This window comes from Gymnoscopelus braueri (genome assembly GCF_963280865.1).
Source record: "Gymnoscopelus braueri genome assembly, chromosome: 17".
Classification (NCBI taxonomy): Eukaryota; Metazoa; Chordata; class Actinopteri; order Myctophiformes; family Myctophidae; genus Gymnoscopelus; species Gymnoscopelus braueri.
In genome coordinates this window covers 20,529,708-20,591,063 of record NC_137617.1, presented here as the reverse complement: position 1 = coordinate 20,591,063, position 61,356 = coordinate 20,529,708, and the positions used below count along the sequence as shown (strand labels likewise).

Below are 61,356 nucleotides of genomic sequence, written 5' to 3'. Positions count from 1 at the left end.
GGCCAGCCTCCGACGGGACACTGCTACCCTCGTCACATTCTGCATGACACCACAATGACAGCGGCGCCTCCAAGCAGACTCAAGTCCCGCCATGCCTACAATAAGGCAGCACAAGAGATGCTCTGTTCTATCCCTGAGGACCTGTCTATTAACGCATGGCTGTTGGCATCTTGGAAGCAGGAGTGGAAGATGGCCGGGCCCACACGAATCCATCGCTACATCTGGAACCCGGGAGATGGTGTCAAAGGTGAAGACCTACCACGCCGCCAATGGACCCCGCTGAACCACCTACGTTGGCGGTCGGCCGCTTCAAATCATCTATGAAGAAGTTGGGGCTTGGCAGACAGCGCAGCATGCAAGTGCGGTGAGTCTTAGACTCTGAGCAGACTGCCGAATATATAATTACCACCTGGCCCCTATACAGACCACTTTCAGAAGCCGTATAGGACGAGGGCATGGCTACATGACATTGAGCTGGCTGACGATACTCGAAAGAAGAAGACTTTAATGCAAGGGCACAGTTCAGACCATACAGCAGACATATGCTGTACTGGACATATTACTAGTCCACAATTAGAAGGAAGAAGCAATTGCCTTAATAGCAGTCAATACTATCACACAGTGATCTGATTCATTCATTTATTTTCTATTCCCACTTGATCCCAAATGTAGAGGGTGGAGTTGATGCCAGCATCTTTGGATGGAAGGCAGGGAGGCCAGGCAGGTCAAACACACAAACTGTCTGTCTGTCTGTCTGTCTGTCTGACACACACACACACACACACACACACACACACACACACACACACACACACACACACACACACACACACACACACACACACACACACACACACACACACACACACACACACACACACACACACACACACACACACACACACACACACACCATCTAGAGCAGTGGTTCTCAAACTTTTTCATGTCAAGGACCCCCAAATTGACACTTATTTGCCCGCGGACCACCATTTGAAAAGATATGCTAAGAATAAGAGATGAGATTTTTTACGGCTCTAGCAGTGATTCTCAACCATTTTAATTTCAAGGACCCCCAGTTTGACATACATTAGGGCTACGGTCCCCCATTTAACATCTTTCTATGTACAAATGGAACCTCCATTTGTACACTCTCAGAGTTACAGACCCATACGGGTCCATTTGATTCCTAACTATATATCATGTAGCTGGGGACCCCCTGGAACTCCCTCAAGGACCCCTGGGGGTCCCTGGACCCCACTTTGAGAACCACTGATCTAGAGAAAATGAAGAGATCATAAAAAAAATTTGAGGGCCGGAGATCAAACATCTCCTTGCTGTGCAATTTCACAGCATACAGTACATTGGTGACACTATTTTGGGAATGCCATTATAGCAGAGTTTCTTTTCCAAAATGTCCAAAAAGACTTTCCAAAAAAATTATCTAAACATTGTACAATTTAAACATGTTCACAAATTCACAATGAGCTTGGTAAATCCGCAATTTTCACAGTTTCTCTCACAACGAATTATACAGGGCTTAGCCTAAGTGGTTAACAAGTCTCCATTGACTGGGACTGACACAGGACAAAACAAAACAAAACAATACACACACACACACACACACACACACACACACACACACACACACACAAGCTCCACTACTACTCCACATACAGCACATACTGTACATTGAGGCCCACATTCCCACAGTCCTTTTAAGCTGGACTGCCAGTGTGTGGTTAGCATGTGGAGGACGACGCGTCACGTGGAGAACGACAAAAATCACACAGAGTCGTAAAGGGTCAGCTGGTTCAGAAGGAGGAGAGGGGAAGCTGTGCGTGGCTACATTTCAAACACAACGTGTGAACTTTAACTCTTTGTGGTGATGCTGCTGTTGCTGTAAATCCTCTGACCGCTGTCCAAACACTGAGGGACCACGTGGATGTGCTGAGTGTCGTCTCTCTTTGACCATTGTCCGCCGTGTTGGTACTAGCCCTCCATTCATAGTGGTTCTCAACCCGTGGGCCGGGGATCGATGGTGGGCCGTGAGGATATTGCAAGTGGGCCTCCATAAATAATTGGCAAAACACTATAACATTTTAACCCATTACGACCTGGAACTCATCTGTGTCACTTTAGATTTCTTTGGCTATTCAAAAATAGCAGATCTACAAGCTCATAGCGCGGCACCGAGTGCCGCGCTACGAGCTTGTAGATCTGCTATTTTTGAAAGATTGTGACAAATATTTTTTATATTTCTTTCAAAGATCTGTTAGGATTTAGAAAACATTTTAAGAATCGGACTCAGGCCTTTTTTGTAAATTAATGCCCTACTGCTACTTGATCATCCTACAGCGTCGCACAAAAGTGTCAAAAATAGCAGATCGACCGGCTCGAAACGCAGCACGAAGCGATGGGTGTGCCGCACACAAAGAGGGCCCTGATCCAGAAAAGGTTGAGAACCACACTGCTCTATTCATCATTTCATGTTGAGAATCACACAAGGTGTGAAGTCCATACAAGAAACTGATTTGAAATCCCACATTGCTGATAGACTGCACGGAGGAGGTGGACATTGGTTTTGTATCTCCAAAGGGTTAATGGTGTGTGTAGCTTACAGCGTAATTACAGAGAGACAGCCTCTGAAGTTTGTCTGAGGCTAAAGGGGCGTCGTGCAGCGTAACAGCCTGGCTGATTCACCTGTAAATATGTTTTATGACCCCCTGTGTCTTTTGAAAACCTCCTTCCCCACATTCCTCCATCAGTGAGTGTTTGTGTGAGAGAAAGTAAATGGAGAGAGAGAGAGAGAGAGAGAGAGAGAGAGAGAGAGAGAGAGAGAGAGAGAGAGAGAGAGAGAGAGGGACTGGTAGCTGTCAGCTGGAGGAGGTTTCATGGACAAAGACAATAGAAATGGGCAGGCGTGGAAGTGTAATTACAGTATGGGATAATACAACATATACCAAGAGGCAGATACCAGTATCTCTCTCCCTGTGTACTGTACAGTATATATGGCTGTGTGTTTGTGAAGACAAGGTACCTTCATAATGTCAAAAAGATATGAAGATCCTGAGACAGAGACATTTTGCCGGGTTTGTTTTTATGTTTAGGGCTCAGGGATTATACCAGGCGTAGTTTAACCGCTTGTCTTTTCTGCACTATCTTACACTACATTACATTTCTTTGATGAAAATAACTACACTAACAATACAATAACTAAGATCTACATGCTCATTGTGAGCTTGTAGATCTGCTATTTTCAGAACAAGTTTTCCCCAGAATACGGATGCTGGGGTTTAAGTGGTTAAGCGAAGGGGAATGGTTAAGGTTAGAAAAGTAGAGATCAAGGTTAGGGATTATAACTGAAGTGGGGACAAGAACAAGAACAAGAACGAGAGAGAGAGAGAGAGAGAGAGAGAGAGAGAGAGAGAGAGAGAGAGAGAGAGAGAGAGAGAGAGAGAGAGAGAGAGAGAGAGAGAGAGAGAGAGAGCTCATGTAGATGGGGGAGGGTGGTAATGTGGTGGAATGTGACGGTAAAGTAGCTTGTTCTTATTTGGGAGAACAGAGATAGTGACAGAAAGAACAAGATAGTGAGAGAACACAATGAAGGGAGGGGGGATGAGAAAAAAGGAGAGAGAGAGAGAGAGAGAGAGAGAGAGAGAGAGAGAGAGAGAGAGAGAGAGAGAGAGAGAGAGAGAGTATGATGCATATTGTTGTTATTAGCCCAGTCTGACCTGTTTTGGCAGTCTAGACACACACACACACACACACACACACACGCACACACGCACGCACGCACGCACGCACACACGCACGCACGCACGCACACGCACACACACACGTATACACACATATACACACATATACAATATATATATATACGGCACATGCGTATAATGCAAACACACATAAAGACATATAGTATTGTATACAGTGTGCGTACAGTATATAAAATGGAGAGAGCAGCATATATCATATCATTACATATAAACCTGTGAGTGTGTGTGTGTGTGTGTGTGTGTGTGTGTGTGTGTGTGTGTGTGTGTGTGTGTGTGTGTGTGTGTGTGTGTGTGTGTGTGTGTGTGTGTGTGTGTGTGTGTGTGCGTGCGTGCGTGCGTGTGTGATTATTTAAATAAATGTGTTCTGCTCTACAGCTTTCAGTATGAAGCATATGATGTGGAAAGCAGCATGTGTCTGACACTGTCACACACAGAGAGGGAGGATGGCCGGAGGGGAGTTGCGTGTAGTGTCTGTCTGTCTGTCTGTCTGTCTGTCTGTCTGTCCGTAATAGTGAAACTGTGCCAATACAGAGTGTTAAGTATGTCGTTATCGCATATGTATGCGCGAGCCCATGTACATGTTCGCACACGTGTGTAGCTATGTGTCGGACGGCACATACATACGTCTACATGGGAGGGTACATCTGCCTTCATACGGTGTGTATACGAGCGTGTCCGTCTGCGCGCATCCGGTATATGTACCATGTGTGCATGTGTGTGTATGTAATATGTGTGTGAGAGCATGTGCTAATATGTCCAGCCAGGCAGCACTGATGGAGCACTGAGAGCAGAGATAAAGAGGCTTTGTGTCCCAGTTAGAGCACAGAGCTCACACAGCACACAGCCTATTGTCATCTCAGAACAGGTTCACTGCGGTCAAATAACACTGCATACTGCTGGACACTTTTAACTCTACAGAGTGCACACATGTTGTATATATGTACACTCTCTGAGTTACAAATTGATCAACGACACAACTACTATGTATGTTATAGCACGGTACAGTACCTTATAGTATGGTATTATTGTATGGCATGCTATAGTACATCACAGTACCAGTAAACTGCAGTGAATACATTTTTGGACACATTGACTTACTTATCTGTCTCAAAGGTCAAATCAGCCTTCCTGATTTTGGGGGATAAACAATTACCTCATAGAACTAGAAAGGTGCGCTCCCATTATAGGCCAAAACGTGAAGGGCCCTGTTATAGCGCCACCATGAGGACAATTTGAAAAATCTGGGGCAGAGGGTCTTCCTGGGCCTACTGGGAGAGTGCGTGCAAAGGTTCACATCCGATCGGCCCATTGGTGCTGGAGATTAGCTGTTCATAGACAGACGGACAGGCAGACTCAGAGGAGCGAAAACATAATCCCTCGCCTTCGGCCGTTCCGGCCTCCTGGCGGGGATAATTAGTGCAATATCACTTATATACTGATGAAACCCATTTGGCTGGCCAATTGAAAAACTTTACTTAAGTATTTGCTTTTGTTTGAAACCCTTCAAATGGTTAATTTTCACACACTGTATCTTGTGATCAAACGTGTCTGTTATAGCGCGTGTCTATTTCCTTCCACAATTTCTTGCTCTCATTTCTCAGGTTCTCACTTGCTCAAACTCTCTCTCTCTCGCTCTCGCTCTCTTTCTCACTCTACTACTGTGTGTGTGTGTGTGTGTGTGTGTGTGTGTGTGTGTGTGTGTGTGTGTGTGTGTGTGTGTGTGTGTGTGTGTGTGTGTGTCTGAGTGTCTGAGTGTCTGAGTGTCTGAGTGTGTGTGTGTGTGTGTGTGTGTGTGTGTGTGTGTGTGTGTATGTTTGTGCGTGCGTGCGTGCGTGCGTGCGTGCGTGCGTGCGTGCGTGCGTGCGTGCGTGCGTGCGTGCGTGCGTGCGTGCGTGCGTGCGTGTCACCTTTGTTCCACTTCCTGCAGCTAGCCGTGGCTTGTTCATTATGGAGCCAGTGGCTCCACCTGTGGAGAGACAGGGGGTAGGTGTGGTGCCAGGTTACAAACGCACCCAATGTCACCCTGACCGTTACGCTCCCCTGACTGCTTCGACACAGACCTCGAGTGTCCTCTCTCTCTCTCTCTCTCTTCCTCTTACCTGCATACCTACAGTAGCTCGCTCAGGCCCTGGCGTCCTGCCCACGTACACGTGGCGCCCATCCCAATTGTATACCTAACAGTACATACAAACCTGGTGACGACCCACCACCGTTGAGGTTTGTGTGGTGATTTGCTACTTTTTTTAAACCCTGGCACAAAATATTTTTGAGATGGGGGGTCCGCAGCCAAATACATATCATTTTGGGGGTCCTTGGCATGAAAAAGTTTGAGAACCACTAGGCTACTGTACAGCACATCCTTTCACTGTTTTACCTGTTAACAATCTATTCTATGTTCTTCTTCTTCTTAATGACAAAATGAAAGCAACACTGAGAATGAGACCTTGTAGGATCATGGAGGTCGATGTGGAACGTGTCGTTTCCAAAGGTTAATGTTTTCACACTGATGCCACCGACAGACACCGTTCTTGAGTTGAGTTGAAATTTTCCGTTCATTGACGTTTCTGCTTAGTTTGCAAGTTGTGCAAATAGTGCTTTGAATGTCTTTCAATATGCCAATGTTATAAATCCCCTTTAAGTACAGTATTTATGTTAATGCGCCTTTTGTCCAATAAGACTGCTACAGTCTGTTACTTTGAGGTAAGAGTGAAGAAAGAAGAAACATGCAGGAAAACCTTGTTTTAACCAAACCATGTTGCTATGGGCCATGCTATGACACCCTGGAATGAACTGTGTGTATGGGATGTTACTTCTAGTTTCATGTTCACACTTTAGTTATCTCAAGTCTGGAGTCTCTGGACTGCTGTAACTCTCTCTTCGCTGGGCCTTTGTTCAGCCCCTTCAACCCATCCGGAACACAGCAGCCTCTTGAGTTATCGAATCACCCGTCTCTTTTACTCCTCTTCATTGCTTCGTATCAAATTCAAAACCCTGATGCTGGTGTGCCGGGCTATATGAGTCACAACCTCATACTGTATCCATGACATGATCCCGTCCTACAGCAGACACCTAACGGTGCGTTTTAACAGCGGGCGATTCAGGATAGTATTCTCCGGAAGTGCATTATTCGTCTATGAGAGCCGGCAAACTGCCGATAGCTGGGCGAAGAGGCGACAGTCGAAAAGTGGGCGGAGGGACGATGGATATTTTTTATCTTTTGGACGATGCCGTCCGGCGATAGCCAATGAAATTCATGTGTTGCTGTTATTCATGTGTTGGAGGACATACGGTAATCACAGCAGGAACGCCCTCTGGGCGATTTTTATCACCCAGAGTCGCCTACTGTTTCCCGCTGTTAAAACGTACTGTTACTCTCCCTACATTGTGATTACCTCAGAAACATGCTGTTAACTTTTAAGAATTTTATCTTAAACAAGACTAAACAAAACACAACTATGGCTATAACATCCACATTTTGGGTGATAGTGACATATATCAACAAAAAAAATGGATTTTGACACCACAATCAACAATTTGTTTTTCACAAATCACAAAATGTGTACGGATCCAAATCCATGCACATATTCTGATGTGTTCTGATCTCTCTTGGGCACTTATTGTCATTATGAGAGACTTCTCTGATGATCTCATTAGGAGTATCCAAACTTTACTTTGAGTATTTGTATTCTTAGTTGAACACTTATCACTCCACTACATTTCGAAGACAAATATTGTACTTTTGACTCCACTAGATTTCTAGGAAGTGGAAAAAGTAAAAGCCAGTACTTCAAGAAATTTAGAAATTAGAAATTTGACTGAGTAACTTTCACTTTTATTTTGGACCATAATTATCAATATTTTGACTCAAGCACTGGGTTTGAGTACTTTGTCCACCACTGTTTAACACTTACTGTACTGTACTGTACTGTACTGTACTGTACATGTGTGCTCAGAGCACTGCGCTCTGAGGCTTCAGCTCCTTCTTACGACCGTTAAGTTTACTCTGTGGCCAGCCTCGTAAGTCACACAGGGTAAAGCGCACCCTGCAGTTAAATGCCTAAAACATTAAAATATTCCACCACCCACATACTGAGATTTACTGCACTACCGGTTGCCAAGTTGGCAGCAATCTCACACACTCACAAACAAACTCATATACACACAGGGAAACAAAGATAGGCGTAGTGCCACACTGTAGAGCCAGCCTCTTCAGTGCACACATGCACGAGCGCACGAGTGCACGAGCGCACGCACACACACACACACACACACACACACACACACACACACACACACACACACACACACACACACACACACACACACACACACACACACACACACACACACACACACACACACACACACACAATGGAAATGTGATTTCCTGCAGAGGAGTAGAGTCAAGAGGTGACTGAGGACACAACCAGAACCCTATGACCCTTTTCTTCAACACCATCATACCACTGCATGTTTATGTTTGTGTGTGTGTGTGTGTGTGTGTGTGTGTGTGTGTGTGTGTGTGGGGGGGTGTGTGTGTGTGTGTACATGCGTGTACACACACAGAGTATGTGCGTTGGGTGTGTTTACATATTGCACTGTGCACACATGTGCAAGTGGGAATGTGTGTGGTGGGTGTTTAGCCTATATCTATGCACTGTGTGTGAGTGCGTGGAGGGTATGTTTATGTACACTGTGTGCGCGTGTGTGTGTGCACTCGTGTGCGTGCATGCATGCATGAATGCGTGTGCTTATGTGTGTGTGTGTGTGTGTGTGTGTGTGTGTGTGTGTGTGTGTGTGTGTGCGTGTGCGTGCGTGTGTGTACGTGTGGCTGTGTGCGGACAGCTGGTGTTTGTGTTTATATCTAAGGAGCGTAAATTCAAATAGGCGATGGTAGAGGGGCCAAAGCATTGAAATGTCCCTTTTAAAATGTTTTTCTTTTCTCCTCTCTCCCAGCATGCCTTTCATCTCTGTTCCTAGCATCTTTCTCTCTGTCAGAAAGAGAGAGAGAGAGAGTCACAGATGTCCATAGAGAGAGAGATGGGGGGGGGCGGACTCAAGCCTCAAGGACCTGAGAGTCCCCAGACCCCACTTCGAGAACCACTGATCTATGAGATCATCTTGAGATATCAAGCGAGACGGCTGCGAGGCAAATGCTGTACTTTTACTCCACTACAATTACTTGACTGCTTTGGATACTAGTTTGCCGATTTCTATTATAAAACAAAAGAAACATTGACTGATATACTGTATATTAACTGATCTACAGTGTAATGGAGCATTTCTATACTGTGGTTTTGCTACTATACCCTGGCATCTGAATTTTTGGCATGTCATGTATGGAAATTTAAAAAATAAATTCTAAAATTCTAAATTTAAGACATACGAGCTCACCACACATCGCGCGCACATTTTCAAAATAATAAGAAAGAAATTATGGTGAAGTGGTTACAAAATCTGAGTACTTACTAACACCAGTGCCTGTGTTGTCTGTCGCCTCTACTGCAGAGCAAGTCAGGCGTGAGATTGGGCCGCATCCATCTTCACACAGTCTCTGTTCCAACTGACTCTCTCTCTCTCTCACACACCATGGAACATCTCGGATCAGTGGGCCAAGTGATACCTACAGTATGTCACATACAGCAGTTTCTTGATTTGTCGCTTTCTATGTTAAGCGACATCTAAGCACATCTACCTTATGGCAGAGCTGCTCAATATTGTGATATACACAGAGAAGTGACTTTTTCGAAACATTTCAAGGGAAATGTAGCATTGGTACCTGTTTAAAAATAAAAACTGAATAGAAAAGAAGAAATATTTGATTGTGACATGCAACTTGATTTGTAAGCTAGGGATTCCACCCAGCAGCAGAATACCAGGTTTAGATACACCTGACAATGTGTTTATACACACACCATGTTCAAAAAAGTGCCAATAGCATTTAGTTACATGTAAATTAACACTACATGCTCCTTTAATGTACTGAGCAAAAATAGTGCCCTGTGACTTTTTCCAAGTCAGAAATGTGATTACAATACAGGGCAGCCCCACTATTCACGCAGTAGTTTTGCAATAGCTGGTATGTCTCACCAACCACCACTGATAAAAAAAGAAACATGGTAAGTGATGGTTATGATGCCATGTCAGCAACAGCCCAAGATTACACACACAGAGACTTCGTACATACATGCTTGTGCAGAATGTGCACACACACTCACAGCTATACAGAAAAGGTTGACATAACGATATTTATTTAGGAACACAAAAAATGATAAGTTAATTATCAGGTAGTCCACAAATATTGTGGGAATGGCATCATACAGTCATATGAGGGGGAAACATACATGAAAAAACATTTAAGGAACAGGTCTTCCAAAAACACTTATTTGAACCAAATAAAACATTGAGCGTGGAAAGTGATGAACCGAAATATTTTAGTCATAAAAAATTGGTTATTTGCTCCTCATTATAATATCCATAAACTCGTAGATCCTTGCCATCTTTTTTTCCTCTTAAAAAGACCCTCAACTATTCAAAATATCTCTTACCGTAACTCTTTCTTCCTTTATCAAATTAAAAATATAATCCAGTGAGGAGAAACTTAAAAAATAAGGGGAGGGGGGGGCAGACCGTGCATTTACATATTGCTGTAGATATGGGTCATCCCTGCACTGTCCCCCAGTAGTATGATGGACCAAAGACTGGTCAAAGCCATGTACTTAAATGCCGTAAAAACCCTTTAAAACTACAGTATCTGAGGGTATACATATATATCTGAAAGTAGTTTGTAGTGTCCCCACGTAGGTAGTAGCAGGTTTCCAAAAGCTCTCCTTGGTGAAGTAGTTTTGTCTCTCTGGTCGACCTAGATGTGCGTGCCTTGGTAGAATAACAAAATGCTATGTCCAACAGAGGCCTGTCATGGCTTATTATCTCCACCAGGAGATCATGCACCTTTGCAGTTGAACTGGTTTTACACAGAGACCCACATTTTGCACCTGCCTTTAAAGTGATATTTTCACAAAATTGATTATAGGGCTTGATATCCAGTTACCAATGCATCCAATACATATAGAATGAACAAGATTTCATATATCTGTGGCTAATGCTGCACTTCATGTATATATCGCTTACTATATCTGCCATTTTAACTGCACCATTTATTGCCATTTCCTCTTACCATGAACCTTATCTTGCTGTACCCATAACAGTAATATTTCACATATCTGGCCTGTTTTCCTTGTTTGTTTTCTCTTCAATCTCTATTCTTATTCCCTTTCTTGAAAACTGCAAATTATGGGAGCTTGTACGAAAGACTTCACCCACATTTTCACACCTGTAAACCTGTGATGTGACAAAGAAGTTGAAGTTGAGGGCGCATTTTATCTCCCTATTCACTTGCATTGAACAAACTTACATATAACACGTTTCAAATCTGACGTTTCCAACAGGCTCTGATATTAGTACATTCAATAAGTCTGTTACGGTTTGTTATTTCTGTGCTTGTCCGTTCTTTCAGACAGGAAATCGTTTGAGCTCAATTAAATAAAATTGCCACTTTTTGTTAGCCGCGTGCCAGCTGTTTCATTTAACGCTTGCTTGAAAGAAAAAAGGACCAAAGAAATAAAACATATGATATAATAATGAGGCAAGTGAATGCGGAGGTAGAATACAAAGAAAACACCTCCAAATCAAGCCCTACGTATATTCAACGTTGATTGCATGGTGCTTGCACAAAAAATGAATTTCACAAACTGATTTACACCTGTAAACCTGTGATGTGACAATAAAACTGATTCTGAATGTTGTGAAAATGTCACTTTAAAAAGCAGGAGGATGTGGTTATATCTTAATGCTGTTAAATTAGAAAATGTTAAATTTGGATATGAGACAAAACGTTTTGCTGGAGGAAGAGGCAATTGTTTTCACTTCTCAGCCATGGTGGTGTATTACTCATAAATAGTGGTAAACACTCCCCAAACAGGCCTCTATGGAGCCACTACCGTCAGGCACACTTATTATGATCCCGGCTGTGTAGAGAAACAATTAACTACTGCCCTTTGAGTTGCCTTTAGGATCCAGACCACCCCTCTTCGTGCTCAGAAACATGTCTTGGTTTCATGTATGCTTTTGCTACAAAAGGATGTTACACGTTTATCAACACATCATGCAAAGTGGCAAGTCTGCTTAACGAAGAGTCAGAGATGGAGTAGTCGTTGTTGGTTTCATCTCTAGCTCTGTTGTTTCTTTGTGTGTGTGTGTGTGTGTGTGTGTGTGTGTGTGTGTGTGTGTGTGTGTGTGTGTGTGTGTGTGTGTGTGTGTGTTGTTTTAGCTGCGTTTTGATTTGCTCTTTTCCAAAAAGGGTCAACCTGAACTAGTCCCGCCCACCTTCAAAGCCCTCAACTAATCTTAAAACCTCCTTTCAAAAAAATCTAAACAAAAAAAATCAAAAAGACAATACAATTAACATTATAAACTATATAATATCAAACCTTTTTTTTCTTATAATACCCAAATCTGCACAACCCAATGCAGTGGACAGCTGTAGTCAGCTGAGTTCAGGGTTGAAAATGATCAGCATCAGCCTACCGCTGAAATAAAAAGCCATTGTAGTGAGGATCAGTTATCATGAACATGATCTACCATAGTGGCAGCAGCTGATGCTGCCCTTTTAAAAACAAGAAAACCTTTTTAAAAACATGTCCTGTGTCGTCAGCGGCGGCAAAAGGTTGGTTTAAGAATCCCTGATTGGCTGAAAGAAGTCAGGAGACCACCAGGTGAGGTAAGAAAAGTTTCCACCTTGACGATGGGGATGAAGAATATGGAACTGCGCTCCTCTTCTTTACGCTAGTGTGCCTGCATGTGTGTCCGTGTGTGTGTGTGTGTGTATATGCGGGTGTGTATACGTTTGTGTGGCTTGGCTAGAAAAGGACTGGCCACGACACGACACACACACACACACACACACACACACACACACGTATGTGTGTACACTCGAATGTGTGTGATGAACTAACAAGTAAGGTAAAAACACTGCGACAGTCTCTGGACACAGAACTCCAGTGGCAGAGAAAGAAACACACACTGGTGGAAAAGATGAAGGAAATGAATGAAAAATTTAAGAAAAAAAAAAAGGTTGCTGCCTTAAAACGTTCTTGCTTTGGAGAAGAAGAAAAAAACAACCCTCACGTAGTATCCTTGGGTGTGAAGATTTGTCTTTTGTTTTTTAGTTCCATAACATTTATCTATGCATTTACTGAGAATAAAAACTAACAAAGATTTCAGTTGCTCTCTTATTACTATGTGTGTGTGTGTGCGTTTCATGATTTATTATTCTTTATATTCTTTTTTTGTATTGTTTTCTTTCTTTTTTTTTGTTAAGATGTTTGCATTGGTTTTCCTTCTCTTCTGAAGTGTCCACATTGGTTTTTCTTGGTTTGCGTTTTGCCCTCGCCTCTCTCCTTCCCATCCATCCATCCATCCATCCGTCCATCTAACCACATGTCCTCTGCTTTTAGAATAGGGAACAGAGTCCCAATCTCCACCCGTATCCACTCCAACGCAGCCCCCCCACCACCACCATCCGACCCACTACCTCCCTCCCTCCCTCTCTTTTCCCTCCCTCCCTCCCTCCCTCCGAGGAGGAGGAGGCGGGGGGTGAGGGGTAGGTAGGTCAGTCCCATTCGGGCCCCTCATCTCTCCGCCTCCATCGCCACGCTGCTGGCCTTCTGCTCGGCGCCCGCGTGGGCGTTGACGCTCACGCCCATGGGCGTGACGGGCCACGCCGGGGGGCAGGGGGGCTGCTGCCCCTGAGTCCAAAGTCCCTGATGGAGGTGGTTCCGGGGCTGGGGTTGCTGCTGGTACTGCTGCTGCGGCGCGCCGCCGATCGGGAGCCCCCAGCAGCCCATGCCCAGTTGCGGGCGGGGTGGAGGGGGCGAGGCCGCCATGGAGGCCGACATGGGGCTGCCGGCCGCGTTGCTGTTGAAGCTCTCGGAGGCTTTGAGGCGGGAGAACATGGTCAGAGCGTCCGGGAAGTTGGGGGGCGTCGCCGGCGTGTTGGCTGGGGTGCACATCTGGCGGGGAGGAGGGGAAAGAGAATGATTAGCGTTGGTCCAAGGAACATACCCAAGTCTAGAAGACTTGGATATCAGACAATTAAATTTCATTCATATGTATGACAAAAGGTTTTCCCTAAATCATGTACAGTGATATTTGTTATGTGCATAGCAAACCTCACTTAAAACGACAACAATAACATTACGTTTCTGAACTGAACCAAATCAAAGATGGATGAGGAGTCTGACTACTAAGGAGACCAAGTATCTGAGAGGGGAAAGACAGGGGCTTTCTTCCCCATTGTGTCCCACCCAGAGGACTCCCTATGGCCTAGGCTAACATTACTGTCCTCTCCGCTGACCTCTGTTTACCCTCACTTCCTGCCTCATGTCTAGCGAGGTCTTGCGATGTCCTTCCACTTGCCCACCATGCACCCACCCACATGGATGTGACACACACATAAAAACACGCACAGTAGAGATACATGCCACACGCATATGAGAGTATATATACAGTACATTTATACATACACCCATACTTGCATACGTTCTTGCACCTACAAACACACTTAGTACGCCTACCAACCTTGGCATAATGTGTTTTTCCCCAGAATATGTTCTGTTCAATGTATCCTGTATGTTCTCACCCCTTTCTTCCCACTTCCATTGTGCAAGCAATGCTCATTCCATTGCCAAATGTTCCTTCAGTGGGGCACACGCACACGCACAAAGTGTGCATGCACGCACCGACATGCTAAAAACAACTCGGAAAACAAAAACACTGCCATTTTGCAGGTAAGACGGTATCTGAACAACATGTTTGGCAATTTAAAAATAGTGCGTGCACAGCACCATCCTCATCAACACAATTCCTGCTCCAATGGCCACCTTTCCCTTCTAGAACATTCTATTTATGACCAGGAACACAACAAAGTTCCATACTTTATAGCCAGCCACCCCACGCCGCCCCCTGAACTCTCAGAGGAAAGCAATGGGTGGAACAATGACAAGCAAGAGTACCTCTTTTCTAAAAATAAGATCCAAGGTCCAAAGGTTAAACTTGGGCTAACCATGAAGACCTGAGGCCGATTCTACAAATGTCTTTAAATCCTAACAGTTTTCTGAAAACGTAGTTAAGTTAATAGTTAAGTTGCTATATCAGTGGTGCTTAAACCTTTTCATTTCAAGGACCCCCAAAATTATACGTATTTGGCTGTGGACCTCATCTAAAAATATTTTGTTCCAGGGACCCCCAGAAGCAAAGATTTTAGTGAAAAATGTTCATTAAGAATATATATATATTCAAAGATTTGCAAAAAATGTCATGGTTTTTCAAAAATAGCAGATCTACAAGCTCACAGCGCGGCATGAATGAGCTTGTATATATCTGATATTTTTGAAGCAGAAGTATAAAATATGGCTTAAATCGAAAGTGACACAGAGGCTTTCCTGGTTTTAATGGGTTAAGAACGCAAGCTAAAATCACAGCGCTTGAACGTGACACAGACAGGGACGTTATGACTACAGCTACATTATCATGGGGAACCAACTGACACAACAGAGTGGAAAAACTTTATTCAATCCTGCATGGGCAGATGAGATGACAAAGGGACACGTGGTCCCCATTTCATAGCGAGTCCGTGGTGAGCCTGCATTACACGCGTGTCAACTTATCCAAACCCTTAACCTCAGTAGTAGGCATGACAACCAATTTCTTTTATAATAAAACAATAAAATACACATATAGTATATCACAGTACTGTAGCACCAACATAGAGCGCAAAATGTAAGTATCACACGTTACACACCCCAAATGTGATTATTAACCATGATTGACAATAATTTAGGGAACAATTACTTCAATGCACTTTCTTGCACTTAACTTTGTATTGACATTTGGACTGGTTTTCAAAATACAGAGAAAATGAAATGAAATGCAGCCAATAAGCCAGCGTTCTACAACTATGTACAAGTAATCATCAGTCACTAATCGTCGTTTATGATTAATCAGGCGTTCCTGCCCGGTAGGCACTAGGCAGTCTTCATAACAAGAATAACAGTTCGACAGACTGACATGCTCCTTGCCCTCCACAATACCATTCCACTCTTGAGGCGTGCGTGTGTGTGCGTGTGTGTATGATAGGAGAACTGCATATAGAACTATGTGCTTATTACTCGTCTGTGTGCATGTAACTAGACCACCTTGCCCCCTAAAAATGCTGTGATCTGCAGGTCAAATCCACAGCCCTGGCTCTATCTGATCCGGAGCGGGCCGGGGCCAGAGTGGTGTCAGGGTGGCACATGGCGGCGGGGTTGTTGTTATGAAAGGAGAGAGTGTCCGCGGTGCCCTCTGGCCAGGAAACGCTGGCTCATGTCTCCCAGGCTGCTTCCTGTGGTAAAGGGACACCCTGGATCTCTGTGGGTAGAGAGACGACCTCTAATAAAACAACAACCACCACTCCTTCCTGTTCTTGGCAGGGTGGGAGGACGGGGTGATGGGCTGCCTGTTGTCCGTTACGTCCCGCGGTGATGATGAGACGTACTCTAGGTCCATCATGTCTTCGTCTTAGCTCGCTCTCACTCTGTCGGGGCCCCCGGGGGCCGCGGTGGTCCACGACCGACCGAATTAAGCAATTAGGCCATTCTAATATAGTGCAATGTTCCAGTGTTGAAAATTCCAAACACACAAATCGTTAATTGCAATTATTTGTATGACAATTAGTCAACTAAAATATCATGGCCGTGACAACCCCTAGGCACGCTTGCCCGTTCTCATGGTTGTAATTCATGTAACTAGACCACCTTGCCCACTAACCGTGTGGTCATTGGACTCCATCCTGCTCACTGCAGGTCACCCTGGATCCGTGTGAGCGGAAAGCTCACACGGATTCGGACGGACTAAAGCAGGACAACTAATCAGGTAATAATGCAACTTTAGATTAGAAGAGGTCCTCGTCGCAGAGGACCCACTGCTCAGACACTGGAGGACAGGATATAAGAGCTACGGTCTTACCGTCTTAGACTAGAGAACTTTGCCTCTGACTCGCTAATCCACTAAACTCAATTACACACTGTCTGTATACATACAACTCTACATTTGCTGGGCAACCCAGGTCTCTAAAAATAGACAATATTGCGCTGCATTAAAGTAGACTTTGAAACCTGCCATTAGCTTCGAGTTACAGGGGCGCAACGGCGGATGCACAGAGCCTGGAATCTTCATCGTCGAATCACATCTGAAGGCTATAATCAAAGGCTGGTACTATCATCCACAACTAATGCAGGCAGGATGCCAACACACTGCTTACACTGCAATATGTACACACATGCTGCCCAAACAAGACCAAAGAGCAGTAACTGTGAGCACTGAAAGATTCTAGTTGCTACAGAAGAGCATTGTGAGTCGTTAGTAGCTTATAACTATTGCTATTGCTGCTAATACTGTATGAAATACCAAAGTCTCAAGAAGTAATTCACATTGTGCTTTCTAGGACATAGAAGGACATGTGATGCAGATTGCAGAATGTAAAGCACAGTGTGTGTGTGTGTGTGTGTGTGTGTGTGTGTGTGTGTGTGTGTGTGTGTGTGTGTGTGTGTGTGTGTGTGTGTGTGTGTGTGTGTGTGTGTGTGTGTGTGTGCCTGTCTGCACGCAAAAGGGACCTTGGACAGTGTCAGAGACTCAGACAGACAGCATCGACCCACAGGGAAGAGGATCTCTCTGCCTGTCTGTCTGCCTGTCAATCTGTCTGTCAGCCTCTCATTCGCTCTGTCTCTCTGCTTGGTCTACCTGTGTATCGGTCATCCAGTTTACCTTTTATCGGCTTTAACTGTCTGTCTGCTTCTGTCTGACCCTGGCATCCCTATTTTGGGTATAGAGCCCATTAGAAGAGTGACAAAGTGAGCAGACAAAGCAATGCATGTGGGGTTAAACATCGTACACAGTGCTTTACATGGAAGGGGGTTAAGACGCCAACTTCTGGGGCTAAACACTGAGGTAGCCAGTTAACGTGCGTTTCCTGTTTTCTCCAGCTGATACTGTAGATGAATTGATGGCGCTGGGTGCAGTTAAGTTATTCATTTACCAACTCTTTTATTTTTGTAATGACACTTATGGGTGTCATAAAAGAAACGTTTGTAATAATATGACTTCATATTCTTTCTTTGCTGTGTATTGCCTTTACATTTGTATCTGCCCGAGTAGCCTGCAGTTTTGTGAAGCACTTTGAGCTGCATTCTATGTATGAGAGATTTTGTAAATACAGTTTTACACTCAGATTTTACACAGTAAAACCAGAGTGTAAACTTTAACTCGGTGTAATTTCTTTTGCAGAGATAAATCAACCCTCTAATTTCACCGCGTTAGCAGATTAACCCTCACTGCTCTTAAGGAGACGGGGAGCATAATGCGAGAGCGGGTAGGACAGCACGTGCACGATCCACGCTCCAAGCTCGGTTGGGTGAAAGCGCATAGGGCACGTGCACTGCGTTCAGTCACAGTATGGGGTTTCATATCTCACATAAGGAAATGACATGCTGTGGACACACATGATTGCAGAACAGGCATGGCTGCCTGACACCCATGCATATGTATACGCACAAAGGCATCGACTGACAGAGAGGAAGACAATTTTTGAAGATGATGTGATTTAGACACGTTTTACTGATGCAACGTTGAGGTGTTGCCATGGGGACGGTTGTTATGAGGAAGGAGTGCAGATGGAGATGTGCTGATGGGTTGGGGATGAGAGACAGAGGAGAGGCTGCTTGTCCGTCAGCCTCTCTCTTTCTCTCAAGGCCAAGTCATTCTCCCTCCTTCAACTAACTTTCTTTTCTCTAAAGATGCAGTTAGAGACACGAAGAGGAGAGACATGGGAGATGCCACGAGGGTCGGATTCGAACCAGAGTCCTGGCGCTCACCAGGTGCATTACGTTCTATGCACTAACTGGCTGAGCCACCAAACACCCCTAATTTTCTTTTCTCACTTTGTCTACCAGCCCCTCTCGCCACCATTCTCTCTCACGTTCTCGAGTCTTCCCTTTCCCTACGTCTGTCTCTCTCTCTCCCTCTCTTATGTCAGTCTTCAGCTTTTTCCCTTTTTTCTATGTCTCAGTTTGTGGAACTTGCCGTGGCATTCTTCCTGTTCTACTTCTAAACAACCCAAAAGCACCTCGTCTCCGTGTATCCCGGGGAGTAAGTTAATGTGTGTTGCATGCCACGCACACTTCTAGCCTAGTCCTAGTGGGGACATTGGCTTGAAAGACAAGGACACTCCTGGAACGTAAGGGCTGTTTTGGGGATAGGGTTTAGGGTTTCGAGTTGGGAACAGCATTAGGGTTAAGATCGGGGTAAGGGGGTTACGGTTAGGGATACATGTTGAGGAATGAATGTAGTCACTGGAAACTAAATGGAAGGGCCTCTACTATAAACTATCTCTGTGTGTTTGTTGGTATGGTGGTTGAGTGTGTCCGAAGAGAATGACAAGCTTTTATCTCCAGTATAACCAACTACATTCCTCAGAGACACAAGTGTGTGTGTGTGTGTGTGTGTGTGTGTGTGTGTGTGCGTGCGTGCGTGCGTGCGTGCGTGCGTGCGAGCGAGCGAGAGAGAGAGTGTTTGAAAAGTTTGCTTCTGGGCCTCTTTGCATGTGTTTCACTGAGGGCTCTGGTTACCTCCGGTAACCCCAACTGCCCTCCTCGATTTTAGCCTTACATCAGCACTCTAACCCCTGGACACTTAGAAACCGCACACGCTCATTCTTAGCCCTCCCTTCCTCTCTCCGTCTTGTTTTCTCTTTCACGGACAGCATGGTCTGATTTGAAAAAGTTTCCCTGCTTGTCCTATTTCACTGTGTTATCTCTCATCCCCCTTGGTCTTTCTCTGACTTGCTCTCTGCCCGTCTGTTTAACTCTTGTTTCGGCCTCCTTCCATCTTTCTCTCCGTCTCTCCCTTTTGCTGCCCATTTGACTTGCGTCCGTCCACTTTGTTCTCTGTTGGCATCTCCCTTCGCCTCCTCACTGTGTAAAGGCTAAAACACACTGGCTGCGAATGACGCGCATTAAAACAGCCGCCCCCATTATTGTCTATGTACAAACACACACCAGCGGCGCTAGACATGCACCAGCGCATGTTGACATCACGCCCAGTTCCTTTACGCCACTGTTCCATTTTCAGGCGTCACAGCGTGGTGAAAAAAGATTTTCTTTTATGCCTTTGGGTACCCGTGGGCATGGCAACTCTTCATCTGCCCCCGTAGCAGATTCCAAACCTGCAGGCTAGTCCCAACCTGTTGTTGTCGAAGCACAGTGAACTGATGATTGAAATAAGAGAAATATCCAGAGTTGTAGCATACAATCAGGTCATTCTAAAAACCTTTCCCAAAAAGAGAATGCCTGCTGACTGAGCCATATCTCTGGAGATATGGCTATTCAGTTATAAGGAATCAAGTTGCCTGGAATAGCCTACTGAAATAGCCTCCTCTGACACAACAAATGTCCTGCACTGTGTGTGTTCCCAATGGTCATCTCCCTGCAGCACGCAGCAGCGCAATACTTCCTGTAGCGTGGATCATGCTCACATAGTTATCGCTATAGTTATGGTTATCGTGCTCAGTGTGAATGGCGCTTCACTGTTGTCGTCATCTTCCGGTTGGTACCCATCCTGTCGGCACACGCAGAGCTGCAGGGTTAACGAGACATGGTGAGGAATGCTGGGGAAACACTCAAGCCAGCATTGCATCCTCTCCTCTGCATTCCACTCCCCAAATCGCCAACTGTGGTTACAGTATATGGCTTGGTATCTTTGGGGGTGGGATGTTGGTCTAGGGATGCAAGAATTCACTACGAAGCCTTCTGGAGGTGTCGTGGGTGAAATTCAATGAAAACGCGAGTGATAGGAGGTGCCCACTAAACCACTTAAATCCTCTATATTTTAGTATAGGAAACTTCACTGGGGCCGGCTCTGTACTTGGTCTATCTTTTTTCTCTCTGCACCAAAACTCTTTGCCCAAGAATAGCTGATCTAGGAGCTCAGAACGCATCGTGTTGCGGCGCGTTCTGAGCTTGTAGCTCGGTTTTATCTTTGGCACATTTCCCCCCCAAAATAGGGATGCTAGGGTTCAAGTGGTTAATGTAATTACACCCCACACAACACTCCTTTTTCCTCTAAAGGCAAAATACACCAAGCTGACCTTCGGCCGACAACACCCGAGGTCACACGATGAGGGTCAGCTGTGAAACTATTCAAAAGGTACTGAATTGAGCAGAAACAGAGAGGAAGAATTAGGACGAGATATAAAGAGCCACAGACAAAGAGAGAAAACTACCGTATGTAGAGAGAGTGAGTGAAGCACAGGTAGAGAGCTAGAGAGCCAAGCTGCAGAAAATATGGGAGTCTCTGTCAAGAACAAAAAGTGCTGAAACGAAGGGGGAAAAAAAGAGATGGAGAAAGAAAGATGGAGTGAGAATGAGGGCGGCAGGGAGGGCTGTGGGAGGGGAGGAGAGTGCATGAACACTAACTGGACAGCCTGTTAAATCTTTAAACAGGGACTGCTCCATTGCGTTTCTATGTGCTGTGCACGTGTGTGTGTGTGTGTGTGTGTGTGTGTGTGTGTGTGTGTGTGTGTGTGTGTGTGTGTGTGTGTGTGTGTGTGTGTGTGTGTGTGTGTGTGTGTGTGTGTGTCCTAGCAGTTTTAGCTGTGCTTCTTTGTTCTGGTGCTGCAGCTCTGCATGCGGATCATGACTAACCCTCACCTTTTAGACAGGTTTGCACTGCAGCAGTAGAGCTAACATGCTAATCCCCTCATTAATCTGCAAGCCATCGGTGTCACAACTGCTAATGTTGTTAATGGTATTCGTCTTGGTACTTTTCATGGCCCCCCTGTATCTTCTATCAATATGTATATATTCTAAATGGAAATGCAGTTTCATTACTCATCTTCCAATGTTGGTATGATGTATTAGTCACATGTCAATATCATTGTTGATTGTGGAAATTAGAATTGCAATGAAAGATTGAAATATTCTAATGGTTAAGTGATTGAGCAGTGGCAATGCAGGTACATCCCAGAAGCATGCTGTATTATAATAATTAATAATAATAATATGCATCTGGGAAAGCCCTGGCAGCATTTGTATAAGACACATACACCCAACTGCCCCAGTGTTGCTCACAGTGTCCCAAAATAGAAGTCTAGTTGTTCTGTGCAGTTCCCTGATACAAAGAAGTGGAACTGTTCCCAGTGCGAAGCAGGGAGCTGTTGTGAAAGAGCACCCATGCTCTTTCACTAATTCCCCCAGATATGCTGCTATGACAACTGAATTTCCCCATTCCCCATCTATATAAACAACATCAAAAACATAACATAATTTCCCTGCATAGCCCCACCCAGCTGCTGAGCCCTGGGATGTGTCTGTGTGTGTGTGTGTGTGTGTGTGTTTATGTTGTATAGTTAGTTCACATGCACATGGTAAGGGTCAATGTTCTCTAGAGAGCCAGTTGATCATTAAACAGACTGTATTTGTGTGTGTGTGTGTGTATGTGTATGTGTATGTGTATGTGTATGTGTATGTGTATGTGTGTGTGTGTGTGTGTGTGTGTGTGTGTGTGTGTGTGTGTGTGTGTGGGGGGGGGCTATATGTTGACACTCTATGAAGAGAGTATTTGTGTGAGAGAAAGAGTATTATATAAGTGCAGAGAGAAAGCGAAAGGAAGAATCAGTGTTGAAAGAGAGAGAAGAGGGCAGAATATTAAAGCAGTGGAGTGAGTCGGGGTGTCTGTGTGTGTTTGTGTGTACACACGTGAGTGTCACTCAAACAACAAGGTAGTGTTTGGTGTGGTCAACTGCACACGGCACAATGCTCAAAACAACACAATGGGTGTACAGTCAGTAGCCCACACGTATCTAGAAAGCACAGTTTGGCCTCACGGCCGGTCTCAGCCTGCCATCAGAAACTACCAGGTCTTGTACACAACAGGACTACACAGACGAACACACAATATGTATCTTACATCACGTTAGGGCAGCTCAAATTAGAGAGGTTGAGCAGGGCTGGGCAATATGGACAAATAGAAATATCACAATATTTTTTACCAAATACCTTGATATCGGTATAGTGACGAAAATATTAAAAAAAATATATTTTTGAAACATTTTCATAAACAGCGATGCGTTGTGAGCTTGTAGAATGGCTATTTTTGTTTCTAAGTATCAACAGAGCTTAAATGATTAAAAGCACTTAAAGACAGAAATTATGCTATTGCTACATCATATTATAATATTCAATCTAATATCAGGATATCGATAATTCGGTACATTATTCTATTGATATATTATCAAGCTCCAGACGACACAACACAAGTCGAGTGCCTGTTCTCATTTCCTCAGCCCCAGGCACTACGTGACGACTCTGTGAAACCCAATCCAACTGAACTGCTTATAAACACATCTGGTCCTCACAGAAAAACCCACAGATTTCCACTGCCAGCGTGTTTTGTGTGTGTTCTTACAGTATGCTTTTACATTTACGAGGTCCAGGAGTCGTAAGAGAATTGCACAAAGTGAGCACATCTACTCAGTCCTCACTTCAACTGTGAGGGTTTAGACACTCAACAGGGGGTTTAGAAGTAATGCAGCCAGTAGAAATGAATGGACGGTCCAGGACAGTGTTGTAATACAAGTGTGCTTGTGTGTGTGGTGTGTTCCTGGAAGTGCTACACCAGGAAGTACATGGGACAGCAGGCTGGAACACGCTGTAAGCAGACCTAACCTCTACAGATGTGGCTGACTGCTTGGCATTGCGCGCACACAGTCACACACACACACACACACACACACACACACAAAACTCCTATTTGTATGTAGACACATACGCTAAAACCTGAGACACATTAATGCAGACACGAGCATTTCACACAATCACATACATTCCGAATCGCAGTACATACAAATGACATTTCAGCTCATTCCAAATGTTAATAGGGCCGCTGTGTATTTTTGAGGAGTCGTCCACTGAGGGACAGGCGACCTCTTGTTCCTGTTCTTACTGGAACACAACGCATGCCTGTGCTGACTCAAAGTCATTATATCTCCCTGCTGGTCAAATACCTGGCATTGCCCTGAAATTAGCCTCTTCTATACTGTCAGCCTCTCTCTCTCTCTCTCTCTCTTTCACTCTCTTGGCCCACCCGGCCTCTTGCCTAATGGCCCTGGCCTCTGCTCTCTTGTTTTAGTTTTTTGTACTCTTTTCAACTTTTGAGTACTCGGTTACCCCTGTTCACAACACATCGGCCAGCCTGTCCATGCCATCTCTGTCTCTGCGGTGCGATGGTGGAGAGATAGAGGTCGAGACAGCCAGGGAGGAATGAGAGCAGACATTCACCCGTGTTCTCATATGATTTATGGCACTAATTATACCTCTGCTCTTCTGCACAGACATACAGTATATGCACACTCTCATGGAGACTCGGGAGGAACGCACATAGACATATACACACGCATAGACATACACACACTTTCAGCAACATTACCTGTGAGTTGTGTGTGTGTGTGTGTGTGTGTGTGTGGGTGTGTGGCGTGCACGCACATGTAGAAGCTTTGTTAAAAGTCTTGGCAGAGGTTTAGGACTTCCAACACTCTTGTTTTTAAAAGCCACGCCCGGACGCCAAAACCACACACTGCTAGTTACCAGAAACAACTGTAGTCCTGCATCCCCACACCACTCTGTTCATTCCCATTCACCCCCCTCTGTTTGGGGTTATTCACGGTGCCGGGAAGCAGACATACAAGCTTGTGTCGGGCTTTTATATGGCTGGCCTGTGGCACTACCCAATACTGTCTCATTGACGTCACTTTATCAGGTCAATGATTGGCGGCTGCAACCACCCCCCCCCCCTTCCCCTCCCCAATTGATTCACTCACTTCGGAATGACTGACTTACTGAATTAGTCTGCCCGATTGAATGACTGAACAAGGCAGACTACGCCAGTCACAACCACAATTCCATGCCCGTCGATGGTGTAGTGGTTAAAATGCCACCCCCTCAGAGGCATATGTAACCATGTTGGCCTAGGATCAAATACCACCACCATAGCCTTTTCTACTGAGTCTCCCTTGCAGCTTTCTGGTCTCAACAAAGGAATTAGTCTACTACGCACTTAGGCAAACGTGACTCACTCTACTTAAAATAATAATAAAATACAAAAAGGATCAGTGGTTCTCAAACATTTTGATGTCAAGGACCTCCAACCTGGTAGTTATTTGGCAGCGGACCCCCATCTGAAAAGATTTCGTGCCAGGGAACCCATAAAAGATGATTTGCGTTGTTAAAGAATAAAGATTATGCGACGCACTGTGAGCTTGTACAAATTGAAATTGCGTTAGTCATTATTAAACTGATTCTATTAACACATTTAGCTGGGGACCTCCTGGAACCCTCTCAAGGACCCCTAGGGTTAGCCGGACCCCACTTTGAGAACCACTGTAGTAGAGAACAATAGAAGACGTGTGGTATAAAATTGGGGGTAAGCAGTCAGCACTCAGCAGCAGTACTGCATAGACACACTATGCTTTAAATGACTGGTTTGAACCCTGCTTGTGAGTTGTGTCGCATGGCCTCCCACTCTCACTTCTTTTCTCCCCTGTCTATTTCCGGTCTCTCTCTGCAGTAGGATCTCATAACAAAAGCAGAAACATCCTAAAAATAATGTCAACACATAAAAAGTAGCTCTGCAGGCCTGCTTGGCTCTCTCCATGGGCTTACAGTGTACAATGTAGGCCAATGCTGGGGATGTGTTCAGTCAGTGGCAGCAAAATGTTGAAACAGGAACTCTGAAGAGGGGTTACTGGATCTAGCTACTAAAAACAGGACACTATTCAATACAACACACTTTCAGGTCAATGTGATTACAAATGTGTACCCACAGAAACTATTATTTTAAGTTCATTTTTACTATCTTTGTACTGTTTTCTAGGTTACTCACAGGGTTTAAATAAATAATGTTTTAATAAGGAAATAATTAAATTGTTGGGTTTGTTTGTGTGCGTGAGGTCAACCCGATCTCCAGAGATATACGTAACATTGCACGGAACGAGTGCACTTCATTCCGTGGATAGTCGCCTCGGAGCCCCCAAATTGTGTGCATATGTACGGCGCTCCCTTTGTGACAAAACCATTTCGGAGGCGCGCAGTCACAGGCGAACTGTCACCCCGTGAAGGACCACCGAGGGAGCTAAGGTGACCGAGTTGACGTCCTGAACGGTGTGACGTTCGCCTGTGCCTACTCAGCGCCGTTTGAGTTATGTACCGATAGGCACAGAATCGTAAATTTTGTTGTGGGGACTGCTCTGCTTCCGGGTTTTTCCGGGTTGCGACTGGTTACGCCCACCGTGGGACTCGCCGTACATATGCACGCAATTTCGGGGTTTCTAGGCGACTATCCACGGAATGAAGTGCACTCGTTCCGTGCAATGTTACGGTAATCTCTGGAGATCAGGCTGGTGAGGTAGACTCCTTTCAGGTGCTTAGCTTGTTCACATGGTGTGGTCTCATGTTCTTCAGAGATAGCCATGAAAGTCAATTAGTTTGCGTACTCCCTTAGTTCCTGGTCACACGATGACTGTGTCAGTGATGTTTATTGGTTGTGGCCCATGGCCCACATACAGATATGTTAGTAATATGCACTTATCCATGTCCTTGCACAGACACATACACAAATCTCCTCTGCCCAAGGCTGAAACTGAAATGTGTCTGTTATTATGCACAGACATACAGAGACACACATGCACACACACGTCTCCACCATCCAATGTTGAAATGTTAAATATATGCTGTTACTAAACGGATGACCACACATACAGTAAAAACTTAACCCTGAGAGTGTCTATTTTTTTTAAAGCTCAGTTAAATTAACATTGAGGAAAAACAGTAGATGGCCTGTAGATTTTTTTAAATCTACAGGCCAAAATGTTATTTCCTGCTCCCTACACACACACACACACACACACATCCTCTAACAAAACCTCATCCAGCATGCTGCTGTCTAGAAATCCACAGTGTTATCTGACTTAATGGTTATGTGTGTGAGGTGAGGTTGCAGCCTGGCAGAGCGATTACAGAGACCGAAAAGGTCACACAGGTTTGCTCTACATACCACACATGCATCTGTCAACAGATCAGTCTTGTCCATGTGGGTTTGAGAGCAAGACCCCCCTGGCCAGACAAGACACTCATTGTACTTCACTCTGCATAACATCAACATGTCCCCCATATTATGCATTCACTGCCACTGCTGAATTTGTATGTAAATGTGTAAATATTATTATATATTTTGGAAGACAGCTCTGTCTTACATCTTTATACACTGAAGTTAAATTATTTTGCGCTATCAGCAAGGACGCTTCATGTCCAGTTACACTAAGGGGAGGAAAGGACGCGACTCTGTCCACAGTCCAGACTCATTGAAAGAGTTACGAGACACTCTTTGTCTCGCTGAACGTGATTCGTTTACCGGACATCTTATTTGAGGGCAAATTATTTTATGTGATAAATATTCACCACCGCTGCTACAACCTCATAGGGGAAACACTCAAATAATGGTCGCGAATGTAAAAAAAAAAAGACTGTCTGTCCTTTTTGTTTCTTGCTTTTGTAATTTTTTACACTGTGTAAATTCCGGGCGGGGTATAAATAATCACAGCCTCCTAGAACACTGAGTTACTGTGTCTTCCTGCATAGTTCACACCTTGGAACCAGAACAAGCAGTTACAGCATTGATGCGTAGATAGAGAGAGAGAGAAACAAACAGAAAGAGCAAAAGATGAAAGTGGAGAGGATATTAAGTAGGTGAAGAGGGAAAGGAGAGAGAGACAGAAAGAGGGGGTAAAAAGCAGGGAGAACGCTGACGTGACGTGTCCTCAGCTACACCGGCTGCCCTTACACAAAAGGGTCCATTTTGCCGGCTCTTTCTTTTGAACTGCTTTTACATACTGTCAGGATGCACTGCGGTATGGTACGGTTTGTTGTATGGACAGGGAGAGTGAGGAGAGGACTGGAGAGGAGAGGAGAAAAGAGGAGAGGAGAAGTGGTTTGAATGAGCATAAAGTACATGTTGTCCTCTGTCCTGGCCAGCTGACAGTGATGGCCATCTGATTAAGACATCTGTCACACGCTCTTCTTAATACGGTCTCACTACTTTTCCATTTCTATTTGACCAACTGAGCTGCATTATTATTTTATTAATAATAATAATAATAATAATAATAATAACAATGATAATAAAAATATTATTATCATTGTAACAATAAAGTGAGCTTTGGTGACAGTCTTCATAAATACATAGATATAGACACTCAGATCCCTAACCCGAAACATCGCCACATGCTTGAGTGCGCCGCTCTGGCATGCATACATGCACACACACTATAATATATTACACAGACTATAAAATGCATGTCTGTGCAAAGGCTACAGTTTGTTTGGGCTCACCAGAGGCTCTGGGATTTCTGAGGGCAAATATACAAATGGTGAGTGGGTGAGCTAGCCAGAGCATTATAACTGGCAAGTCTCGCTGGGTATAAACATGTAACAGTAACACACCATGCAAAGACTTGGTGGTGACAGGGCAGCACAATTAATAACACACACACACACACACACACACACACACACACACACACACACACATATGTATATATGTGTGTGTGCATATATATATGTGTGTGTGCATATATATATATATATATATATATATATATATATATATATATATATATATATATATATATATATATATATATATATATATATATATATATAAATATATTATATATATATATATATATCTTACTGGTGCCAACACTAAGTAAGAATGTAATCTGCATCCAACATGAATACATTTGTAATATTAAGTGATCTCTTCAAAAATACTACCGTATATGGACTGTAATAACATCCACGATGCCTTACGGCCATGTGCCTTTACAGGTTATACAATTATTTTGTGTGATTTGCGCAGGCGTGTATGGGTGTAACGCGTGTTGCAATGTGTGTCCTAAAATAAACACCAACGGAGTTGTATTACTAAACAATACAGTTCCATTACCAGTATCAGTATCGGAATGCCTCCGATACAGTCAAAAGTTCAATAATACGTTTTAATAAAGGGTTAACCTGAGCCATGCCATACTACAACAATATTAATCATATAAAATCCATACAGGATTAGTATACAGCTAATATAAATTCATTTTAATAATATGTGTTTTTTCGTTTTTTTAACACACTGGTATTGGATCAGTACTCAGTATTGACCGATATGCGAGTGGCAGAGTGCAGGTGAATTAAATGGTTAATTATTAGCATCCCTAATTCACACAAGCAAAATATCACTGAAAATGAACAGATTGATGGGGAGAGTCAGACAGGGAGAGAGAGCAGAAACCACAAGGGAAAGAAATGGGGAAACAGCAGAGACAGACAGAGATGGACACAGGGATTTACAGACAGAAAGATTAAAGCCTAATTAATACTTCATCGTATCACAGTGCTCTTTGCCTAAATAACTGAAATCGGTTATTTTTGGCGATACTGTCGTATGGCAGTATAAGTACAAATTAGGCTTAAGAGTGACAGCCACAGAGCAGAGGAGATCAAGAGAGACAGAGCAAAAGAAGTGTTAAGAGAGCAAGAGACACAGAGAAAGAGCACGGGAGAGAGAGAGTTACGAGAGCGGGAGCAAAGTGGATTAGGTCTGTATACCAGGCAGTGCCGTGGCCCTGATAAGCCAGCAAGGCTTTCGACATTGCTGGCCTACTACACTGTTGCTGAGTTGAGTCACACATACACACACAACACACACACAAGTGTATGCACACCAAACACAAATGCAATACATGCAAAGAGTGTAAGGTCATACTTGCAATGTGTGTCTAGAGACTGGGAGTGTATGTGTACACACAGTTTTGTTTACAGTGACAAAATTGCAAACATTTAATTATTCAATATACCTTCAAGGCTTGTGTGTATACTGTATATATGTACAGTATGTATGTGTGAACATACACCAGTTTTCTACTCTTTATTCCTGTCTATACTTCTTTATTATTCTGTCTACACCAATAGTATTGAGCTTGTGTACATAAAAGCTTAGCCATCATGTTTGTGACGTAGGTCAGCCCACAGCTAATTGTTCTTTATTCTGTATATTCAAGTAAGTTCAGGTGGGACGCTTGCTTCCGGGGCTAAATCAGGGACTGAGCCTTTGTTTGCAGGGCGACGGGTGACAAAGCATGGTCTGTGCTATATCTGCCCTGCGATAAGACAACAATAACATTCAATAATATGCCGGAATATTTCTGTATGCAGAATGACGTAAATGATGTACTGCTGCAAGCGATGCAATAAATGTACTCAAGCGCATGTCGCAATGAGATGAACAATCAAAAACCCTCTTGTCTCTGCCACCGTCTCCCTCTTTCTACACGAACCTAAAATGTCAAGTTTGATGTCACAATTTGACAGTCTGCACCGCACACACAGAAAAGGGTACCTGACGCAGACAAAATGATCAACCTTTTTTCCTCAAACCCCTGACAATGACAACACAACAGTCCGTTCCAGAAGTAAGCCGCTTCTAGATGCTACAATTCACACAGCTGCGTTACGTACCACAGCTTGCTGCCAATGCGGCATTCAAAAAAAGCCAAATATTGCTTGCAGTTTGTTTCATAATATTCAATTTGAATGTTTGTCTCAACCTCTACCCCGTCCAATGACAACAAACATGAGCTAAGATAAGGATTTATTGATCCCTGAGGGAGGAAATTGGTCATCTACTGTTAACAGCAGTAATGTTCCATGAAGAAGCAATGCAGCCATATTAATGGATTACAGCTGCTTGTATGGCTTGTTTCAAAAGGCAGCTGCCCTCTTTTCCTGGAAAGAGTCTCTTTTTTGCTTCCCTAGAAAAAAAAAAACTAAAAAGGGGCCTTACTTCCTTTTTAGTTCCACAATTGATAAAATGTAGAGGTTCCCCCTCCCCTCACCTCACCACTCAATTAAATACAATTTTCATTCAATATACTATACTTCAACTGCCAAAGTATTCCTAAAATCCATTGTGGTCATACATATTTAACCCAATAAAACTGGGAAAGCATGAGTGGCATTTTAGATTTTGGCATTGGCTATTCAAAAATAGCAAATAGCAGAGCTTGTACATCTGCTATTTTTGAACATTTTTTGTTTTAATCTTAGAAGGCATTTGGCCTCAGGTCTTAATGGGTTAAAAAAAAACAAGTGAGACAATTCTGAGAATCCCCCCCCCCCCAATCTCTCCCCTTTTTCACTCTCTGTGCTTCAGTCAATGTATGTGAATGCCTCTCTCTCTCTCTCTCTCTCTGTAGGCTGCATGTCTGCCTGTGTGTTTATTTCTGGAAGCTCTCACTCACAACATGGCGGACATGTGCTTCTTTGTTATTGTTGCCACAACATCGTTCTCGACCAGTGCGGGCTTGTCTTTACCGTTCCCTTCTATTCACAATGACAGCCACCAGCTACAACAAAGCTGGCGTGTGGATACATATGAATGGATTGGCAGATCATTTATTTTGTGTTGCAATCTATCAAAACAGGTCAACAGTATTAAGTAGCCTACAGTACATAATGATTTCACCCCCATACAATACACTCACCATTTGATGATGTCCGTATGGGATATTTGTTTCTTGAAAAAAGGCACTGAGGGCGGTCTATAATAAACAAACAAACAAAAGGTTACAAACATTTTAATCCAACACACAGTGTGATACTGATTAAAAGACGTGATCGTTGGCATAATTGAACCAACGATCAAGAGACTAAACAGCATGAACACCAACGTCTTTCCTGTGTTTATTATCATCAACGTCAAAAAAAGATCTATTTTCAGTTTGCAGACTAAACACTTTATGTGCGCTTATATTAGTCGATACATAAAGCAGCGGTCATCATCTTTATTGCATAATAGCATTTGCAGTCATGTGGCGGATTATACTATTTAATCTGGAGTCAATCATAATTGGTTACAGGGGGTTTATTTTGTACATTTTTCACTGTGTCAGCCTTAAACCCACGCATCATCATTCAAATAAAATAAAATCATAACAATTATTTAAACAAGTTCAGTTTTGAAATGATCCGCCTCCAATAGGCTACTGTACAAATCATTCTTTATTTAACGGGTAAAGTAAAACGAAAACATAAAACTAGACTGACAATGAATGACAGGGCGAGTTCCAGACATAAACATTAAGCCTGGCATCTATACTTCGTAGTGTGGCCGTGTCGCTTGCCAAAAAAAAAGAACAGATCTACAAGGTAACAACGCGTCGCCAGTGCAACGCGTTGTCAGCTTGTAGATCTGTTCTTTTTTTGGTCTTTGATCTGTTCTTTTTTTGGTCTCTTTGGTCTGATCTGTGTTTTTTTTTTTTTTCTGACACCCGGGTCCAGATCATCGGCTATTTGAAAATAGCAGATCTACAAGCTCAGAGGGACGCATTGGTGAGCTTGTAGATCTGCTATTTTCCCCAGTATCATCACCCATCCTCCCTCCTCACCTCGAACTGCCAGTGTGCCGCTTGCAGGAGCTGCTTCGCCTGGTCTGCGGCACAACCCGCCGTCAGGACGAACTGGTTGATCATCACTTGATGTTTAAGTTCATCCATGTTTTTTTTTAGACCCCAAGGCGTTGTGTCTCCTCTCTCTCTCTCTCTCTCTAACCCGCGTCCTGCTGTAATCCCGTATTCTTTCTCCGAGTTCTTTATGATTCCTCCTCTCTCTCGGGTTTTGTGTGTCTCAGTCGTCGTCCACCATTAAGAGCCGGTTGAGCAAACACAAATATTTACTGTAGGAGCGGTAGTGGAGGGAAGGCGGGGCCTGACAGCCCGTTTGACTGACTGACAGCCGGACAGCAGCCAATGAGGCGAGTGCACCGCTGCCGGGGCTGCCGGGACTTGGAGTTCTGCGACCAATGTTGCCATGTCTGCTTATTATAAGCGACTTTTTGGGCTTGTTTTTATGTAAAGCTGCTTGTAAATATTGGTTGGTTGCGGTTTTTGGGGCTTGTTTCTAAAGTGTACTTGCTTATTCAGGCTTGCTTCCAAAAGTTTTTAATTATTATTTTAACCAGTGGTTCTCAAATATTTTAATGAAAGTGTTTTGTGCCAGAAAGCATTGTGTTGTTAGAATGTTTTTAAAATTATTCAAAATATTCCACATTTTATTGCAAGAGTTTTTTTTAAAATAGCAGATCTCACAACGTTGTGGGCTTTTAGATTGGCTCTTTTCAAATAGCCAATGTATGATAGGTTTAAAGTGCTCATGTGACCTAGTTTCTTCTTTTGGGCTTGTTTTCCCAGACTTGGTTGCTCATTTCTCTCGCAAAACCTGGCAATGCTGTCTGCGACCCGAGCGTCGTGGATCACGGAATTCTTTAGCGGTTTAAATGCGAGATTGTTTAACGCGTATCGACGTGTTAAACGCCACGCACGTATCACCCACGTGCATGCGCTCAAATATCATCGTTAATAAATGCTTGGGATGGTCGGATAGGCTCTACATCCCCACTTTGTGGCGTCCGTAACACGGTTTGTTTTGGACTACACCTCCCGTGAGCACTCGCTTTGTTTGTAGCAAGAGTTTTGTGAATGACGGGCGCTCTCGTCCAATTCCCATGCGCGCTGTGTCACTGTGTTGCCAAATATGGTAAACAAATCCACCGTCGCCAATTACATCTCTCCATGTTAGAATTATAGGCACAGACGATGAGTGCGTTGACGAGCCACATGGCTGCGCATTTCTCCTCTTCCACCCATCCAATAGTGGTTCTCAACCTGTGGGTCGGGACCCCCCAGGTGGGTCCCCACATGATTTTGAGGGGGTCCCCAGATGACAGTGAAGTGACAATTTAAACTTTTAATAACCCTTTTAATAATAGTCTGACCACTTAAATGGCCTATTTAATTAACAATTAATGTAACACAGTTGTACCTATAATATAGGTATGACTGTGTTACATATATATATATATATATATATATATATATATATATATATATATATATATATAATTATTATTATTATTAACAGCGTGTGTTGAAATATCTATTAGAGCAGCAGCTGAGACTGTAAATGTCTCAGCCATCAATGCACGCTTTGAATTGTGGGTAACTGGATACTGTAAACATCCTCTATTGAACAGCACGTTTATGGAGTGTGTGTGTGTGTGTGTGTGTGTGTGTGTGTGTGTGTGTGTGTGTGTGTGTGTGTGTGTGTGTGTGTGTGTGTGTGTGTGTGTGTGTGTGTGTGTGTGTGTGTGTGTGTGTGTGTGTGTGTGTGTGTGTGTGTGTGTGTGTGTGTGAGAGAGAGAGAGAGAAGAGAGACACCTGCTGGTGATAGGTAAAAACAACTAGTTTAACTTTAGGTCATATGTCTACATGAAATAAATGGCAGATTATGCTGCAGTTTCTCCAGAAATATTTAACATTTCCATTCTGTTTATCTCCAATATCAAGGAGAATGGCATGGTCTCCCAACTCAATGACATCACATCATAACATTTTCCTGCAAACAGCCTAGTAGGCAATATACAAGACTTATTTTAATGAATAAAACATTATTTTTTAATCAATTTGTATGATTTGGTATGTTATTATACAGTAACTAGCATATTTGCAATAGCTGGAAGTGGTCTCCGTCAATTTAAAGATTGTAGCTTTTACGGTCACCAACAACCAACTGTTTAATATCCACGAGGCTTTGACCCACATCCCAGTATCTGTACATTATCTCATAACTATACTTAATCACTCGTAAACTGTGTACGCATATAGAGAACCATACTTACTCACTCCTAAACTGTGTAAGCATATAGATATATGTGTTTCTGACACCATGTGCTCTTCTTATTTTATCAAGATACTGCAAGTCCAAGTATACAGGACGTCTCTGTTGAAGAACAACTGTCACCTGCTAGATAATCATGTTTTAATTTGTTCATATTCCTAGCCTATCTTGCTGAGTTCAGTATCAGTTTTGACATGACACAACACTTTATGGCTGAATAATTTTAGCATCGTCAGGTCATTCCACAACAGCACCATCAAGAGCATCCTGTTGAGCTGCATCACCACCTGGTATGGGAGCTGCACCATGGTAGACCACAAAGCACAACAGGGGGTAGTACAGAAGGCCCAGTTGGAGGTGAACTTCCCTCCCTCCAGGAAATTGAAAGAGAAGCGGTGCATATCAAATGCTGAGCGGATCATCAAGGACACTCAGATTGGCCACAGCCAGGCAAGTGTATCATGTCTGGTCTCTGTATCAAAAGCCATTTCACCAGACTATGGAGCAATTTCCCCCTGTCAAACATTTTCGCTGAGGCCTGTCGCCATGATGTCTTGACACAGGCAATCACACAGGCACTAACTTTGTGGGCATATGTATGTGACTGTGATTGCACTCCACTGATGCTGCACTGGCACTATTACTTATGTATACATTTATATGTTTGGTATCTGCTGCTAATGTGTGATGTCTCACCTGCACAAGAGATTGTGATTCTATATCTGCGACAATTTATTTTGATTTGCCGCAAATGTTTCTCTACCTGCACAAGAAGCATTTCTGGCAGATTTCATTGCTATTATAACCATGCATCAACATTCATAAAGTGGCATGGCAACTGTACAAGGTTTGATTGCCCATCCTTTCTATTCAGTGTTAGAGAAATGAGAGAAACCATGAGCCAATTTGCAGCAACAGGTGTCCAGTCAAATTGTTCCTGGATCTCCTACCTGAGTCATTATAAGCCACTCTGAAAGAGAGCATCTGTTAAATGCCCAAAATGTTAAATTAATGTTTGTGACATTCATTGTCTCCCCCCCCCCCCACCACACACACACACACACACACACACACACACACACACACACACACACACACTGGTGAATGTACCTTGCTATACTGTATGTGTACTCAGGTCCTCTTGAGAAGCTGTGGGGCATCCTGGGAACAATGGAGCAGCTGTTCAAACATTTGCCTGCCTCACCAGCAGTCCCCCATTGACCAGAGAGAACAAACCTGGAAGCATTCTTAAAGCACTGACTCCTTGACAGGATGCAACAGCTGGCCTCAATTATTTAAGTTTATCTCTTCTCGCTCTCCTCATTTTGGGGTATTTATGTTCTTTTTGAGAACTATAAATGAGCGAGCAGTTAGGATAAGATTTCACTTTGTCCTGCTTAGGACACTTTAATTGGTTTTATGGATGTTAAAAGGATACAACTTGTCAGTATAAGTAACAGTGTTGGATATTGAAGACATCTTACTGTATTTATGCATGTGCATGAGGGTGTTTGGTAGTGTATTGTTTCTGGATGTCAGCAAGAATATTAGACAGGCAGGCCCAAAGTTATTTTGAGTGTTGAGTGAGCCACCGAGGGGTTGGAAAATGTTAAACCTTTGCAGGTCAAAAGGTCACAGCAGCAGGAATGTGATTGCCTAATAGTTAGCGGTAGAGTAAGTGGATGGATGGTGACCTGGAGATTGATTGATCAGAGAGACATGACCATGAGAAGAAAAAAGACGCCAAGCTGAGCAAGCTGTCTACAGAATGCTGGTTTCAAATGGACATTCTTTTTGGTTGTTCAAATAATACGAATATTAGCTGTTGAAACAGAGATCGGGGTTAACATCTATAAGCTATGGCTTTGTAATAAGGGTTTATTTATGACAGCACACTATTGGAGCAATTGCACCTGAAAGTTCAACTCTTTGATTATTGCTATTATAGAAGAGAAACGTATTGCTAACGCAAATCCCTGTGTTTACCACTTCTTTTTGCCATTAGAAATAATTAAATAGATACTTGTGGGAAGAGCAGATCGTGGCTAGTGTTGAACTTTGGTAGAACTCTTGATTGTACAACTACATGGGATATAAGTCCAAATATTGTCATCTTTATCTGTCAGCTTAATTGTGAGTTGTTTATGTAAGTTTGCTTTTAGTGCCACGCACCAGACAAGTTCTTTGTTATTCTGAAAAGTAATACAACACAATAATATATATCTGACAAGAATTTGAAAAGGTACTAGTAATTTGATGCCTTGAAATTGCACTATGTTGAATGGAATTGGTAGTCTGCTGACTCTGCTTCCCTTCACATTTTTCTTTTATCAAGAAAAACAGTAGCACACATGGCAGTGAGAGACGGTGTGCACTGGCATGCTTCAATCTCTGACCAGACAGTGTTTGAGTGGTTCTGAACCACCAGAGAACCAATACTTCAACATCAACTGTCATAGTTGCAGTAGTTGACTATTACTTTGTGCTTTACAATTCTAGTACATGGCCATTGGCCAGTGACGGTATAATTGCAGTACATCATCTATCCACTGGGTGGCAGCGCATCATTATAAATCGGATTATGGCACATAATTATGAAGCCTACTTTCCTTCTATAACAATTGAAGAATTTATGTCAATTTTCATTTACAACTTGACATGTTAAAACAGCAGCCTATGGAATAGAATAGATTCTAATCTATTCTAATTTACGGCATTTTATTCCATTTTGTGTGCCTCAGTGGGAGCCTGGAGGTGATAGGTATAGCCTAACCCTTGTGTTTGAAGGGACTATAAATGACTATTGTCATTTTTCAGCAGTAGTAGCAAAGCCATGAAGACTAGCCTGGCTATGCATATCGGAAAGCATGCACTCAGATTAGGCTAAAATGGAAATATTCAAGAGAAGCAAAAGTACCTCAAAATTGTAGGCCTACTTAAGTTCAGTACTTGAGTAAATGTACTTAGTTACTTTTCCACCACTGTGCCTAATTAGGCTACGTCACGTGCACTCGTGCAGGCATTCTTTTCTGTCTGGTCCAAAAGGCGCTACGCGGCGGGACCTGTGGCGCGGCTTTCTCAGCGGGAGAAGGGGGGGTGGGGGGGGGGGATTGTATGTCGTGTGCCACCACGCTCACATTTCAACCTGTTTCTGGAGGTGGTTCTTCCATGGAGAAGAAAGAAAGGAAAACAACTACCTAACTGTTCTTATTGTCGTCATTGTACTAGCCTATACTGCTATTGTGGTGCTGCTGTCAATTGGCATGGTCGGCATGGATGTGTAGACTAGCTATTAAAATGGCATTCATTCATTCATTCATTCATCAACAGTTATTTGCCTCAGAATTGAGTTGACAGTTGACAGCTCCTCATCATATGGTCCCCCCCCCTCCACCATAGAGAGAGAGAGGGGGAGAGAGAGAGAGAGAGAGAGAGAGAGAGAGAGAGAGAGAGAGAGAGAGAGAGAGAGAGAGAGAGAGAGAGAGAGAGAGAGAGAGAGAGAGAGAGAGAGAGAGAGGGGGGGAGAGAGAGAGAGAGAGAGAGAGAGAGAGAGAGAGAGAGATAGAGAGAGAGAGAGGAAGAGAGAGGGAGCAAGGGAGGGAGCGAGAGAGAGAGAGAGAGAGAGAGGGGGGGAGACAGAGAGAGAGAGAGAGGGGGGAGAGATGGATGATTAGAGGAGAGGAGTAGGCCTACCGACCAATCAGAGACACCCTAGACATTTAAAGGGCTCGTGGAATCGCCACAACGTGGTTTCTAATTTCTAGTTTAAACACCAGCAGACCATTCCACAACAAGAGAGTTGTTTTCGTTTGGGTAGACGGAACAGGACTGATCCTGCACGTCCTGAGTGTCGAAGTGGATTTTCGTGTGATTGGTGGCATTTCCTTCCTCTATGAGTTATTGGACTATTGCAGCCCAGAGCCCACTAGGACTTGTTGCCCTCCCCCAACGCTGCACTTGTTGCGCAGAGAATAGATGCGCTGCAGGGCAGGCTGTCCTTGGAGAGCAGAGCTCAGAGACACACAACAGGTGGACGCACCTCTCTCAAAGCAGGATACATCTGAGGTACGGAATTATACACACATATTGCGATATTTATTGTTCTAATCGTCCAATGAATGTTTTATAGCCAGTTCATATTTTGGCTTTTTATAGACCCAGCTGATATCGAAAATGAATGCAATTAATTAATTAAATCATTTTTTCTCCTCATATAGGCTAGACTAGTATTGCCTGTATTGGCTGCTACACAGCTAAACTTTGGATGCTGATTTGAACATAGACCATCGTCTTTTGAGTCTTTTAACCGCGTCCCCTGCGCCACTGCCGGCGCATCCGATCAGAATGCCGGTTCTGATGAGCCCCGACATCGCCGCCAAGTTTAAAGAGAAATGGCTCTCGGTTTACCCGGAGGACCACCAGCACCACCACCACCAGGGAACCACCGACCCGGTTCACCTGCTGGACGACAGCCTGACGAGCCTCAACTGGCTGCAGAACTTCTGCATCCTCAGCGCGGACCCCCCGGAGGAGGAGAGGTGGAACGGGGGGGTCGCCGGCTGCCCGTCCTCCTCGCTCTGTCTCCGACGTCTCGGGTTCCCACAGGTAGGGCTGCCATACGATTACACATCGAAGTTGACGATTAATTGTCACACAATTATAATTGCAATGAAGGATTTAATTGGGTTTTCGTCATTGAACATTGGAATATATGAATACAAATTTAATTTCCGTTTGTGTTTTTTTAGGCTTCATAATCTCAAATTACACAGGGCAAATATGACAAATAACTTGTTTAATGTTTAATCATTTTATACTTTTACATTTTTGGTTTTTCAAATAGCGGAAATAGCTGATCTACAAGCTTGAAACATGTTCTTTGTGATGTGTTTGTAAGCTTGTAGATCTGCTATTTCTGCTATTTTGGGAAATATTTAGAAAATGTATGAACCTTTTGGTTCGATGACGATTATGACGATTAAGCAAAAAATAATTGCGGTTATCACAAATAATTGCGATTATAGGTGATCATGTAATAATTGTGACCGGCCTACCCACAGGGCAGCACCGACTCTCCGTCCAGCCCGCCGGCCGGGGACACGGCCGCCACCGGGATGCCTCTGTACCTCGGGAGCCCTGTGACCTCCGGCAGCGACGTCGCCACAGACCCGCGGACAATCGCGAGTTGTTACGCACAAACCCACCTGCACCTCCCCCTTCAGCCCAGTCCACCCCTGGAGGTCGACTACAAGACCAACCCCAGAGTCAAGCCGCCTTATTCCTACGCCTCGCTCATCTGCATGGCCATGCAGGCCAGCAAGCAGCCCAAAGTGACTCTCTCCACCATCTATAACTGGATTACGGAGAATTTCTGTTATTACAGACACGCAGAGCCCAGCTGGCAGGTAAAGTGAGACCGTCCTTCTCCCAGTCGCTCTCCATTATTGATAAGGTACACTAGATAAACAGGGCCCCGGCTGACTGTGGACACCTGTGTCTCCATTGATCCTGAGCAGTCCCTCTATGTGGGGCAGTATAGAAAGACAAAGAAACTACAAAAAGAAAACACCAACAAACAAAGAAACAAACAAACAAAGAATTAAGTATATGATATAATATGACATAGGTCTACAGTAAAGGACAATTCTGTAAACAATTCATACAGCAGCTGCTGTATGAAACTATTGTATTGTCAGTCAGACTTGTCTCAGAAATTTCCATCTTCCAAGAGAGTGCTCTACAGGGTTTATTATTCTGAGGGGAATTATGTACTGTGTGGGGGTGGAGAAAGCTGTGTGTGTGTGTGTGTGTGTGTGTGTGTGTGTGTGTGTGTGTGTGTGTGTGTGTGTGTGTGTGTGTGTGCGTGCACGCATACACACGCACGTGTGTGTTAATGAGGGTCCCTGAGAGGGCTAGCAGCTAAGCACAGCTGATCATGTTTGAAATGCACGGAGCCGTGTGTTACTAGAAAGCCTCATTAGGTACATTTGCTTTCCTATACAAACAACAACAATACCCCTGTCTCTCTCTTACAAAGACAAAGCAAGTCTGACACACGCACGCACGCACGCACACACACGCACGCACGCACGCACGCACGCACGCACGCACGCACGCACGCACGCACGCACGCACGCACGCACGCACGCACGCACGCACGCACGCACGCACGCACACCCACTCACCCACCCACCCACACACACACACACACACACACACACACACACACACACACACACACGCACGCACACACGCACACACGCACGCACGCACGCACGCACGCACGCACGCACGCACGCACGCACGCACGCACGCACACATCTACACGTAGTCACACACAAAGAAAAATACACAGACTCAACTAATAGAGTGAGTGAGGTGGACACTGGACAGAGCATATTTCATATGCATCTATTTCAAATTAATTAACAATTATTATTCTTTTGCCTTTTCAACAGAACTCGATTCGTCACAACCTGTCACTCAACAAGTGCTTCATGAAGGTGCCCAGGCAGAAAGACGAGCCCGGTAAAGGAGGCTTCTGGCAGATTGACCCCCAGTACGCCGACATGTTTGTCAATGGCATCTTCAAGCGCAGGAGGATGTCAGCCAACCACTACAACAACAGCAACAGCAGCAGCAATGGTCACAGACAGAGCAAGCTGCTGCAAGGCCATGACACAGTGGGTTACCACCGGTCCCAAAACGGATGCCTTTACCAAGGTGAAGTTGGGATGAGCACCAAACGCAAACACCTCTCTACCAAATTCAACAGCGACAGAAACCACAACAAGGTGGCACGGATGATACCCAAATCCCCCCTGCTGGCAACGGAGGCCCATGGCGCAGACATGCTGCGGGGCGACTTCGACCTGGCGTCCGTCTTCGACGACGTCCTTGGGGGGAACTGCAGCAACTTCGAGGACCTGGACATCAACACGGCACTGGTCTCCCTGGGCTGCGAGATGGAGGTGTCCTCCTCTGCCTCCGTCGTCCACCACGGGCACGTGACGTCCATGGAGCTGGGGCTGCAGGGGAGATGGTGCGGCGGTGGTGGAGGAGAAGGGGTCGATCTCCAGAACCAGGCCTCCAATCACCACCACCAGTCCTACGGTTACATGGAGATGTCTGGTGCGTCTGTGGAGTGCCACACCACAATGGGAGACCTCCAGATGCCACATCAGCAGCACCTACACCAGGATCAGTTACTGCAGCCCCACCACCACCAACAACATCACCACCACCCACTGCACCAATTTGAGGAGGTATCCTCGCTGTTCCTAGAACAGCCTGAGGAGGTGGTGGTGCACCCCTGGGGGGAGATAAAGGAGGAGGAGCAGGTAATTCCGCTGACGTTGGATCAGGGCTTCGGCGCCCTGTGCGAGGGCTTCTTCACGGAGATGCAGCCATGGGAACGAGTGGAGGCCTACCTGTAACCTTTGACCCAAATAAACCCTGCTTCCTCATCCCCGACTCCAAGTGATATTTGGCATCAGATTACCATGACCTTTATGACGAATAGAACAAATCCTGGTTGTTGTCCACATTGAAATGAAGGACGTTTGTATGAAGGAAGTATGACGTAAGAGCAAAATGGTCGCCATATCAATACAGTCAATGAGTGGGCAGATCATTGCTGCTATGGACTTACGATCAAATGATCCCTATGTCTGTTGGGGACTTTTATGAGGGACTGAATTGCAAAAAAACTGACCTCCCCTCCTTGCGATGGCACTCTATACAAACAACAAACACTGTAACGGTGTGACTCAAAAGATGTGCAGACTGATTTTGCTACATTAGCATTAAACTGTCTTTCTGCCAGCATGCAACGAAATATCATGGCAACCTACATTATGTTATGACATGTTATGTCAAGAGCAGATGTGTTTGAGCCACAAGACAAAACTGTCAATTAGTAGTTTTGAGGGTTGTAACAATTGGTCATTCATGCCTTTGTCAAATAGTCAATTTCATATATATATATATATATATATATATAAGCTTGGCATAAACCTTTGCTATTTGCCTACTGTACAGTCATGTATTACAAAGCAAAGCTGAATATGATTGCCTTCAGAAAATACGATATTATGCACTTTGATAGGCAGCAAAGTTTTATTAGGAAATCCAGCCAGCCTTCTCTGAATTAATTACTTTTCTTTTTTTTAATGATACATTTTATGTACATGTGATAAGTCTAGATGTTGTTTTCTAAAGCACAGTGACCACACTGCAAGGATGCATATATCTCCATACAGAATATACATATATATATATATATATATATGTACAGTATATATTTATATTTAGCCATGAACTTAACACTGCAATAATTCAACTTTGCCCATAAACACATTTCGGACCTTTGTTGGACATATTCCGCCAAACAGCTGACGAGGAAAATTAAGTTGATTGATATCTTTGTGTTGATTGATACACAGCAAAAATCCAGAGTATTAATTTAACTCTGAGAGTGTAAATATGTACCTGTATATTAACACTCTGGATTTTGCTGTCTAGAAACAGAAGTGGGGTCTATTCTGAGACAAGCAGTTCTGGATTCTATCACTGGGTGATGGATTTTTTTTTATCTTGGTTTATTACTTCGGTGTATGTCTTTTTTTATTTGTATGTTTTTATCTCTCACAAATATGGAGTTTGAGATATGTATGAATATGTCAATTTAGACCTATACATTGGTTGGGATTGGATGCGAAAACAGATTATACATGTATACGAAACGGGGAAAAAAAACTTGATTTTCTCATTTGTATAATACATCAAATTTGATACAAACTCTTTGATCTTATCCTGTTGTTTTTCATTTGTACTTTTTTAATGCTGTTAAAAAAAATGCAAACCACGCCTCGATGCAATAAATGGTGACAAAAACAACATTGCTTTATCCCTTGTTTACCTGAGAAATCTCAGCGATAACATGCCTGTGAAAATTTTTATATATGGTATATACTGAGCACACAGTAAAAGTACCAGTGTTAATTTAACTCAGAGAGTGTACAAATGAAACCAAATGTGTACACTCTCAGAGTTCAATAAACATTGGGAGTTTTATGGTGCATGGTTATTGTTTGTCTAAGGATTCGGTGGGTGTATCAGTAAGAGATAAAGGGTTATAGATATCATTACCATCAGGTAGGGACTTGTCTGGGCCTTCTCAGAATTGCAATATCCACTGAACAAATATTCATAACTGTTGTTTTGCCTGATATCGCTGCTGAGGTCAGCGTGATCATTGGTCAATGCAAAAGGTGGGGACATCGTTAGAGGGAATGAGCATGGAGGGGAGAGAGAGAGAGAGAGAGAGAGAGAGAGAGAGAGAGAGAGAGAGAGAGAGAGAGAGGTGGAGAACAGGGCAGGTATGGACATGTCGAGGACATGGAGCTTCCCACCTGCCTGTGATAATTATATTTGATGCTGAAGTCCGTATTGGTGACACATGCAAACTCCTGTTGTGCAGGTGCGCAGCATCTTAAAGGCAAAAGTGAGGGAGATGATGGCTGAGCGGTATTTTTTACGGTCAGATCGTCAGTGTGTGTATACTGTATATAGCCCATTTAGACCTGAGGCTGATTCTAAAACCGTATAGTGGTAAATGCACTTCCTATACAGAACCACCTTGCTGGCCTTGATCAAGACGTGTGAGACCCTCCTCCTGTGATTCACCTTCCTTCCCTTTCACATTTCACAATACAGAACTGAAATTCAAAAGAGAGTGGAGTGGACTGCCCCCTCTCCCTTAAAAGAAAGTGGGGAACTGTACAAGCCTATAAAGTCGGCCCTTGAGTGTTTAATTTAGCGAATGCAACAAATGGAGGTTGCAATAGAGAGAAAGGCATAGACAAAAGAAGCTCCTAAGGCATTGTCAGCATCAAAGCATCGCACTGATGCTTCCTTCTCTCATTGCCTCCCATCACACTTAAAGCTACGCTTTTACACAGCTCACACACCATGCAGGTCTTGAACTAAGCCTGGGCAATATCTCAATATTATTTTGAGATTGTCATGTGAGACTAGATATCATCAGGGATTTCGGATAACGTAATATCATGATATGACATACAATAAGTGTTGTCTTTTCCTGGTTTTAATCACTAAAGCCCTATTTTATACTTTCTATATTATCGTCACACTACGACATTATTGTCACAATATCGATATCAAGGTATTTTGTCAAACATATTGTGATATTAATTATTTTCCATATCGCCCAGCCAGCCCTATCTTGAACCCACTGGAATGTTCTGCCAGCATTGTTTTTGTGTTGCACCCAGTGTATCAATCAGACTTTGCCATCTGGATTTTCTGTGTATGGCGTCACCACTGAACACTGCACCTAATTTTGTGCAGAGTCATCAGCAACAAATCTAACAGGTGGTGCAACAAGAAGCCTTTCTCAGTGTAAAAAAATCAATGATGTCCAGTGATGAGCCAAACGGAACCTGGCAGTATAGTCGATCTAGTTAATTAATCAGTAAGCATTTTATGAAGGAGAAAGCTATTATGGAGAAACGCCTTCAATACTCTCTGTGCTTCATAATGTACAAGCTTTTTGTTGGATACAAGCATTTAACATTGTCACATGTGGGTTAGAATGCATCAAGCAGTTACCAAAATATTTTTAATAGCTTGAGAGATTCATATCAAAGTGCAACAGACAAGCGCCACAATGGAAACAAGCTTTGGGCTTTTTTGTGTTTCATCCATTTTGGCGCTTTTAATTGGTGATACTGTGCATTGAATTATATTCTATTTCTATTCTATAACATAGTCATACTCATACAATAATTAAAAACAGGAACTCAAGTGTTCATATTCTGGGGTGAACTTTCATAAAAAATTGCAGATCTACAAGCTCACATAGTAAGTTATTTTTGGCAAAGAGATTTGCTGTAGAGAGAAAAAAGGAGGGGGCTTAGTATAGACCCCTGGGGGACTCCAGTCAACGAAGTAGGGTTAAAGTGATTAAAAAGTGTAGTTTTTGAGATACGTATCTGGGTGTGCCTCTGCCGACTAAAGTGATGGGAATAAAAAAACAGATGAGCACGTGCCTCACTACAGCTGTACATGCCACTGTATATATGCCAGTTGACCTGGTCCTATCAGGCAGAAGGCACAAATTGTAGTCCTGTTTGACACCAAAACGGCAGTGTGCTGTTGATTTGCAAATGACACACCCCCTAGAGTGCTTCTCTTCCCAGATTGGCGCACGGCGAGTCTCCAAATGCCAAACTCGCCACTGTGCCTCTGGAAATGGTCAAACCACAATATCTTATGCACTTTCCAGGATTTCATTTCCACCCCAACCCCCACCCTCATATGAAAACACGGTTTTCCACCTCAAATCTCTTTTTAATTGAAAATGGGGCAGGAATTTAAAAAAAGAAAGCGTTAGAAATGCAGCTTATCTCTGTCCCTCTGCTTGTGGCTCCCCACGGCACCAGGGTCATGTGCGAAAGATCCTTTGGGATGGAGGGAATAACTCAGATTCCTAAAAACAGCAGGGAATACAGCGAGAGGCGTGTGACCGCAGGCCCCCCCTGCATCGGGAAAAGTTCACCTAAGTAGTGACATTTATAGGTTATTTTGAGCCTCTATAGCCTAATTCATACTTCGCTTTACGACAGTGTTACGTTGGAAAACTGTTATTTTCGGCAAGCTACACTGTAGTATGAATTGGAATTTACCCCCACTACCAGAAGAACTGGCAAAGAGTTTTAGAAGGAAAAACGTCCCCAGTCCTCCTCCCCTCGCAGACTCACGACACAGTGTTTGTATGGATGTTTATTGTCCGCGCTTACTTACGCTACACTGCGTCCAAAATGGTGATGTTTCTTCTTCATGGGCTCCTTTGTGTGTGTGTGTGTGTGTGTGTGTGTGTGTGTGTGTGTGTGTGTGTGTGTGTGTGTGTGTGTGTGTGTGTGTGTGTGTGTGTGTGTGTGTGTGTGTGTGTGCTGATGAGTGTGCTCCCTGTCGAGTGTGTGTGTATAAAGCTGCGATGGGCACCCCATGGAGCAGGTGATAACACTATCTGTATGGAGCCAGGTTCCCGCCGGTCTATTCAGTCCTCTGGACACAGGCCGGGTCTGCTCAGCAGGCGGACCTACTCACAGAGGTGGCCCTCTGGAAGGCTGTGTGTGTGTGTGTGTGTGTGTGTGTGTGTGTGTGTGTGTGTGTGTGTGTGTGTGTGTGTGTGTGTGTGTGTGTGTGTGTGTGTGTGTGTGTGTGTGTGTGTGTGTGTGTGTGTGTGTGTGTGTGTGCGTGCACACACGCAGGTGCGTGCGCTCATGGGCGTGTGTGTCTTGTGGTTGTGGTGTTTTGTGGGTTTGTCTGCATGATCTTACTGTGTCTCTGTGAGTCTCGGTAACAATGACAGTATAACATTTATGCCTCAATATTGGACTGAGGAGATTTGTGGAGATTTGTGTGTCGGAGTAGGAGTGGAAGGGACCGGCACAGCATGCGGACCTGCACACAGTAACAGAAACGAGCTAGGCTACACCGATTTTGGTGACAAACGTGTCTGTGCGTCGCGTGCACATTTTGTCCGTGTGCACTGGCTTTACGTGCGTGTGTGATCATGTAGAGCTGACGACAGGGTATAGAAGGGGTGCCCACAGAGATAGAGACAGAGACAAGCAGGGGATGCTTACTATGTTTTATTACACTCACAGCAGCCTCTGGACCGGCCCTGATTAGAGTCAGACACAATAAGGGGAACCAAGGCCCCTCCCCTCCCGTCCCCATCCCCCCAGCCTCAGTACCCCTGCAGCCAGTGTCTGTCTGAGGGTTCACCTCGCCTTTTTTTTATTGGGAACAGCCACAGAGCTATTCTTCATGAGGGATTGCAGAAGAAGGAAGACACATGGAGGGCTCCCCCTACTAATTAGATGTCTCATAGAGACACAAAGCAAGCCATGGCAATGGGTAGGCCCCCAAAAGCCTGTTTTATGGCTCCTGAGGGGGCCCCCCAAGTGATTACAAGCACCGATAGCCTTTAGATGATTTTGATTGCATTTAAACGCAACGCATGGGGCAGTAAAATCTGCAAGTGGTTTTATTTCCTCTCAGGTTTGATGCGCTTAGATTTATTTTCTCAATTTGGTTTTGTTGTTGTTTCATTTGTTATTTTGATTCTGTTTTTCATTTACATTACTATGTAATGATTGTATATTATACAATACAATACACTTGACCTAAGTCACACATGTGACTTAGGTCAAGTGCAGCTGCAAAACAAGCTTTACTTCATATACTTGTATCACCTCCAGCACACAAGCAATCAATATTGAGAAATGCATGGGGATCTATTATTACTATTATGCTATAGCCTATTATCACAACAAGAGCCAGCATAAAAGAAAAAGAGAAAGCACAGGTATTGTATTCGTATACTGTATAGGGTTTGTCTGTATGTATACACAAAAGTACACAAATCACAGCTCACAGTACTATGTGCATGGCATTATGAAATAATAAACTACAGTACTATCTTCACAACCAGGAAATACCAAAGCTGTAACCTTACCTAGTTGATAGTCTATCTATGTAAAAGCTTCCTTTTTTCAGTTAATCTCTTAGTTACACCAACTCAGCTACAGCATTTATAAATATTGATATTTCCAATGGCCAAAGGAGATGTAGACCGCCACCATACGTGCCCACAAGCAGCCAGTTGATTTGAAATTGCCACTGAACACTACAGTGTGATTTGTGCTGCTTCGTACACAAACAGCACACCTAACTTGTTATTGATCGCTAGTGTGGTGTTGCCAGATTTTGCGAAAGAAACAAACAACCAGGTCTACGAAAATAAGCCCAAAAGAAGCGACTTGGCCACATGAGGACACGCACACTCACACGCACACGCCCGCGCGTGCACACACACAGCTAAATTTGTTATACGTAGCATCATATAATATTGCAAGATCAAACCTATATACATCGGCTATTTGAAAATAGCAGATCTACAAGGTCACAACGCGTCGTGAGCTTGTAGATCAGCAATTTTCAACAGAAATCTTGAAAAGATTTAGAAAAATGTGGAATGTTTTTTAAACATTTTAACAACACAAATCGTGCATTGGGGATCCATGGCACAAAATTATTTCAGATGGTGGTCTGCAGGTAAATACATGTTTGACACTGTTTAAACAACAGGAAGCAAGCCCAAATACGCAACTGCACTTTAGAAACAAGGCCAAAAAAACGCAACCCGCAACTACCAATATTTACAAGTGACTTTACAGAACAACAAGCCCAAAGTCGCTTCTAATAAGCGGACTTGGCAACACGACTAACAGCCGTCTTGGAAAGGGAAGGATCCCCAGCCCCTCCTGGCAACATGTTGAAGTGTCCTTGAGCAAGACACTCAACCCCTTATAACTGCTCCCGTTGAGCAGGCTGGTGCCTTGCATGGTTTCCTGTGCCATCGGTGTGTCAACGTGTGTGAATGGCTATACAGTGTATGTGAAATACATTGAAACGTGCTTTAAAGTGTTGGAAAGACAAGAAAGGCACAATATAAATGCAGTCCATCCATTTAAAGATGTGTCTATGTCTTGTTTATGGGTAGCTTAAGTTAACTTACTAGGGCAAAGACACCCTAGCGTTCAACCTGTTTTTTTTTTTGTTGTTCTTTCAAAAGAACCAGGAAAGGACCCTGTCACACTACTGTATGTCCAACCCTAATCCATTCCTGGAAAAAAGTCTGCCAATTGTCTCCCATCTCTGGTTTCCTAGCCCTCATGACATATTGATAAGGGGAAAAAAAGAAAACACAGGATGGATATTCAGCGGCCTGTCCCTCCATTAATAGCCTCCTCCAGATTGGTCTGAAAAAGGGGGACGGGCTTAGGCAGGAACCATACCTAAATAGACTTGATTATGTATGACATGGTAATTAGGTTTCCATTTGGACGGACTGTGCCTTTTAGACAAAACGAATGAAAGGCAGGTGAATTACAGTGAAATGAAAAGGTTTGTTCATATAACATTTTGGACTGCACTGCACAGTCCAATGACAAATCACCATAACAACTGACATAGCAGGAGGAGGTATTATTTTCTTTCATCAAAGAATGTTCCTTTGGTATTGGAAAGATACCTTTTTAGAAATGTCTAAGATACGTCTCTGTATATAATTCATTGCTACATCATCATTCATATAAATCATTATTGTCTTTCTACATCTGTATCTTTGTGTGTGTGTAAGCGTCTGTGTGCGTGCGTGTGAATATGTTTAAGAGTACAGATCTACAGTATGTGTGTTCAGATGTGAGAGAGGAATTAGTGATTTGGGTAGAATGTACGGACTAGTATGTGACTAGACTGTGTTTATAGGTCTATGTATGTGTGTGTACATCTGACTCCAGTGGGTTTTTTCTTTTTGCATCAAAGTCCTATTTGTGGAGTTATTGTTAGATGAGGCCTTTATCCCTGCAAATACACCATTCTGGGTTTGTGGCAATGATTAACAGACCACCAGTGTCCAGCCCACTTCAAAAACACACACACACACACACACACACGCACACGCACACGCGCACGCGCACGCACACGCACACGCACACGCACACGCACACACACACACACACACACACACACACACACACACACACACACACACACACACACACACACGCATGCATCTGTGTGCTCAAAAAGTTATTGAAGTGCCAACTGCTAACATTCGGCCCTGTCTACATTCTGTTTGTCTGTCTGTCTGTCTGTCTGTCTGTCTGTCTGTCTGTCTGTCTGTCTGTCTGTCTGTCTGTCTGTCTGTCTGTCTGTCTGTCTGTCTGTCTGTCTGTCTGTCTGTCTGTCTGTCTGTCTGTCTGATAGGTGTGATGCCTCACCATTTTCTTCATCCCTCTCCTCACCTCTCATTCTCCATACTACCAGAGATGGATGGCGTTGTGGGCTTGGGAGGAAAACCCATTCAGAATCAGGACAGAAAATGTCTTTCAGTGCGGGAATACATGACAACATCATAATTCATAAATCCATGGACTCTCATCATCATGCTTGTCTAAGTGCTCAGAGTGCCTTTTCCCGTCAGGGACCTTGAGCAGTGAATTTAGCGAACCCCACATACCTAATGACAGCACAGCAGCACACTCTTGAGAGTGTACAAATGGAAGCAAATGGACCCGTAAGGGTCCATTTGCTTCCATTTATACACTCTCAAGAGTGAAATGAAGGCTTTTACTGTGCACTGCTGCTGGGAATGGGCAAATCGAATGTGGCCAAGATTTATTTATTTTTTGGCTGAAGCTTTTTATTTATTTTTTGGTGACAGATTTGTTTGCTTGCAACACACATCTCTACTTGTTTTCCATACCGCACGTTTGCGCCTTCACACATGTAATGGGGAACCTGTCATAGCTCATGATATCCTAAGGGAAAATTATGGTCTTTATCTCTGCATGTGCCTATACTGTCAGTTCCTACACAGAGAAGTCCTCAGTGTTAATGTAACCTTGAGTCTTACGGGTCCATTTGGGTCTGTTTTAATGCTCTTTGGCTGGAATTAACTCTGAGGATTTCACTGTGTGCTGCTGCTTGCACTAGGTATGCTGTGTCTAATGCTTTGTACACTGGCTGCATTAGTGCCAAACTGAGTTCACGATCCTTTTCTTTCTGTGCTTTTTTGTGTGATTTATACGTTCCATTGCTGCTTGTATCGACATATTAGCCGCTGAAATGCCTAAATCTCCCCCAGTGATTGTGTGTGTGTGTGTGTGTGTGTGTGTGTGTGTGTGTGTGTGTGTGTGTGTGTGTGTGTGTGTGTGTGTGTGTGTGTGTGTGTGTGTGTGTGTGTGTGTGTGTGTGTGTGTGTGTGTGTGTGCTGGCATCACCATTTTAGGCCTTTCAAAGACATTCTTGTCCCGTGCCTCTGGTTTCTGTGGCTGCTGGACATCTGACAGTCAGACACGCAGCTGGCACACACACACACACACACACACACACACACACACACACACACACACACACACACACACACACACACACACACACACACACACACACACACACACACACACACACACACACACACACACACACACACACACACACAGGGCTAGCCAGAGGGCAGCGTGTCGGGGGGAGAACAGCGATGGCCTACTCTGGAGTGGTGCCGCGGTGTCAACATGGAGAGTAAGAGGACAAGACGAGACCCGTCTGGTCTGACGGTCTGCTCACTTCACTGCCAGGAACCGCATTTTAAAACGTTTTTTGTTTCAATACAAGTAAATAAGTAATTTTAACAATCATTTCCCTCTACACCAGAAGTTATCAGCCACTGGAGTAGTGTGGTGGTGTTTACCTGCAGAAACATAGCCTGGCATGGCCAGACTAATATCACTGCGTAGATGTTAGTCTGGAATCTCTGTGTGGAACCTGCATTTCCAAGGGGCGGATTAGAAAAAATGCCTCTGGTGTAAAACCCACCCATATTTGCATACTGGGCCCTGATTGGTGCCCCTCAACTGAGTGGGGAAACTGAGCGGGGCTAGACTAATTTGCAGAGGGCCTCTTTTTTTTTTTGCACTGGCTGATTTGTCTGGTTTCCAGGCTAGCAGAAACACACTGCCCTATCACTGTAATTTGGTGTTTTCACTGTTGTTTTGGCAACCAAAACAACAGTGAAAACACCAAAATGCAGAGATAGGGCAATTTGTTTCTGCAGGTAAACACCACCACACTACTCCAATAACTGATGACTGCTGGTATCGCAGAGGGAAATAATGGGTAAGAATGTGGACAGAACACAGAACATTGGTCCTGATCCGGGCAAAGAGTGGTCAATGAGAGTGGACCTCGACAAACAGCTATACGCTTCCACATTGACATCACCATCACCACATTGAGACCCGACATTGTCCTGTGGTCGACAACCCGAGAAGCGAGTCCTGTTAGTCGTCCTGTTAGGTCCCATGGGAGCAGGGCATTCACGAAGCGTACGAAAGAAAAAAGTCACGGTATGCTGATTTAGTGGCAGAATGCCAAGAGAAAGGCTGGAGAGCAACAACCTATCCAGTGGAAGTTGGCTGCACCGGCTACGTTAGCCTCTGAACCAACCACATCCTGAGGGACATTTGACTTCACGGCAGCAAAGGTCAAGAAGGTCCTAAAGGATCTCTCAGAAGAAGTGGAAAAGGGACGTTTCTGGCTCTGGCTGCAAAGAAAAGATAGGAGTTGGGGGAATTGAAATGCCACATAATGTAAAAAACCTGACCCAGCTGCAGGGAGTGGTATGGAGACCTGCCTGTCAAAAAAAACTGTGACCAGTTCAACACACCATAATCACAAAGCATTGCAACTATAACTAGTACGCTACCGCACCATGCTCGTTAAAGTGTGTATTCATTTGTTTGTCTATTTATTAACTGCTACTATTTGCAGTCTTACTTATCCTGCGGAACACTCCTGTCCGGTGATAATGTAGTTAACATAGTTGATTGATTTTATAGATGAGGTAGATCCATGTTTCTTCCTAGTGATACGTAGTACTAGAACACTTGCCAGTATTTTGTTTGTTGAAATAGTATGCACATATTTTAACAGTGCATACTGCAGGCCTTATTGGAGGGAATAGATTTTGAAGCTCTGGTTCCAAACACGTGGGAAAAAATCCATGATATTCCAATTCAAATCAATGGTAGACCTGTCAAACCAGCGCTCAGTTGTCCGAGTCTGGTGGCGGAGTGGTGGGTGAGCGGAGCTTAGCGAACGTTATATTGGAATTGAGAGCTACAAAGCTGTTTCTTAGAGCGGCCGTAGCTGAGTATGTAGAGAGGCTGTCTGGGAATCGGAAGGTCACCGGGTTGGACCCTCTCCTAGTTTACATGTCGAAGCGTCCTTGAACAAGACACTTAACCCCTAACAGCTTCCTCCCTTGCGCTCATCTGAGCCATCTGCTGGGTGAAGCGGTAAAAGTAATTTCCCCTCCCCCTGGGGAAGTGGAAATGCTCCCTTTCCTTAAAATTATTATAAATGTATGTACAGTATGTGTTTATATATGTAGTGTCTATATATCAATTTGTGTAATCATTATTTTTTACCTCGTTTGATACAATGTATGTAACCAAATACCCAGGACCATATGACATTGTATTACTTTTATAAATGTTTTTGTCTGCTTCTTGTGTTTGTATTTTTTGTTTATCTCCCACTTGTTTTTGTGTCAAAATTTTAAACGTAATAAACATTGTGTCATAAATAAACAAAAACGCACGTATAAACACGGGTCGCGCGTTTCTGCACGTGCGCTAACGCGGTAATGTGAGTGTGTGCAGCGTATACAGTATGTGCATCCACGTACGACAGACATCCTGGAGGCCTCTCAAAGCCACTAGACCCCCTCCACCTTCTCCTCCTCTTCCTCCTTCACCTCCTCCACTCCTTCCCCCAGCCTCTTTTCTATTCTCCTTCCCTCCATCTGCACGCTTCTGAGTGGCTCTCATTTGATTAGCCATGATTTGCTCGGTGAAGCACGCGAGGCCTCTGACTCACCGCAACACAGAGCATGCACTGCAAAAAAATGCACAGTGTTAATTTAACTCTGAGAGTGTACAAATGGAACCAAATGGACCCGTAAGGGTTCTATTTGTACACTCTCTGACTCTCGATGAATTAACGCAGAGGATTTTACAGTGTGGTAGGCACTGCTACAGTGCATCACACACCTGTGTGTGTGTGTGTGTGTGTGTGTGTGTGTGTGTGTGTGTGTGTGTGTGTGTGTGTGTGTGTGTGTGTGTGTGTGTGTGTGTGTGTGTGTGTGTGTGTGTGTGTGTGTGTGTTTGTATTGCACTGTGTCTGTGAGGTGTATTATTTCTGTGTACACTGTACTGTGTATGCTATGTTTTGTACTGTGTCTATGCATATTGTACTGTGTGTCAGCTTCTTTCATGCTGTATTGTCTGTGTTTGATACATTGTTTATACTCATTCCATATGTCAATTAATTGAATTGGGCTCCCAGGGTCATATTTGTTCTTCTCTCATTTAAAAAAAATATATTTTAATCTAACGTTCTAACGTAATCTAATGTTTTCGGCCACCTGGCCTTCGTCAGTGTATTTGTGCGAATCGATTACTTCTGCATTTTAAAGATAATAACAATGATAGTGATAATGATATTTATATAGCACCTTCCATACATAGAATACAACTCAAAGTGCTTTACACAAAAAAAAACAAGTACATAGAAAGGAAAGCATAAGGAGACAAATCAAATGAGCAGAAAACAAAAATAACAAAAAAACACAGAATATTTGTCAGATGAATCATTGCAAATATGAACAAGGGTACAAGGGTAATTTGACAGGTGGCCACAGTTATCTGTCACCATAGGGCTATATAGAAATAGATCACATACAGTAGAATTGACGTCAAGCGTACTGCACATTATGCCACATATTGTCTTGTACAGAGTTTCCATCCGTCAGCTAGAGTGCATGTCCTTCCTCTCTTTCCTGAGTATTTCTCCCACTAAATGTGGAAGTATACACTGATGCAAAACCCTTCCAGAAGAATGGTAATTGTTCCCCACAATATGATCTCCTCGCGTCAGACAAATGGCATTTACGTTCAAAATTGGCAAAGTTTCCCTTTAAGTGTGTTTTTTTTTGCCACCTAGAGATAACAAAAGAGTGTGGTGGTGGAGGACACAAGTCCACTCCTTCTCTGAGCCTGGACACTGCTCAGGTGTGCACACGTGTAAACGCCATGGCGGTTATGGTGAGGTGACTGGCTGCGGTCTATTTAGCGACTATGACCTCACCGCCGTGGGTTTGTTGGGGAAATCACCTCTGATTACATAAGGATGACTGGTGGAGTGACACTCTATCTGGCCCCGGCCTGGGCTCTGCTCAAACACCTACCACTTAATAATGGATAAAGCGCTCAATGTGTGAGTGTGTTTTTGGAGGAACGTGTGTGTGTGTGTGTGTGTGTGTGTGTGTGTGTGTGTGTGTGTGTGTGTGTGTGTGTGTGTGTGTGTGTGTGTGTGTGTGTGTGTGTGTGTGTGTGTGTGTGTGTGTGTGTGTGTGTTGGTGGGGGGGGGGGGGGTTTAGTGGTGTGTGACTTAAATAAATGGATAGATATCAAATGATCAACAATCTAATAAATACGACCCAATCACGTTGTTCAACCCTCACCTCAATGTGTGTCTATTAGACAGACACGCCAACATGTCAATGCTGAACTGCGATTGGCCCGAGAGAACAGGGCTAATCAACCATCGAGTGCAGTAGCAACTCAAGTGTCTCTTAAAAGGTAGACACACGCGCACCGACATGCTCACGCACACGCACACACACACACACACACACACACACACACACACACACACACACACACACACACACACACACACACACACACACACACACACACACAAACAGACAAATATGCTAATGTAGTATACTCTAACACTCAAGACACACACATATAATCATACATACACACAAATGAAAGACATATAAGCGCATCATGAATATGTATTATTTGCACACATATCACCAGGTTCTAATGGCACTACTCGCTTTGAATGCAGAGCAACAGAGCTTTCAGGACAGCACACTGTGCAAACATGAGACTGATGTTCTTAGCACGCACATGCAAACACACACACACACACACACACACACACACACACACACACACACACACACACACACACACACACACACACACACACACACACACACACAGTGTGAGTACATATGAGCCTGCTATCTTACCTGTCAGAGGCAGGTGTGGCCTCGGAGGACCTAATCAGTTTTAATTAACCCCTGGTGATTTGGTGTGTGTGTATGTGCACGTGTGCGTGTGTGTGTGGGTGGGTGTGAGTGTGTGAGAGAGAGAGAGAGAGAGAGAGAGAGAGAGAGAGAGAGAGAGAGAGAGAGAGAGAGAGAGAGAGAGAGAGAGAGAGAGAGAAGGAGGAAGAGAGTACGACTATAGATCAGAAGAAGTAAATGCCAGTGCTGAGTCAGCCACAGTCGCAGCGGTTATCTCACAAACATTAAGAGAAAAGCAAATGTTTTGAACAACACAGACAAAATAGCTCAATCACATTTATCCATCTATCTAGCTATCTATCTATCTTAATCCCTCCATCTATGTAACCCTCCACCGATCTAACTACAGTATATCTACACAATTCATCACGGTTATTAAACTGCCAAAAAGAGGGATGCTCATGTACCATAATGCTTTAAGAGTACCTAAGTAAATGTACATACTGTATACATACATTGCGTGCGTGAGTATAAACATAAAACAGAAAGTTTGGAAATTCGTGTTTGGTAGATTATTTCTATGCTTCTTGGCAATAACTTTTATAGAATTGGAAAGCCTCTTCATTTCCCTTTTAAATGGTGCCCCATGTGTAAGGAACATGCATTTGTGGGATGAGCAGCGATGAGTATGTGGGTTGTGTGCATGAAAATTTACCAAATCTAAGTAGCAAACACGCTTTTAGAAACTAAACTGAAATTTCAAACAAAAAATCTAAACAAAATAAAAATCTAAACTAATGAAAAATTTGAAAAATATCTATGAGGAAAACCTTTAGGATCCTACTCTCAGAGGGCTGTTAGAGTGGAATCCTATTGGGAGACACAGAGCCCAGGTCCTGGGCTGTTCCCCTCTTCCCTCTCTGGGAAAAACCTCCATAAAAACATAGGGACTCGGGCCAGCAGGTGTATGGTAATATTAAGGCCTGTCCCTCGGATAAGATTAGTGGAACAGCCCCTTAATGGCCTGGAGATCTGTTAGAGTGGGATTCTATGGGGAGACACGGAGCCCCCATGAAACTCCAAGTACCCCAACATACCATATGAGGTAGGAAGCTCAAAACAAGAGTCAATAGCACGTCATGCTATTGACTGCCATTGGCCTTAAGGATAACCGTGTACTTTTACTCTGGGGAGGTGTACTTAAGTAGTCTTTTTATTAGTTATTAGTGCTACTTTTGTTCAAGTTTGCTGACAATATTCCACCATATCCCCCAAATAATTCTGAGCGCGCAGTCAGAACAATGTGGATGGAATGGTCGACCCATCGTTTATATATCGATATACAGTAAATACGTTATACTCATATAAATATATGTATATAAAATGGAAGAAAGACAAATAAGAACAATTAAAGACATAAATATCATGAAACTGTATAAAACTATGTAGATATGTAGAAATGTTCTCAGGAAGATGCTACACCCACACCACATGCTATAAGCACCTATAACCTAAACTTCGACTTTGTTCTGCGACCTTGAGCTTTGATTGAAATAACAAAAAAACTATCTTTCCACAGTCTATACACATATTTTCAGTGTGTTTCATGCGTGTGTGTGTGTGTGTGTGTGTGTGTGTGTGTGTGTGTTTACTGAAAAGTGAGGTGTTTGTGTGTAGCAGAGGGAAGCAGTGTTCTATAACAGCAGCTGGCAAGGGAATAGTACTACACACACACACACACACACACACACACACACACACACACACACACACACACACACACACACACACACACACACACACACACACACACACACACACACACACACACACACACACACACACACACACACACACACACACACACACACACATAGGCACGCGCACACACACACACAAACACAGCTCCCACTGCTGGGGTTGGCAACTAGAACATTCAAATTAGCCACAGGAGAACAAATGGAGCGATGTCAGAATCCTCCGGTGGGAGAGGTTTCAGCTGAAAAAGAAGAGTATAGGATGACACAAGGTGGAAACATCCTCTCTCCATCTCTCACGCTAAATGTCATATTTCTTTCTCTGGCACTCTGTCACACATGATCATACTCTATCTATCGTGATCATACTCTGTCACACGCGATCATACTCTTTGCATGCTTTATGAACACTGCAGTCGTTAGCATTTAGTTTTAACCCTTTAAGACCGGGAAAGTATCATTTGTGTCATTTTAAGATTTCTTTGGCTATTCAAAAATAGCAGATATACAAGCTCATAGTGCCGCGCTATGAGCTTGTAGATCTGCTATTTTTGAAAATGTGTGCAAATCTTAAAGCGAACATTTGTAACTCAAATATTAGCTTCTGGGGGGTTCCCTGGAACAAAATACTTTGAGATGGGGGTCTGCGGCCAAATACATATCATTTTGGGGGTCCTTGACATGAAAAAGTTTCAGCACCACTGATAGGCCTATAGCAACATACGTTTTTCAGAAAACTGCTGATTTAGAAGACATTTGTAGAATTGTATCTCAGGTCTTACTGGGTTAACTTCTGTCTTGTCTATCCTCTGCTCCCCCCTCTGGTCCCAGGCGGATACCCATCCACCTCTGCATCTCCCTCTCCCAATGGACAATAGCCTATACTACTACATCATGGACTTGCGTGACCTGCTGGTTCACCGATGCTCATGCTCTTGCATCAGTCACACTCACATGCCACCGGGGCGGGTAACACTTGCTATGCATCCCGTGTCTGTCTGTAATGCATTATAAGCGTGCTTATAATGCATTACAATGTACTTATAACACAGTATAATTATAGTTATAAGAACTCATAAATACTCATAGAATAATCGTATAACACAGTATAAAGCATTCTATAATGACTTATAAGGTCTAGTATTATAATACTTCATAGTTGCTGGACACTCACAGACTTTTTTTGGCAAGGATCATAGTGTATTATAATTATCATAGTTGAAATACATTATAATAATCGTATATATTATAGTCACTGTTATAATGCATAATAGTGTGATTGGTCACTATACGTGGTGACCACCTTATGGTGTCTTATATACTATTTTGCATTATAACAGCGATTATAATTAGGGATGTCCGATATTGTCTTTTTTACCGATATCAACCAATACCAATATATGTGGTATTTTTCACCAAAAGTCAACTAATTGGCAGGTAACATCACATATCCAATAAAATAAAATGGCTATAATATCAATATAATATCTAATAAATATCTGATAAATCTAAAATAATACAGTGATGTTGTTAGGTTTTCAATGAAGTGAGTCCCGGGACTCACTGGTGGTCATTTGAAAGAGTCCCACTAATCTTAGATTAGATGTTGGCCTATTTGACAGTGCAGAAGCATAATTGCCTTAATGCCTATAACATTAACGAGTGTCAACGAGCGTCAGCTGGACACAGGCACACACACACACCTGCCCTCTGCTCTAATTTTTATTTTTCTCCAAAAGCCCTTGAATATGATGGAATATGATTAAGGATTACTGTGATTATGGTAAACTCACATTTCATATCACACACACCATACAGTTAGAACTCCTGTAACTTAACTCCCTAATTATAAGGCATTATAAAATCATTATATTATATTAAGGATAAGAATTACCATACACTATGATCCTCGACAAAAGAAAAGGTCAGTGAGTGACCAGTAATTATTAAGTATTATGATACTTGACCTTATGAGTCATTATAAATGGCTTTATAATGTGTTATGATTGCATTGATTGATTTGATTGCTTATACCTGTAATTATACAGTGTTAAGAGCAGATTGCGTTGTTTTATACTTGACCTTATAAGTTATTATAGAATGCTTTATAATGTGTCATGATTGTTATAAAGCATTTATGAGTTCTTACAACTATAATTATACAGTGTTATTTATAAACAGATTATAATGCATTATAAGTATGCTTATAAATTACAGAAAATGGATGCATAGCAAGTGTTACCAATGAACAAAGCTCATCTCACTTAAAATTACAACCATCCGGTTTGCCTAAGACACATTAGTGATTTATTCGCCCCTTCACTTGCATAGAATGGAAGTTAACAGGGAGCAAATATTTAATTCTCGCATGTGTGACCATGCCCTTATGCTTGCACACATAAACACTTAAATCAACGACACCCACGTTATGTTATTATCTTGAGCTGCCTTTCAGCCATCTGTGAATAATATCCATGATAAGCTTTGTCTCCTTTATGTCATTCTCAAGTGGTGTCGTGTGTCACTGAGAAATGGTTGCTAATTAGCCACCATTCCGCGATATTGATATTTTTTTAATAAAGTTGAGCCAATTTCAACTTTTGGATGCTCTCCTGGCCTGCTCCGCTCCACCGTCAATCGCAGATCTGCAGTCCGCTTCCATAGAAAATAAAAGGGGAGCATTTAAAAAAGTGCCTAAAGTTGTTCGGGAGTCAAAGTTAAAGTATGCTAGCAACAAACGTGATGTTGTTGAGCAAAAACTAAAACTAAATAACACAGAGAGGATGATGAAGATATCTTGGTGTTTGAACTTGGTTTCAAACACCAAGATTTTGGCTAGTATAGGCTACCAGACCACCCCCCCTCCCAGACTTTGTAGTCACATCGTTTCTTGAAGAGAAGAAGCATTCTGCCAGTTTTTACGCATTCCTGACCAACCTCTATTGAGGCTCAGTTGATGTGGGCAGACGTTGGCACGGCCATGTGCCCTTTCCTGGCACTCCTCTGTTGCTCCCCGCTTCCATTAAGAACATGTAGTCTGACTATTGTGTGAGGTTGAGTGTGTGTGTGTGTGTGTGTGTGTGTGTGTGTGTGTGTGTGTGTGTGTGTGTGTGTGTGTGTGTGCGCGC

General features: G+C 43.5%; 2 protein-coding genes across 2 annotated transcripts; one reads left to right on the top strand and one right to left on the bottom strand.

Annotated features, from left to right (window-relative positions):
- Positions 1-13,419: 13,419 nt before the first annotated feature.
- Positions 13,420-32,699, bottom strand: ubald1a (UBA-like domain containing 1a). Its single transcript, XM_080456103.1, has 3 exons — positions 32,419-32,699; positions 31,516-31,572; positions 13,420-13,846 (listed from the first exon to the last, which is right to left on the bottom strand). The coding sequence occupies exons 1-3, from the start codon at positions 32,524-32,526 to the stop codon at positions 13,466-13,468; spliced, it is 546 nt and encodes a 181-aa protein (XP_080312229.1). The 5' UTR covers positions 32,527-32,699; the 3' UTR covers positions 13,420-13,465.
- Positions 32,700-39,049: 6,350 nt separating this feature from the next.
- foxj1b (forkhead box J1b) lies at positions 39,050-42,141 on the top strand (the record flags this gene model as incomplete). The annotated part of the gene is made up of 3 exons (XM_080456101.1): positions 39,050-39,310; positions 39,766-40,110; positions 41,164-42,141. 3 exons carry the CDS (start codon positions 39,050-39,052, stop codon positions 42,139-42,141), a joined length of 1,584 nt encoding a protein of 527 aa, XP_080312227.1.
- Between the last annotated feature and the right edge of the window lie 19,215 nt (positions 42,142-61,356).

Bases quoted from the DNA above. Each gene is read 5' to 3' on its own strand.
- ubald1a (XM_080456103.1), bottom strand. From the start codon at position 32,526: ATGGATGAACTTAAACATCAAGTGATGATCAACCAGTTCGTCCTGACG. The intron at 31,573-32,418 runs GTGAGGAGGGAG...TGTTTATTATAG, and splicing joins CGGCACACTGGCAGTTCGAG to ACCGCCCTCAGTGCCTTTTT. The intron at 13,847-31,515 runs GTGAGTGTATTG...CCTCCCCGCCAG, and splicing joins CATACGGACATCATCAAATG to ATGTGCACCCCAGCCAACAC.